This window comes from Oryzias latipes, chromosome 14 (genome assembly GCF_002234675.1).
Source record: "Oryzias latipes chromosome 14, ASM223467v1".
NCBI lineage: Eukaryota > Metazoa > Chordata > Actinopteri > Beloniformes > Adrianichthyidae > Oryzias > Oryzias latipes.
Genome location: NC_019872.2, coordinates 30494749 through 30565306, shown reverse-complemented (window position 1 = coordinate 30565306; position 70558 = coordinate 30494749). Strand labels below are relative to the sequence as shown.

Genomic DNA, 70558 nt, shown 5'->3' with positions numbered 1-70558 from the left:
TAGAATGCACTGAATGATGTTAAACAGCACCTTTTACAGAAAGAATCTTTTTTTTTTGTCAAATATGATCCACTATGACAAAGTGAAAATGTCCCATATATTTTCTGAAAATACAACAGTATTGTGAATTTGTTAAAATGCTTTTGACATTCAAAGATTTTACCTTTACACAAGTTTAGGGCTCTAGCTGATGTTTAATTCGAGTATTTCTTAATTAAAAACTGAAAAAGTCATCTGTGTTATCATCTGTACTTTGGTCATACTTGAAACTTCTCCTGAACAGCTTCAGTTTGTCAGGTGCCAATAAAAAGCAAAAATATTTCAATAATTTGGAAAAAGTGTTCAATGTTGTGGCGTGAGATTATTTATTTTGATGTTAATCAGTTGTTCTCTCCATTATGGCCCTTTGCCTACTATTTACAGGAATCACAAAGAATTCTTCAGTGTAATCTGTTGGACGACTATGTAGGCTATTAATGAAAACAATGTTGCCTTGTTGGAAAGATCTGGATTGAACTGGATTAGAATTATGACAATATTTTACCTAGTGTAGGGTTCACCACTCTTCAGCATATTGATCTGATCAAAGATTGGAATTTTCAAAGGCATTTATTTGTAATTCTATGCATTCTTACAGGAAGAAAAAAACTGGTGTACATGGTAGTCTCAGCAAAACTACACAATGATTCCCACTCCAGGCCAGTCCAAAGGATCTGTCTAGTATTGTAAGGTATTGTAAACAGTTGTGCTCTTAACTTTACAGACCATGGAAGAAATTAATATTTTTCCGTAATTTTTCACAGAATCTGAATGATAACACAAAAACTTTGTTTTCAATCATAGTAAGTGGTTTGGTGAAACCATTTATTGTTTAAAAATTGCGATTGACCTTTTTAAGTCCAATGACGACAGAAACTTCCCAAATGATCCTGTTCAAAAGTTGACAGACCTTGATGACTTTGTTCTGAATACTGATCCAAAAGGGTTTGAATGACAGCTAAAGGTAAACATCCTCACCATTGACAGGTTTGTCTGTAATCAATGTGTGTGCACAAAAGGTCATGGAGTTTCTGGACTCCAACAGGCCTTTGCATCAGTCATCCAGTGCTGTACTGACATCTCTGAATCCTGAGTCATGGGGAAAGCTAAAGAGCTGTCAGCAGATCTACGGGAAAAGGGAAGTGACCTGTACAAAACAGGAAAGGGAGATAAGTTTCAGTTTTTTTCATTTCAAACACAAATGAAAAATCAACACAATGGTTTAAAAAAAGACATAAAACAAAACAGTGTGTTTGAAAAAGGAGTGGGTTGAAGAGGAAATCTTATCTGATCCCACCTCTTTTTACAGAACTTGATGTGCGTATTTCTATTTACAGGTATGTACAAAACATTCACATTACAATTCTTTATGGCAACTGTGCTAAAGTGACATTTTTTGTTTAATTCATCATCTCTGGCCTTATACAGTACTATTAGTGACTTCTTGTAGGTTTTTTTGAATACATGTAAACTTTTCTTTGTTTTAAACCTTCATCCAATCCATTCCATAAATCTACATCCCAATTAGATAGACACATTTTCTTTTTTGTTGTGTGAATGCACTGCTTTTTGAAATTCAGTCGTTTTCTTAGATTGTAACTCCCGTCTCTGTCTTTGAGCATTTGCTGTAAGTTTATTGGAAGTAAGTTGTTTCTGGATTTATGCATGATGAGAGCCGTCTTCTGTTTCATTAGATCCTATAGTTTCAATAAACCCAACTTTAAAAATAGAGCATTTGTATGTGTCCTATAATCCACTCCATGAACAATTCTGACAGCTTTTTTAAAATCTGCGTTGTGTTCTTTTTTGTGTGTTGCTGGACAAACGAGGAGAGTCTGGACCTGAGCATCTGCTGATTGCTGCCCTTTTATTGATCACCACAGCGGGATCTGTACATATCAAAACAAAACAGACAACTTGGCAACATGCAGTTCCCTGGTTTAACACATGGGGTCGCAGTCTCCTCCTCTCAGTCGTCTCAGCGCGAACTCAGAGAAAACTTTCACAAAATAAGAATAATAACTCAAAGTATTTCTTTTAAGAAATAGTAAAATAATATAGAATCAAAATACTTATAAGACCTCAAAATATTAAAATACATTCAACTTAAAACAACGTCCAGGACAACCAGCATTACCATCAATTACACAAAACACATAAAACATAGTCCATACCTGTGCATATCAAACAAAACATGAAGACAACTTGGTGACATGCAGTTCCCTGGTTTAACACATGGGGTCGCAGTATCCTGTTGAGCAGAAAACCGGGAAATTTTCCCCACATGTCTTCTACAAACTTGTAACATATCTGCAAAGTTTGCACTGGACTGAAACAGCATTCACCACACACAGTAACAATTTTATTTTAACACCATTTCTGTTGCATTTTCAGCAGTAAACAACAAAATATATTCAAAATGAAAGCAGAGAACAAAAGTATTTCCTTCTCTCAGTCTTCTCAGCAACTGCAGCCAGGGCTTACTCCCTCAGCGCAAACTGAGAGGAAAGGGGCGGTGCGCAAAAAATAGAAAATTCTCTTTAAGTGATAGCACAGATATTTGCACTCATGTCTCAAAATTATATACAGTACAAATCCTGATTATGAACAAAATGAGCATGTCTTAAAATATATATAAAATGATCAGGATTTGGTGAAATTCAAAACAAATAAGAATATAAATTAAACCGTCAGTCTACCCTTTGTTCCAGATACATAAACACTGTAGATTTATTTTATAAGTATTTCCCCAAACTTCTACATTGTACTGTAAATATGGTAGTATTATGGATGATTGGTAAACATGCTTTGTGAGTGAGAGTATGGTGCGTTTGTCCCAACACTGCTATGCTTTTAGCAGGTTTAGCTCTGACCTGCTTTATTTGTGGTTTCCAGTTTATTTTGTCGTCCATAATTACTCCAAGGAACTTGAGTTCAGTCATTCTTTCCAGAACATGATTATCAATGGCAACTTTTATTTCTAAATCTGCAGGAATGTGGCGATTTCCGAAAATCATGAATTTAGTTTTGTTAACACCGAGTGAGAGTTTTGTCAAATCATTGTTTTAGTTTATCTAAGTCTCTATTAACTATTTTTTTTACAGTTTCCCTGAGATTCTCCCCTGTACAGACTATACATGTGTCGTCTGCATATAAAAAGTATTTGAGTGTATTTGACACGATGTGGATGCCATTAATGTAAAGGATGAACAGTGTGGGACCTATTGACCCTTGTGGAACTCCACAGCTTAGATTTAATTTAATTCAATTCAATTTTATTTGTATAGCCCAAACTCACAACAACAGTTGTCTCGATGGGCTTTCGTATCGGTAATTGAAAAAGTTAAACATAAAATCAAAAGGATCATGGATACAAAAATACTAAATTGAACTAACAAACTGACTAAGCCAAACTGGACATCCCATTTTTGAGAATTGTCAGAGTAAAGACACTGGTCTGTAGTTTGTTAGTTGGTGTTTGTCCCCTGATCTGTGTCATGGAATTACTTTGGTTATTTTCATTTTCTGTGTAAATGTTCCTTTTTGAAAGGATAAATTATGAATATAGGTTATCGGGTCAACAATGGAATCAATGACCTTTTTTATCACCATCATAATGATTCCGTTACAGTCTGTAGATGTTTTGCTTTTGAATTTGTTGACGCTTTTTAGAACTTCCTTTGCTTCCATGGGTCTCAAATATATCGAGTTAGGATTTCTTTTTATGCAGTGATCAGGTGTTTCTTTTTCTGATATTAAGTTTATTTCCTCGGCTAACTTTGGCCCTATTTTTACAAAATATTCATTAAACTCCTTTGTCATGTCCTGAATATCATTGCACATCTCATTTTTACCAACTAGAGAGTCTGGGTAATTTGTTTTCTCTTTGTGTTTTCTAATGACACTGTTTAGTACTTCCACATTTTCTTAGTGTTTGATTTAATTTTTCTAATATTTCTGTGAAATAGTTTTCTTTATTCCAACTTTTTTTATTGAGTTTTTAGAACATATTAACATACAGAGCATGTTTTCAAAAGGTAAACGTGTTTAGACGACAATACAGCTCTGTTTCCCCATTTTCCTCCCACCCCGAACACAGAACATTCCCATATCCAGGTCATGCGTATACACACTCACACATACACATACAGACAGGAAATAATAGAGATCCAGTCTCTACTTATGTGCACAAATACAAGAACACACGCACATACACACACACACACACACACACACAAAAAAAAAGAAGAATAAAAATAATAAAAAAATAAGAAGGGGGAGGCGATAGTAAAACTTGTGTGTGGGGGGGGGGGGGGGGGGGGGTCAGTCAGTTTCTGCCTCTGGGACCATTGTAAGTGTATCTACCAGTGATAAAAATGGATGCCATGTCTCTTTAAACTTAATTAGAGATCCTTTTAGTGAGAACCTCAGCTTTTCAAGTTTCAGGTTATATAGCTCCTCCTTTACCCAATAGTCATGTGAGGGGGGGTCAGGGAGCTTCCACCTAAGCAAAATCAATCGTCTGGCCAACAAGGTAGTGAATGCTAGAGCACGTGTGCAAGGTCCAGAGAGATTCATATCAACCGCAAAACCAAAGATAGCGGACACTGGGTTAGGCAGTAGCCTTGTTCCATATGTCTGGCTGAGAGTGTTAAAAACATGTGTCCAGAAACGTCTTAATTTAGAACAGGCCCAAAACATATGGGTATGGTTTGCTGGCGAGTGTCCACAACGGTTGCACTTATCAGAGATGGATGTGCAGATTCTGGATAGTTTTGCATTTGTGTAATGTATCCTGTAAAATACTTTTAACTGGATCAAGGCATTTCGGGCACATATAGAGGACGAGTGTATAAACTTTGAGGCTGTATCCCATTGTTCTTCAGATAGTGTCATATGTAATTCCCCTTCCCAGGTGGTTTTCATGAAGGAAATTGACTTACTGACTATTGTGTCAATCATTCCAGTTAGAACTGAAATACAGTCCTTGCTCCTGAGTGCTGGGCCCCGCCAAATTTCCAACTGTGGCCGAGCCTGGTCGGGCCATATTTATAACACCCCTTGTGGGCCCTCTTTTTTTCCCCGGGGTTCCCCCCTCCTGGGCGGGGGCGGCGGGCCCCCTGCCTTGCTCCTCCCTGGACCAACCGTGGGCCGGGCGGATGGCTGCCTGGAGTGCGGAGCGGGTCTCCCTTGGGGGGTCCTGGCTCGTACCTGGGGTTGGGGCGGGGGGATGCCCGGAACTCCTGGGTGGTGGTGGGGTGCTCGTTTGGGGCTGTGGGCGTCCTTCTCCGGTGGGGCTCTGCGTTGGGTTCTCCCGGCGCGGCGGGGGGGCTGCTCTCCTGGTTGGGCTGGGGCGGCGCTCTCTTTCCCTCCGTGCTTCCCTGGCCTCTGGCTCTGGGGGCCTTGCGGCGGCCCTGCTGGCCCTGGCCTGGGTGGCGGGCTTGGTCGCCCGGGCGGCGGTTGTTCCCTGCCGGTTCCCGTGTGGCGTTGGGGGGATTCCGGCTGCCGCTGCTGCTGCGGTGGGGGTCTTGGGGTGGGGATGGCTGGGCACTCTCCCTCCTTCTTTTCACGTTCCACCATCCATTTTAGAAGAACATAAACACTCACCTGAGCACAGGTGTTAGCTCACCTTTGCACTAACAGTTTGCATGACTGAATGACTGAAATATTTCACACTAGTTGGTTTTAAGGCATAAGTATGCGTGTATGAACACTATCTGTTTTGTGTACATGTCGACAGGTGGACATTTTTGCAGCTAGCAGGTGTGTTTATCACATTTGAGTGTGTGTGTGGACAGGCCCCGCCCTTTTTGTACTGCATTTGAACCTTACCATAATGATTAACAACCAGTAAACTTGTTGCTTTATGCTGCTTCATGGTCTTATCCCCCTTCCCCTCCTATTATCACCCCCTACCCCCCCTCTCTCTATCGTCCCTCTCTCTTCTTCCCCTCTTTCCTTTTCCGTCCGGTCCAACACCAAAGATTTTCAGACATGTTTGAAATTAATAAAGTTTGGCCTCAATTACAAAAGGGGTTTATTCAGACATACCTTTGGATTGTCTGAATCAATCCAATCAATCCTGATTGTCTGAAAATCTAGCCACAGGGGTTGCAAGCCAGTAACTTCTGTGCCGGTCCCAAGCCCGGATAAATAGAGAGGGTTGCGTCAGGAAGGGCATCCGGCGTAAAAATTGCCAAAATAACCATGCGAATCATCCACAACACTTTAGACATACCGGATCGGTCGAGGCCCGGGTTAACAACGACCCCCACCGATGCTGTTAACCTACAGGGTGTCGGTGGAAATTTGACTACTGTTGGTCGAAGAAAGAGGGGAGGCAGAAGGGTCCGTTGCCAGAGAGAGAAGGGAAAAGGCAGGAACATAGGTTTGAGAATAGGGACTCTTAACGTTGGCACAATGACAGGGAAAGGCAGAGAGCTGGCAGACATGATGGAGAGAAGGAAGGTAGATGTACTGTGTGTGCAGGAGACAAGGTGGAAGGGCAGCAAGGCACGTAGTATTGGAGGAGGATACAAACTATTCTATCATGGTGTTGATAGGAAGAGAAACGGGGTAGGAGTGATTCTGAAGGGGGAGTTTGTAAACAGTGTTCTAGAGGTGAAAAGAGTCTCAGACAGGATGATGAGCCTAAAGTTAGAAATTGAAAGGGTGATGGTGAATGTAGTCAGTGGGTATGCGCCACAGGTTGGCTGTGAGTTAGAAGTGAAGGAGAGATTCTGGAGTGAGTTGGATGAGGTCATAGAGAGTTTTCCCAGAGGAGAGAGAGTTGTTATTGGAGCAGACTTTAATGGGCATGTTGGTGAGGGCAACAGAGGTGATGAGGAGGTGATGGGCAGGTTTGGTGTGAAGGAAAGGAATCTGGAGGGACAGATGGTGGTGGACTTTGCGAAGAGGATGGAAATGGCTGTAGTCAACACTTACTTCCAGAAGAGAGAGGAACATAGAGTGACATACAGAAGTGGAGGTAGGAGTACTCAGGTGGACTACATCCTATGTAGACGAGGTCATTTGAGAGAGGTTAATGACTGCAAAGTGGTGGTAGGAGAGAGTGTAGCCAGACAGCACCGCATGGTGGTGTGTAAGATGACTCTGGAGGTCAGGAAGAAGAAGATAGGGAAAACAGAAAAGAAGACCAAGTGGTGGAAGCTACAGAATGAAGAAACTTGTGAGGAATTTAGGCAGAAGTTGAGGCAGGTCCTGGGTGGTCAGGATGAACTTCCAGATGACTGGGAAACTACAGCAGAGATTATCAGGGAAACAGGTAGGAAGGTGCTAGGTGTGTCATCTGGAAAGAGGAAAGACGGTAAAGAGACTTGGTGGTGGAATGAGGAAGTACAGGAATGCGTCCAGAGGAAGAGGTTGGCTAAAAGGAAGTGGGATGTAGAAAGGACTGAGGAAGGTAGACAGGAGTACAAGGAAGCGCAGCGTAGAGTGAAGAGAGAGGTGGCAAAGGCCAAACAGAAAGCTTACGATGAGCTTTATGACAGGTTAGACACAAAGGAAGGAGAGAAGGACTTGTACAGGCTAGCCAGACAGAGAGACAGAGATGGGAAGGACGTGCAACAGATAAGGGCGATTAAGGACAGAGATGGAAAGGTGCTAACAACCCAAGAGAGTGTACAGAAAAGATGGAAGGAGTATTTTGAGGAGCTGATGAACGAGGAAAATGACAGGGAAAGAAGGGAGGAAGATGTGGTTGTTGTGGAGCAGGAAGTAGCAGAGATTGGAAAGGATGAGGTTAGGAAGGCTCTGAAAAGGATGAAGAGCGGAAAGGCCGTTGGTCCTGATGACGTACCTGTGGAGGTATGGAAGTGCTTAGGAGAGACAGCAGTGGAATTTCTAACAAGGTTGTTCAATAGGATTTTAGAGAGTGAGAAGATGCCTGAGGAATGGAGGAGAAGCGTTCTGGTCCCGATCTTTAAGAACAAGGGTGACACGCAGAACTGCAGCAACTATAGAGGAATAAAGTTGATGAGCCACACAATGAAGCTGTGGGAAAGAGTAGTGGAAGCCAGGCTTAGGAAGAAGGTGGAGATTTGTGAGCAGCAGTATGGTTTCATGCCCCGTAAGAGCACCACTGATGCCATTTTTGCTTTGAGAATGTTGATGGAAAAGTACAGAGAAGGTCAGAAGGAGCTGCATTGTGTGTTCGTAGATTTAGAGAAGGCGTATGACAGGGTGCCGAGGGAGGAGCTGTGGTACTGTATGAGGTCGTCTGGAGTGGCAGAGAAGTATGTCAGAGTAGTTCAGGACATGTATGAGAGAAGTATGACGGTGGTGAGATGTGCTGTAGGTCAGACAGAGGAGTTCAAGGTGGAGGTGGGACTACACCAAGGATCAGCTTTGAGTCCTTTTTTGTTTGCTATGCTGATGGACAGGCTGACAGACGAGGTAAGACAGGAATCTCCCTGGACAATGATGTTTGCGGATGACATTGTAACTTGCAGTGAGAGTAGAGAGCAGGTGGAGGAACAGCTAGAGAGGTGGAGGTTTGCTCTGGAAAGAAGAGGTATGAAGGTCAGTCGTAGTAAGACAGAATACATGTGTCTGAACGAGAGGGATCAAGGTAGAAGCGTTAGGTTACAGGGGACTGAGGTGAAGAAGGTGCAGGAGTTTAAGTACTTGGGGTCAACAGTTCAGTGTGATGGGGATTGTGGAAAAGAGGTGAAGAGGCGAGTGCAGGCAGGTTGGAGCGGTTGGAGGAAAGTGTCAGGAGTGTTGTGTGACAGAAGAGTGTCAGCAAGACTCAAAGGAAAGGTGTACAAGACAGTGGTGAGACCAGCTCTGCTCTATGGGTTAGAGACGGTAGCAGTGAGACAGAGACAAGAGGCTGAGATGGAGGTAGCGGAGATGAAGATGTTGAGGTTCTCCTTAGGAGTGACCAGGTTAGACAGGATAAGGAACGAGTACATCAGAGGGACGGCTCACGTTGCCTGTGTTAGCGACAAAGTCAGAGAAGCCAGACTGAGATGGTTTGGACATGTTCAGAGGAGGGATAGTAGATATATTGGTAGAAGGATGTTGGAGATGGAGCTGCCTGGCCGGAGGGCAAGAGGACGGCCAAAGAGGAGATATATGGATGTCTTAACAGAGGACATGAAGTTGGCTAACGTTAGGGTAGAAGATGTTCATGATAGAGTGAGGTGGAAAAGGATGATTCGCTGTGGCGACCCCTGATGGGAAAAGCCGAAAGAGAAAGAAGACCTTTGGATTGTCTGAAGATTAATAACCCCTCTTGTTAAAGCAAAATATGTCCAACACAAGAGGCCCTCAGCTCTCGTCGGTCTGCCCAGCTGTTGGACAGGACAAGTAAAAAAAATAAATAAATAAAAAAAAAAAGAACTGAAATACAGTGCTTTTGCTGTGGGTCCACCTTCAATAAGGTATCTAAAAAAGTTTCGGGGGGGCGGTTAGGGTAATGAGGGAATTTTTTCTTCACAAAATCTCTTGCCTGGAGGAAACGGAAAAAATGTGAGTTGGGTAAGTTATATCTGGCTGAGAGATTAGCAAAGGTTGAGAAGATATTGTTGGTATATAGGTCCTTGACTTTTTTAAGTCCTTTACTATGCCAAATTTTAAAAACCGCATCAGTGGAGGAGGGAGCAAAATTTCAACTATTTAGTAGGGGAGATAGTATTGAAGGACCATGCAGACCAAAATATTTTCTGAATTGTCTCCAGATGGCAACTGTTTCCTTTACAATGATATTGTCTCTAAAAAGAGGTAATGTCAATGGAAACTGCGAGCAAAGAACTGAAGGCAGTGAGTAGGGACCAGATCCCTTCTCCATTTGCACCCAGACAGGCAGGGAAATATCATCATCATACATCCAGTATAGGAGCTTCTGTATATTTGCTGCCCAGTAATATTGTCTTAAGTTGGGGAGGCCAAGACCTCCTATGTTCTTAGGTGACTGTAATACAGATTTACGGACTATAGCTGTTTTCCCGCTCCATAGGAAGTGAGAAAATTCGTTTTTCCAGTTTGTCGAAAAAAGCTTTATTAATAAGTATAGGAATGTGCTGGAAGAGATACAGGAATTTAGGAAGGACGGACATTTTGATAAGATTCACTCGCCCAATCAGTGACAGAGGTAAAACTGACCAACGATCAAAGTCTTCTCCAATGTTCTTCAGGAGGGATTCAAAGTTGCATTTTTTCATTTCGGAAGTAGAGGAAGATATGAATATACCTAAATATTTAAAGCCAGATTCCACTTGCATGAAGGGGCTATTGAATGAGACATCTCTCTGGCTGGGAGGTTAAAAGGAAATTGTTCACTTTTCTGGTAATTAACCTTATAACCTGAGAATGATCCGAATTGATCCAAAATGTCCACTAGTATGGGCTGGGACTTAAGTGGGTCAGAAATATAAAGGAGAACATCGTCTGCATAGAGCGACACCTTGTGGGTAATGCCAGATCTAACAATACTTTTAAATCTTTCTTCTGCACGCAACCAAATAGCAAACGGCTCTATCGCGATGGCAAATAGCGCAGGCGAAAGAGGACACCCCAGTCTTGTACCCCTCCTGAGAGGAAAGGGAGGTGATAGGGTGTTATTTGTCCGAACTGATGCCATTGGAGACGAATAAAGCAGCTTGACCCACTCAATAAAGTCATTGCCCAGGCCAAACCTGGACATTGTTTCATATAGAAAGGTCCACTCAACGCGATCAAGAGCCTTCTCGGCGTCGAGTGACACTAAGACTTCTGGTGCTAAGCGGCAAGGTGAATGGATAATGTTCCATAGCCGTCTGGTGTTATGGTAAGAGTGGCGCCCAGCCATGAAACCTGTCTGGTCCAGAGAAATGATTTTGGGCAACACATGTTGAAGACGGGAGGCAAGAACTTTGGAAAGAATTTTAAAATCTACATTGAGCAGCGAGATGGGCCTGTAGCTGCTGCACAGGAGGGGATCTTTATCTTTTTTTAGAATCAAGGATATGGTTGCTTCAGACAGAGTATTTGGAAGTGATGATTTCAAAAAGGCCTCATTGTACACCTCTTTTAAGGCTGGAGCCAAAAGGTCTGAATTGGCTTTATAATACTCAACAGAGAAGCCATCTGGGCCGGGTGATTTACCTGTATTTCAAGAATTGATGGCTAGTTGAATTTCGGCTTTTGTGATTGGTTCACCCAAGCTTTTTGCATCCTCCTCGTCTATCTGTGGAAATTCCGCCCTTTGAAACATGTCTTGAGCACTAGGTGGTGAGTTGGAGGTGTATAGCTCAGAGTAGAATTTTGCAAATACTTCATTTATTTCCCTGGTGTCTGAAGTGATTTCACCCGAATCACGTTTGATATTCGAAATTAATTTGGTAGTTGCTGCAGCCCGAGCTTCATGGGCCAAAAGTTTCCCTGCTCTATCACCGGATTCAAAAAAATTCTGTCTGGTCTTCACAAGCTGGGTCATAGCCGCAGTGGTTGTGATTAAATTAAGATTGGTCTGAAGTTTTACTCGTTCAGTATAAAGATTGGGATTTGGGTAAGATGAGTGTTTACTGTCAAGATCTTTAATATTATTTAATAAATTGCTCTTTTGGGATGACTCCTCTTTTTTCATTTTAGAGACAAAACTTATAAGCTGACCCCTCATGTAGGCCTTGTGCGTCTCCCAGAGGATGCCTCTAGATATTTCCGCAGCGTCATTTAATTAGAAGAAAAGTGTAATATGAGTTCTTAAAAATTGCTTATAGTCGTTTCTTATCAATAAGTTAGAATTAAATCTCCAATGTTTAGGAGCGCGGGGTTGTGAACCGAGTGCCAGTTCTAATAGAACTAGTGCGTGATCTGATATGGCTATCGTGTTGTAAGTACAGGTTTGAATTACAGATAGCAGTCTAAGGTCAATGAGAAAAAAATCTATGCGTGTGTACGTTTGGTGGGCATGGGAGAAAAAGGAGAATGTTTTGGTGGTGGGATTCTTACATCTCCACGGGTCTATCAGTCCTAGTTCTGTTTTAAAAACATCGAGGGCACATGAGGATCTGGTTGGTGGAGTGGCCTTGGTAGAAGACCTATCCAGTATAACATCTTGGACTAAGTTATAATCTCCCCCAATAATAAGGTGGTAATTTTCAAATCCTGATAATATAGAAAATAGTTTCTGTATGGTAGCGTCATCATCGAAGTTTGGTCCATAGAAACTCGCCAGCACCACCATGGAGCCCTGTAAGTTCCCTCTGTATCTGCTATGATTTTATGCTGTTCAAATAAAACGTTACTACGGATAATAGCAGATAGCAGATCCTCTGGCCTTAGCATTAAATTGTGAATGATATATTTGAGCAATCCAGTTTCTTTTTAAACACATTACTTCTTTTATACGCAAGTGGGTCTCTCGCAGAAAAATAATGTCACCTTTCAACTGTTGTAGATGAGTTAAGACCTTTTTGGCTTTAATTGAAGTTCCAACACCTCTAACATTCCAAGAAATAAATTTAAGAGTGTTAGTCACACCTTATGATGTGTTGACTTGTCTGTAAACAAGTCTGTGACGTTCTGGCCCTTGAAAATGTAAGGAGAGATAGGAAAAGAAAAAAAACCACACACACACACAACATACTCACACAGACCCACACATACTTACACTGGACCTGGATCCCCTTAAAAAAATAATAACATCTTGAGTGTCCATTGCACTGCAGGGCATGGCCATCACCCAGCCTTCTAAACATAGCAAAATAGTGAAGGGAGGAAGCAGAATTAAAAAAAAGGGGCATCCTGTCAATAAAGACTCACTAAAGTGAAAAAGGATATATCACCGTGTGCAGATGTAAACCAATAAAAAGGAAGAAGAGCAATAGAAACAAAAATAAAAAATAAACATCCTCCTGAATGCAAATTAAGCATATATGTCAAGGCAAGAAACTTTCCTATTAAATAAACAAATTGCAAATTGCAGAACCTGTGAGACAATACACCATTTGTAAAGTAGGGACCGAAAATCACCTGAAAATACAGTCAGAGCTTCTTAGCTAGCTGGCTGGTGCAGTTTAATGTGGTTCTTGGCGTCTTCGGGCAAAGCTAGCCTCTGGAAGAGGCCTGAGACTGGGCCTGAGGCCCAAGTTGTACAGCTCTTTCATTACTCCACGATAGGCAGAACGTTGCTCAAGGAATTCTGGGCAGTAGTCTTCCACAATGTGAAGAGGCGAGTCCTTGTACCGCAGCTTCCCTCTCAGTTCTCGAGCCTTGCGCACCATGAGCTCGCGGGTCTGGAAATTGTGGAAGCACGCCACCACGGCCCGGGGCTTAGCAGTAGGCCCCGGCTTGGGCAGAAGCACACGATGAGCTCTGTCCAACTCCGGAGCAGTTTTCAGGACCTCTTTTCCAAACACCTCCAGCAGCATTTCTGAGAAGAATGTAGTGGGGCGAGGTCCTTCTGCGGTCTCAGGGATACCGATTATTCGAACGTTGTTGCGGCGGCTCCTACTCTCGAAGTCAACAAGCCTCGCCTTTAGCTTAGCATTATCCTCCATCACCGCCGCTAGCTTTACATCCATGTCGTGTATATCCTTACGTGAATCGGTGGCCGCGTCTTCCAGCGAGGAGAGTCTTTGATGGTGGTCTTCAATAGCAGACTGGATGTTGTCAAACTTTGATTCCAGCCGTGCGATGGAGGCATTGAACTCCGCTGAAAGAGACACTCTGTGGTCTTCTAGCATTGCCTTTAGCATAGCCACGACAGGATCGTTGGTGGTATCATCCTTTTTTGTTGTTCTGTTCGCGATCTTGTCGTCATTTTTGTGGTCAGAGGTTCTTTAAAATATATTGAGACACTGTTCCCTGCACTTATTTTATTATGGAGAGTGAGAATTTTAAAGGTAGAAATGATAAAGGCAGGAGCTCAAACGCATCAGTCATTCCATCAGGGCGGCCATCTTTTCCTCCATGTAATAGTTTTTTTAACATGTTTTCATGATACTGGTTGGTTTGTTTTTATATTTTTTGTATTGCTGCTCGGCTTCAATAGTTCTGTTGTTTAAGAATTGTATGTTAGGTTACCAAGCAAGAAAGACCAAATCCACCTGTCATTGGTTCCAGCAGAATAAGGCGAAGGTTCTGGAGTGGCCGTCTCAGTCTCCTAACCTCAGTAATATTGAGCCGCTCTGAGGAGATCTCAAATGGCTATTTCAAGCAAAACAGCCCAAGAATTTAAAAGAGGTTTTCTGCCAAGAAAAACAGAATGCTTTACCATGAAAGAAAAGAAAGACCCTCATCCACAATTACCACAAGAGACTTTAAGATGTTGATGCAAAAGGAGGAAATACAAGGGATTAAGACCTGGGGTATGTCAACTTTTGAACAGGGTCATTTGGGAAGTTTCTGTTGCCTTTAGGATTTAAAAAGGTTCAAATATATATATATTTTAGAATGAATTCCTTCACCCAGCTACTAACTATGAGTGAAAACTAAGTATTTATTATCATTTAGATGCTCTGAAAAATTACCAAGAAATCTTAATTTCTTCCAGGGTGTATACACTTATGACCACAACTGTGATAGGAAATGTTTGTGAATTAAAATGTTAAATTGCAGTTTGAGAAATGAAAAAGGACATATTAGGTTCCAGCAAAATCATTAGATTAAGGATGGCAACAAGAAGTCAAGGTGAACTTCTCCGAAGCCTCTTTGTACTTTCTACCAGATACATGCAGTCAGGGCTTAAAGCTTAGAGAACACATACATTAAATAAAAGGAAACATACGTTTTTATAATTAAAAATAAAACCAATTTTTTTTCAGACATGTCTATTTTATGATTACTTTTTTCTATTTGGGTTTTCAACGTTTCTTTAATAAGAATGTAGCAACTTTATGAATTTCCTGTTCAAACACATGAGAAAGCAGTCCAAACTTCCCCTGCACACTGGGCCCACACACTAGCTGGAACTCCAGCTGACACATGCACTTTACTGTTTCGGTCTTCTTTATCATTATAAAAGATGCTTTATCATTAAGTAACTCATTTTTCTATTTCTTGCCTTCAGTCTGATTCCATTGATGTCAGTTGTTTACCTATTAGGTCTTTTTTTATCCGCTGAAAATGTGCATTAGAAAAACACTGAGTAAGGGCTGCAGTATGCCTGCCTTGAGGCAGAGGGCGCTGTGACAGAGAAAACCTCACTGCATGGGCTGCCCATGGCACCACCCCACCAGGGACAGCATGGTGAGCAACACACAAATGGAACTTCATTAAAATCCCGATCAAATATTTCCCAAAAGGAATTGGTTATATCAGTTGTCACATTGTGTGGCAGTTAACCTGGTCTGGAGCATTCAGGTAATTCTGCTGAGCTTTGTTCTCACATTCTTTTACTAGAGGCTGGGACATTTCCAAACATCCTGAAAACTACTGGTATTGTCATGGTGAAAGGTTACGTTAGGACCAGGGTTGGGTTTAAAAGTTAATAAGGTTTAAAAAAGCCTGTCAAGAATCTTCACGATCATATTAGGACTCAGTTTATTGCGTTAGGGGGTTAGCGTAGACCTAAATAACATTTTGCTGACTTGCAATTTTAATGTTTGTAATTTCAATCAAATTAAACTTTAAAAAGATCTACTGGAAAATTTAATTATAGAGAAACTGGATTTGATGCCAATAATGAGGAATTATGTTTTATTGCTGTTTAATTGGAGGAAATTGGAGGTGAACTAGGATTGAATCAACAGTTGATGGCTAACTAGGTCTGCTCACCTCACCTGTATGTGCTGCCTTCCAGGGCTTGGTGGCATTATGACTCATGACAGGTGAGCTGATAAGGCCCTGAACTTTGACCAGAAGTCAGTTATAAAGGCGGAGTCTCTTGCAACTTCAGAAAGCAAGCGCTTCATTGAACACAGTGAGTTACCATCATTGAAAACGCAGCTGACCGACCTTCGACTGATGAGGAAGACAGCAGGGCCCCTCTGAACGTCTTGGTCTCCAGGTTCTGGATGGTATGGTGGCGTCTCTTCTCGGGACTGAGTGGATTTTTTTTTCTACCTGGTGCACGGAGGTGTATTCGTTAGAACTCTGGTCACACAGCAAGAAGGCCCTGGTTCGAATAGTGGCTATGATTAAAAAGGGTGGAACTTTTTGAAGCGGCTTTTACGTTTATTTTTTGGTTTTTATTTTTTCCATTGAAGCCATGCTTTGATTCACCCCCACCCTGGTATGTTTGTGTTATGAGCCTCTAAACTGAACCATTCCAAAAATAAAAAGCAAATATGTCTGTCTTTTCTTTGCAACTTCACAGACATTAAACTGTTCCTCCATGATGGTATTGTGGAAAATGTCACCTGCTCTTGTCTGTATGTCCATCCTGCTCCGCTCAGGTCAGTGTTTGGATTTCTAACCTTTTTGTTGATGGCGAGTTGTGTGACAAACTGTGATAAGTAGAAAACCTTTTCCTGAATAACACAAATGTGATTTTAATACAAGTGAAAGTAAAAGTGAAGGAATCCAGTTCAATAAAAGCAGAAGTTCAACCACATCAAACTTAAACTGTTGTTTTTCTGAGCAGTGAAGACAGAGGTCCAGCTGGACCCCATGAACGCCACAGCACTGCTGGGCTCTGACATCCAGTTCTACGCCAGAGTGCAGGGAAGCTGGGAGGTCATGACCTGGCACGTGAGAGGCTTTCAGGTTCTCACAATCCAGAAAAACGGGGAGGTCATTTCAGGAAATCGCTATTCAGCCGGGTTCTGCCAGAGCACGGACGGGAACTGCGTGCAGTTTACCATTTACAGCATCAGTCGTTCAGACGCTGGACCAGTGTCTTGCATCGTTCAAGGAAGCTACACACCAAAGACGGCAAATCTCAGTGTCCAAGGTCAGCTTCACAATTTTACAGTGATCCTAATTATGTTCATTCTACTCCATGTCAGACTTTTCTGGGGAAAAACAAGTGTCCATTCAGGAGTAATGAGTAAATATTAGAGCCTGTAGTTTTATGAGTTATATGAATCACTGAGGGGGACAGGATTTTTTCAAAAAAAGATTTGGCACAAGTTCTAATATGAGGGAAATGAATGGGAATAGAAAGAAGAACAATTGTTTATCTGCACCTTTCGCTTTCCTTGGACAAACAAACAGAATGGATGGATGGATGGATTTCAGCAATATAGCTAATAGGTATGTTTATGGTTGACATGAATTTTTTTTAGAATAACTCGATCACCGGCAATTTTGTGTTTTATTTTAAACTTTCTAAGTCATACCAGGAATTAGGCAACAAGGTTAATTTAATGTATTTTTAAGCTTTTTAAACATGTTTTTTGAAGGATATTTGTGATTCTGTTTATTTAATTGATTGTTTCAGACTTATTGCTCCATATCTTGACTCCTTGAATTGAATAACATCTCTCTTTTGTTTTGTCCTGAATTTTGTCAAAGAGAAAATCTCATTAAATTCAATTCAATTTTATTTGTATAGCCCAACCTCAGGGGTGTCCACATGAAGGAGGGATCCTCCCCCAGGACGGACAGGCGATTTACCAGAACTCTTAGAGAAGAATTAACTTATCTAAATCTACAACTACATATATAAAAGTCCAGCAGACGAGCTTCATCCAGCCGTGGTTGTGGGGACAGTCAAAGGCGCGAGTCGAGCCGGAGACAGGAACCACAGCCAGGTGTAGGAGCAGGAGCAGAGACGAGGTGTAACACTTTACAGTTCATTTAGAGTCTTAAGATAATTGTCGTGGGTTGACTATGGAACACAAATGAACAAATGAACAACCACTTAAATCAAGAAATGTTCTTTAACCATCATAATTTCATTGAACCCCGTCACACTCCATGAATCGCGCTCCCGATTACATTATAGGTCCGTGCACGCGTTTACAATTATTCCCTATTGTCCGTCTAGCGTCCTCCACCTGTACGCGCGTAAGCACTCCAACTTAAAGATCCCTCCCAAAGTCAAACGAAAAAGAAAAAACTGAAATGATCTCACCCCGTCCTTCGGGTTAACGTCAGGGAGTCTCAGTTTGCTCTTGGTCACTTTCCAGCCACGTCCATCCCCCAAAGAAATTAATAATAATCCCCGCGGCACAATTTTGAAAGGTCCACGTCAGATCCTCCTCTGTAACTCCCGATGGTCATTTTCCGGGGTATTCCGTGCGTGCTTGCTCCTTGGAAGGGCCCTTTTAGTCTCCCTTTCCGTCTCGTCAGAGTTTTCCACTCTCCTTAGGCTTCCAGCCCACCTTGTCTGTCCCTTTTTAACCCGGGAGCCATGCCGTGTGTCAACGCACCCCCAGCTGATCGCATCAGCTGTGAGGAGTGATGTCAGCGGCATCCCCGGTACACAAATACCCAAATTACACACATACACTAAAATAAAAGGAAAACACAGGACCTCTTCACCTCATAGGGTGTAAAATACAGAAAACATGATACATTTATGTGGCTTTGTCACAGAGGTACTCGGTCAGGTACAGAGCAGAGACGAGCCAGAGATGAGCCAGAGGCAGGATCCACAGCCAGGTGTAGGAGCAGGAGCAAAGGCGAGGTAAACGGTCAGGAACTGGAGCACGGATGAGCCAACTGGAGTCTGGAAGCACTCCCACTCCCCAGGAGGGGAAAGAGGAAAAGAGGGACAATACATGAATCACTGCAGCAAACAGAGACATGGAGAACTAAATGATGAATAATGATCAAGAATAGAGAAGAGGAAGAGTAGAAGTAGATGAGAAAAGAGGACAGAACCCCAGAGCACCATAGTTACCCCAGCTTCAACTTCTAGCAGCCTTTTAAAAGAAATAGTTATTAAGTTTAATTTAAAGACATTAACATTAAGTTACATAGTCTCTGAATACTAACTAGTCTGACAATAATCCTGTCCAAAGAGGAATGTTTTCAGTCTAACTTTGAATGTAGAAACTGAGTCGGCCTCTCTTACATGAGCTGGGAGTTTATTCCATAAGACAGGGGCTTGGTGGCTAAACGCTCTACCTCCAACCGTACTTTTACTAATTCTAGGAACCACAAGCAGTCCTGCATTTAGTGAGTGAAGTGTTCTGATTGGATGGTAAGGGACTAGGAGGTCCTTAATATAGGACGGGGCCAGTCCATGTAAGGCCTTATAGGTTAACAGGAGGATCTTGAACTTGATTCTGGAATCAACTGGGATCCAGTGAAGTGAAACTAACACAGGAGTGATGTGATCTCTTCTGCTAGTTCCTGCTAACAATCTAGCTGCTGCGTTCTGAACAAGCTGGAGACTTCTTAAGGAACTCTTAGGACACGCTGCTAACAAGGAGTTACAGTAATCCAGTCTAGACGTAACAAATGCATGGATGAGTTTTTCAGCATCACTCTTAGAAAGTATATTTCTGATCTTAGCAATATTCCACAGGTGAAAAAAGGCAGTTCTACACGCCTGAGATATGTGAGCCTTAAATGATAAATCCTGGTCAAATAAAACCCCAAGGTTTCTAACTGTGGAATTGGGGGCTATACTTACACCATCCAGGGAGACTATCTGAGCAGAAAAAGCATCTCTGAGGTTTTTAGGACCAAGTATAATGACCTCAGTTTTTCTGGGTTCAAGAGGAGGTAATTAATTGTCATCCAGATCTTGATGTCACTGATGCAGGCGTTCAGTTTCTCTATCTGGTCATTCTGGTCAGGCTTCATGGATAAATACAACTGTATATCGTCTGCATAACAATGAACATTAATGCTGTGTTTCCTGATTATGTTTTCTAGGGGTAACATATAAAGCGTAAACAGGATCGGTCCCAAGACTGAGCCCTGTGGGACTCCATAGTTGACTCGAGTGCACTGAGAGGAATGTCCATTTACATTAACGAACTGATAACTATCGGACAGATAGGATTTAAACCACTGGAGAGCAGATCCTCTGATCCCTATGTCATGCTCTAATCCAGGGGTGGGGAAAAATTTCGAGTCGTGGGCCACAAAGGGTTCTAAAATTTGACAGGGGGAGGGGCCAGACCAGGAGCAGATGCGGATAGTGTTTTGGTAATCTGCTTTATAAGAGAAAGAAATAACATGAAATCTAGACGAAAACATTTTGATTGAAAATTAAAATATATATTAGAACAGAATGTAGCAGCTGCAGGCTTATGAGCCGCTAGAGAGGCTGCAGCTGGTTCTTGCTTGCAAAGTGTTCAAAAAAATATGACGGAAAAAAGTCCACTAGCTGTGTCTTGGTTCATTAACTTCATCAAAGACACAGATGACACATACAATACAAAAGATCAAAGGCTAAGATTTCATTACAAACAATTGGCGGTCATCAAAAAAATAGTGTGACATGTGCGTCCTCTCTGAACCAAACCAAAAAACGGCATGTTAAAACAAGTGACATGTGCGCCTAATGACGTCTCTACTCATCACGTGACTGAGGGAAATTTTAAATAAACAAGATCATGGTGGCTACACAGACCATTTTTGAGTTTTTATAGCAACACTATAGCTTTTGTTCTCATTTTGGAGCCAGTTGCACCAATAGCTTGATGTACCTCATGTAAAATGCAAACTAAGAGAAATGCTCCGTTCGTGTGGAGTTTGAATGATCAGAAGAAAAAAAAAAAACAATCTTCCAACACCACGTAGATGCTACTGCGGGGGTCCCCAAACATTTTTTTGTCTGATGGGTCTCATTTTCATTTTTTTGTCTTTTATTGTGAAGCCCATTGATACCCTGAAAGAGTTGTAAAGTGCAATATGAATAAAGCTTCATTCAATAATTCATTCATGATCCTTTTAATAAAATAAACCACTCTATTTATGAAGCAAATAACCAAATAATTTTCTTGTCAGAAAAAAAACTCGGTAAAATAATTGTAATACATTTCAAAAATAGAACCATTACAAGTCTGTGCTGTACAGAAACTATGAACAAAATAATGAGTGAAAGATTTTCCAAGTTTAATAATCTTTATAATCTTCACTTCTTTTCCTGCCTTTGTCTCTTTGAGACATTGGAGGGCTGCAGCTCTTCACACATCTCCGTTTGTGCTAAATTTCACAAATAAAACTGAGCAGCTGCTCTGTGTCCTGCACATCCTTTTCTCATGCAGTGATAATGGGAAAAGTAAAATTCTTATGCCTTTTGCTGCAGCTGGACAGATACCTGTATTACCTTTTCATCAGTATGGTGTTCCCTCATTTATTGCGGGACATTCGTTCTAAAAATAACTAGTGATCAATGAAATCTGATGAGTAGGATTACGTATGTTTTATGGCAAAAAAGACTCCAGCTGCCCATTTTATCCACTTTTTTCAGACAGACATAAACATTTTCACACTTTTGTTTACATTTTCAAAGTTCAAACTTTCATAGAAATGAAGCGCACGATTATAGAATGAAAACAAAATATTGGTTGTGGTCAAAGATTCCTGTAGATCTGAAGGGATCAGGAGATATGACATGGAGGAGATTGATTGACATGATCTCCAACCAATCAGGACACAGAACAGGGTGTGCTGTGTGAAAGAAAAACAAAAGCAGCATACTCGCACTAAAGGAATCAGCGAAACCACAAAAGATGAACTGTAACGTAGAACGGGAACGCTGTCTTCTGTTCTATTTGATAGGGATTTTGGACGGGTTTCAGGTCAAGGCACAGACTGCAAAAGGGTGTTATAAAAAAACACGGCCTATGTGTCTTGGTACAATATCACGATATGTCGGACCCGTATCGGGATACCTAGCGGATCGCCAGACTCTTGCCGATACACACCCCCAGTAGTGACTGTGGCTGAATACAGCAACCCCACAACCCTGGAAGGGATTAAGCTGGTTTAGAAAATGGATGGATCACAAAAATAAACGATGTGCTATACATACACAATAATACACAGGCTTTTTTTCTGTTCTGCACAGTAGAACAGAAAAATGTATACAATCTGAACATGTCACTAATAAACTGCAGAACGATTTTTCAACAATCTATCATATTTGACATATAAGTTTTGGTCACTCTCCTGTCAGATGACTAGTAAACTTGTTGTTTTGTCAGAGAGCGGCACACTGCACATCCTTGGAGGGAACCTAACCGTGAACCAGGACCAAAAGGTCCAGTTTCAGTGCATCGCAGCTTCCTGGTACCCCACACCTTCAATCAGCTGGAGTCAGAATGGGCAGGCTCTGGATAGCAGTTTGTTCAACACCACCAGCAGCTCGATTTCTGGTGAGCTTTACAACTCCACCAGTATCCTAAGCTTCTCTGCATCCAGCAGCAGCATCATCAAATGTTTGGCCACCATTTCAACTCTCCAGAACCCCCTGTCAGACTCTGTCTTCCTGAGTGTTGGTAAGAAAGTTTTCGTGATTTTTATTCTTCCTAACCCTTTCTTGGTTTAGATTTAACCTTTTTCAGTAGTAAAAAAAAAAAATATTTTCCCAGTTTAACTTTTTACCGATTCCGGGTCAATAAGCGAACACCTGTCGGGAGCTCTGATGGCAATCAACATCTTCAAGCTACTTAAAACATGAAATATCGCTGAATTACTGCTGACCATGGCCCCGAAGAAAAACCAAGTAACAAGTGACAACAACGATATCAGACAAGTGCTCAATGACATCCAAGCTAAACTATCTCCTCTCATGTAGCTAGTAGAAGAGTTTGGACAACTCCAAGCCCAGAACAAGCAACGAGGTAACTGGGTCGACATTCCGAAGAAAAGACTGGACAACGTGGTAAAACAAGCAAGGATGAATAATGTAATTCTCACTGGAATAAAGATCGAGGGCCAGCACAGCGGCTAGCACAGCTGCTACTAGCATCACTGCTACCAAGGATTCTGATCCAGGGGACATTTTGGAAAGTCAAGTGGAATCATTTCTCACATCTCAAGGGTTTTCCTTGGATCTCAATACCACAGAAATCTACCACCCACTTCTCAGGAGGAAGGAGACGGATAAACCAGCGATTCTCATCAGGTTTGTAAATCAGAAACATAAACTCGCTCAGATGAAAAACGAAATATCTGAAAGGATTTGCTGTTTATCTGAGTGACCATCTGGCCAGACGGAATGTGGAAATTACTAAACAAGCCAGGATTCTTAAGATCTGTAAGCAGATTCAGAACACTTGGGTTAAAGGCTCCAGGGTCTTCATTAAACTACTCGCTCCATCAGACCGGTCCAAAGTTCTGGTTAGTAACAACACGAAGGACTTTAAGTGTTTGATTATGGACGTCTAAGTTAACAAATGCAGTAATAAATGAAAGAGCCAAATATAATTTCAAGAAAATCATGGCACCTGGGTTCTGTAAAAGTCAACAGTGACCCGGATTTCCAGCAGAGTTCCAACCTGCAGACAACTTGACCCCAACTTTCAGCTGCGCTGATAACAGCTGCAGAAGGACACAGACCCTTATAAGCAATATCTGCAGACATTACAGCACAGAGAGCTTTATAAACTGTGAAATCCAGAAGGACGGCTGTCAATCAGGCAGCAGAAGAAGGAATACCAACCTTGGACAATGATAATATGGTCTGTTTTTATATCATTGCATTACCATATAATTGAATAAATAAAAGTACGTAATCAATTATTGAAGATAGCTAAAGTGATTGACCTCTAATCACCTCACTTGATTTCCCAAAAAGTGATTTACATTCCTGATGGGAAGAAAATGACAAGAAAAAAACTGCTCATATTTCTGATACTCGGTCTATATAGGCTATGATGATGTTTAAAATAGTGTTATGTCAATTTACATCTTTATTAAGTACTTCATGTTTGTCATGTACTTTGTTGATACTAAAGGATTCCCAATGACTGGAATCTGTGTTGGAAAAGTATAAATAAGTCATTAGAAGTTAGGAACAGGTAATAATTCATGTAAAGAAAATGATGAGGTAGAACAGGGGTGGGATTATATAAATTCACTTCCTTTCACTCCCTTTCAAGCAATCAATGATTTGATGAGCAAATATCTTATGTGTGATTCTATGTTTGATGTCTTTGTATTGATAAAAAATTCAGTTAATTGTATTGTTTTGCATTTGTCTTGCTTTGATAGCTTGAAATAGTCCATTTCCAATAAAAAAAACAGTCAAATTTTGCTCTCTTCATTTTTTGTTCTGCCATGTTTTTGACCCCCCTCCCCCCAAACACACATACACAATCAGCATTGGAGGCAAGCTCGATCTAACTTCACGTCAAAGCTTTTTACAATTTTTCCCCAATTAATTTTAGTTTCTCACAAATGGAAGTGGGATTTTTCAAAAAGAATAGTAACAAGTGTTGAATGTACCTAAAAGCTAAGTTGTTTTAGAACAGACCCACCGGGGGCTGTGGTCTGCACGGGAACAGGTACATGTTGGTGATTTTGTTCTTCAGGGAGGAAGTTCCACCCTGAAGAACAGAATACTGGGATTCTAGACTAAGTCTAAAGCTTAAAGACATCCATCTGATGTCAAATGAGGAAACAAAATACATGACCCATCGGAATCCGACTTGAAACTGTGTAAAATAGTTTGGAACTGCCTGACAGAAAAACAGACGTTAAAAAAACACGTCAGGGCAAATAGTGAAAACAGTTGCAGTCTTGATTATGTTTCTCATATTTGAGTTGATCTTATATATTTGGTAATACTTTGAGAGAGGAAACCAGTGTGTGTACATGTTCACCTGAGTTATATGTAGTCCTTCTTTTCACTTCAGCTGTGAAACAAAAACAAAATACAAGAATTTAAGAGTTTTGGTTTCAAAAGTGATTCCGCCACATCTTTTCTAAACAGTTGCTCCTGACTGGACGGTGCTGGTGGCTGTGGTTGTGTCCTTTGGATGTTGTGCTTTGCTGGTCTTGCTATTTGTTGGAATCATTTTCTGCAACAAACAAAAGAAAGGAAAACGTAAGTGTTCCCCCATTATTACCAACCTCTGTATTATAAGGAACTGTTTTTAAGGCTTGTCTATCTTAAAACAGAGCCACATTTCATACTATGGTAACAGTATTTTCTTGTGATTGTCTCTAGAGCTCAACTACGAGGACGAAATGAGGTAAGAAACCTCTGAAGCTTTCATGACCCAATGATTATGTTCTTATGGCCTTTTTGGGTCCCAGGAGGGTGAGGACACAGAGCCAGATAAGCAGCATAGCTGTTCCTGAAAACAGACGAGGACGAGACAACCCATCATTTCAGCGTCATACAGGTCAGATGGAGGAGATGCACGCGTTTCTGCTACACTCCTGCACTTTAACACTGAGGAATGGCTCTGACTCAGCAAATGTGCAGTTTTGGCCTGAAGTCTACAAGAACTACAGGAAGTCTGATGAATCTTTAAGCTCTTAGGACCCGGTGTCCTAGTGTGTGGACATCACATTTTGGGTATTACCACAGTAGGTAACCCTGCTTAACTGGAGCCCTGTGGCTACATGTTTAGAGGGTCAGCTCAAAAATTAGCTTGGGTCTCAAGAGGTTAAAGGAGACGTGTGTTTCTAACATCAGACTAAACATTCTCCTTAGTAAAGTGGCTCAAAGCTGGGCTTAAGCTTTGTTCCTTGTCAGGTTCAGTGTCCATACAGTGATTCCATAGATTGTATAATAGAACTGGACTGAGCGGGTGTGATGTAACCCAGAGAAAATGCCTTACCTCCAGCTCTAACCAAAATAAGCAAATTCAGTCCCCATTTTTCTACGAGATGGAGCCAGACAACAGTGATTGGTGAAAACCGTTCTGCGTCAGAGCTACTGTCACCAATCAGGAGTGGGCGTGTTCAAAGTTCACACCCATTCCACTGAGAGTGAGCTCAGGAAAATCTGTCAATCAAACATTGAGGTGGGGGCACGCAGGCCACACATGTATTTACTAAGGCATCTGATTGGTCAGTTTAGAACTTGAATAACTTGCGATAAATAAAAATATTATGAAAAAATGAGGATCTTTTTAAATGAGGCTGTCTTTAAAAAAGGTATCAGATCAAGAATGGTTCATCTGACCTGTTTATTTTTCTACAGAAGTCTATGAGATTTTGGCATTTTGGAGCCAGCGGGTGCTTCCTGATTGAACTCCAGGGGGGCGGGGCCACTCAGTCCAGTTTTTTACATAAGTGAATCTAATCAGCTTGATCCATTGAGGACTAAAAACCTCCCCTTCCTAGTGCTGTTTTGTATGAATGTTTGTGTTCAGGCTATGTGTGTGTGTGTGTATGTGTGTGTGCGCGTGTGTGCGTGTGTGTGTGTGTGTGAGTGTGTGTGTGTGTGTATGTGTGTGTGTGTGTGTGCGCGCGTGTGTGAGTGTGTGTGTGTGAGTGTGTGTGTGTGTATGGTGTCTCAGGGATTATTTGTGCACTTTATCTGTGTGCAATACTTTGGATAATAACCGCCTCTGGTTTGTTTGCAGCTGAAACCGCTGATGTTTTTACAAACCAGGATAGCTACTCCCACAATGCACAGGTCAGTTTGGACTCCAGTTTTTGACTAAATCCGGAGCTTCCCGGAACAGCCCAGCCTCACTCACAGCATGAAATGAACCAAAGAATTCACACAATATTCTGATTTAATCATCGATGCTTTCAGATGAATTTTTTTTTTGGTTTTCAGGTTCCAGATTTGGTGAAACAGGCTCAGTCCAAGAAGCACAGACACGTCACCATCGTGTGATCAAAAATCACGGAACCCACAGCAATGTTTTTGTGGAGTTGATTAGAATTGAAACCAACAGTATAACATTTTGATGATCTAATGATCTAATAAATCGAACTTTACTGACTCTGTATTCTCAAAGTTACTTTGAAATGCCATTCAACTCATCACACATTGGGTCTTGGTTTACTTTTTTAGACAGAGGTCACATCCTGCCTGTTGGGCAAACCCGCTAGCATCATTCAACTTCACACCTTCCATTTCTATTGAAGTAAATCCAGAAATCAGTCGCTTTGAGATTTCTTCCATGCGTGTTTTTAAGTTGGGAGAATGACCAGAAAAAGCGAACGGAATGAAATTAAGAGGTTTTATTTTCTCTAACAAAGAGCTCTAAACAAAAATAAAACAGATCGATCTGGGTTCCCAAATCCCAAACCATCAAAACGTAAGAAATTACAATCCGCTTCACATGAGGCCGTCTGGGAACCAAGCTTTTTCCAAAGCATGGCTCTTTTAAACATATGGTCAGATTCCCTCCTCCTGAAGCATGATGGCCGCTGAATCTCCGCCTCTGGTCGCTAGAGATTGGCTGACAGAGGAGCCCGCCTACTTCCTTGAGTCCATCCATGAAATCACAGCATCTGGTCTCTGCTTCCCGTGGTACTCCACAGGTGGCCGGAATTGCCAGCATGCATACAGTAGATCATAAAGCTTTTGTTCTCCACACGTGAACGGACGCCTGAAGTGGTTCCCACAGTTACAATCCGTCCCAGAGATAGTTAATTTATGGTCCATGTCAGACCTACAACCAAATGGCCTCAGAATATCAAAGACTGTTTCTCCTGAAGGGGGGATGAGATTGGAGCTGCATTCCTGAAACTTCTCACATATGCAACTTAAGGAAGCTTCTTCAAAGTACAAAGGGTGTTAAAGCACACACTTCAGCAAATGACTTATCTTCAATGTAATAAAATTTAAGACTGACAACCCTAATGAAATTACCAAAAATATAAATTCCTTCACTATCTTCAGACTCATCCCTCTATCTGACACTCTTTTTACCTCCACAACACTCCTAACAAACTCCCCCTTTATAGGTCTGGGTGAAAAATCAATTGAATTAAATAATTCAAATTTTTTGTTCCAGGCGATTTCAAAAATAACTAAATTGAGTTTTTGTGTAATGGCGTATCTTTGGTAGCGTTAGTTTCACACGGCAGTATGGCAACCGACAAGCAACAACATCATCATAGCACACACGAAACAGCAAGCGACAGCATGTCTACCAGTGAGAGAGGGAAGTTTGTTCCCAAGAAAGGAATCCAATCATCTGTTTGGAACTGGTATGGGTTTACTGCCACAGACGTGGAGGAAGATGTAACAATATGGTATATTGTTTGTTTAAGTTCATGGACCTGCCACTAGAGGGCAATGTTGGTTTGTCTATTTATGTTGAAGTTCAGGAAGTGAGACCGGAGAATAAGAGATACAGGCCGACGGTGTTAATAAATGCAGACCCAGTTGGGATATTGCAACGAAGCTGGACTGGTTTTTTGTGTGGAAGCACCCACTTTAACATGGTGGCAGCGGTAGAGAACTCTACCTGGATTTTTTAAGAGCATTTTTTTCTCTCGTCGTTTGCTGCTGACGTGCCGTGGAAGACGGTGAAGCGCTAACATTAGCAGAGCTTAGCATCACACACGGACGAGCTAGCTAAAATGGAAGGCCTGAAAACTCCACAAGTGCTGTGTCTGGACTCCAACAACCTGTCGAAAACATGGAAGGCATGGAGAGATGAGTTTCAACTTTATGTTGGATTGACAGTTGCCCCAGATGAGGAGGGTAAGAAAGTGACTCTATTCCGTTATTTGGTGGGAGAAAATGGCAGAGAGCTGCTGGATACACTAATGGGGGACACGCCACAGTCTGACTGGAAGGTGGATGACATGATTGAAAAGTTTAACAATTACTGCAATCCCACGTTGAATGAAACAGTGGAGCGGTACAAAGTTTTCACAAGAAATCAGGGCATCAGTGAGTCCATTGATAGTTATGTGACTGAACTGAAACTGCTCACTAAAACGTGCAATTTTGGCACTTTAAGAGACTCACTCATCCGAGACAGGATAGTATGTGGCATTAACAATGACGGCATGAGAGAAAGGCTTCTGAGAGAGAGAGCCATGACGTTGGACACCTGTATTCAACTCTGCAGAGCGGCTGAATTATCCCGGGAGAACTCCAAAGCAATTGCAAGTACAACGGAGGATGTTCACGCTGTACACAGGTCTCCTCACCAGCATCAGACAAAGAGAGACAAAGAAAGCACAGTGTAATGCAAGTTTTGTGGCCGAACGCATGAAAGGAGCAAACTAAAATGTCCAGCATTTGGGAAAAAATGCAAAAAGTGTGGTAAGGAAAACAACTTTGCTGCAAAATATAAAGCCCGCATTGACACACGAAAGAAGAAAACAGTGCATCTTATAACAGAATGTGAAAGTGAGTTTGAGGATATTTTGTGTGTTAAAGATGAGGCACATGGTGAAAATGTAGAACCTGTTAGTTCTGACAAAATGAAAGACGCTAAACTGTTTGCAAACATGCTCTTGGGCAAAAAGATGGTAAGATTTCAAATAGACTGTGGAGCCACATGTAATGTGTTACCTGTTGACCTGCTAAACAAAGATGTAACACTTGATGAAACAAACTCTGTATTAGTGATGTATAATGGTAGCAAAGTGAAGCCACTGGGTAAATGTAAAGTGAAGTTAAGGAACCCCAGAAACCAAAAACTATACCAGTTAGAGTTCCAGGTGGTAGACAAAGACAGCCCTGTGCCACTGATTGGTAAAAGAGCTAGTGAAGCTATGAAGCTGACAAAAGTACAATACGAAAACATTATTACTATGGATAGCATTGTGACAAAAGGAGAAGACGCAAACGGAAAATGGACTTTCGAACAAATTAAGACGGATTTTGCAGATGTGTTCACAGGAGACGGTTGTCTGGAAGGAGAATACAAAATGGAATTGGACCAGTGCGTGAAGCCAGTACAACTCCCAAAGCGACGAGTGCCTGTCGCCATGATGAAGCCACTAAAGGAGGAGCTTCAGAAGTTGGAGCAGAGAGGTATTGTCACCCCAGTTGACTGTAGCACAGATTGGATCAGCAGCATGGTGGTTGTGCAAAAGCAGAACGGTAAACTCAGAGTTTGCATTGATCCAAAGCCCTTGAATAAGGCACTCAAAAGAAGTCACTTTCCATTGGCTACTATTGAGGATGTACTTCCAGACATGTCTAAGGCAAAAGTGTTCACAGTTTGCAACGTTAAGAATGGATTTTGGCATGTGAAACTCGCAGAGGAGTCGAGTTACCTGACTACCTTCTCCACTCCATTTGGGCGCTACAGATGGCTTAGAATGCCCATGGGGATTAGTCCAGCACCTGAGGTTTTCCAGAGAAAACTGACCCAAGCTCTGGATGGGCTGCCAGGCCTTTACATTATTGCTGACGATGTGCTTATAACAGGCCAAGGTGAAAGTCAGGAAACAGCCATCCAAGACCATGATGCAAAGTTGAGAAAATTCCTGGAACGCTGTCAACAGAAAAACATCAAACTGAACCCAGAAAAGTTTAAACTGAGACAACGTGAGTGCACGTACATTGGACATCGTCTCACAGCGAATGGACTTAAAATTGACCCAGACGAGGTGCGTGCAATTGAACAAATGCCGAGGCCCACAGATGTGAAGGCAGTACAAAGACTGCTAGGCATGGCTAATTATTTAGCTAAGTTTTGCCCACATCTTTCCAACCAGTGTGCAGTGTTAAGACAGTTGACCCATAAAGACACGGAATGGGAATGGACAGATCATCATGAGAATGCTTTTGTGAAACTTAAACAGACGATTGCAGATGCTCCTACCCTGAAGTACTACAGCCCAGAAGATGATCTGGTGGTGCAATGTGACGCATCAGACGCAGGTTTGGGTGCAGCACTCCTACAGAAGGGCAAGCCCATCGCATATGCAAGTAGAGCACTCACGCAAACAGAACGCGGTTATGCTCAGATCGAGAAGGAGTTTTTAACTATGGTTTTCAGTGTTGAGAAGTTCCATCAGTACACTTATGGTCGCCAAGTCACCGTCCAATCTGACCATAAGCCCTTAGAGACCATAGTTAGATAACCACTGTTAAGTGCACCAAAGAGACTCCAAAGAATGATGCTACGTATTCAGAAATATGACCTGAATGTGGTGTACGTCCCAGGCAAAGACATGTTACTGGCAGACACATTAAGCAGAGCATACCTCCCAGAATGTGCACACCAGGACTCTGGAGAAGCTGAAATAGAGACTGTTAATATGTTGCAACATTTGCCTATTTCCCATGACAGTCTTAGCCAGATCAGAACAGCAACAAAAGGTGACAAAACTCTACAAATGATTATCAAAATGATGCAGCAAGGATGGCCTTCAGATAAAAGAAAATTACCAACTGAAACAAAACCATACTTTTCTTTTCAAGAGGAACTCAGTCACCAAGATGGCATTGTGTTTAAAGGAGAACGTGCGGTTAGCCCTTCTTCCCTCCAGGAGGACATCACCAGGCGCCTGCACTCATCTCATTTTGGTGCAGAAGGATGCCTGAGGAGAGCCAGGGAATGCGTGTTCTGATTTGGCATGAGTGACCAAATCAAGCCACATATTGCTCGTTGTGATATCTGCAGGTCAGTAGATGACAAACAACAAAAGGAAACACTCCACCCACATGAAATACCAAACAGGCCGTGGGCTAAAGTGGGTGTTGACTTATTTCAGTTTGACAACAAAGACTATCATGTAATAGCTGACTATTACTCCAACTTTTGGGAGAAAGACTTTCTGCCAGACACCAAATCGAGCACAGTGATCAAAAAATTAAAAGCTCATTTTGCCGGATACGGCATCCCCAACACTGTAGTCTCAGACAATGGACCACAGTACTCTTCCCAAGAGTTTCAGAGATTCAGCCTGCGGTGGGAATTTGAACACAAAACCTCATCCCCAGGTTTCTCACAGAGTAATGGCAAAGCCGAGTCAGCTGTTAAGACGGCCAAGAGACTGTTACACAAAGCCAAAGCTTCTGGACTAGATCCTTATCATGGGCTGTGTCCGAATTACCGCCCTAAACCCTATATAGTGCACTATATAGTGCGGTCGCCATTTTGTAGTGCTGTCCGAATCTACAGTTCAAAAATCATGTGCACTAGAAATTTCCCAGAATTCTCTACGAAAAACCAGTGTGGATCGATGCTCACTCGATCGGCGAATATTGCCCAGAATGCACTGCGTTCATACCAGAATGCATTGCGTGTGACCCACAATACACTGCGTTTGAATTATTCAAAGATGGCTGACGGTTGCGCGAGAAAGAGGACTTAAAAATGTAAGTATATTTAAAAGTATCAAGTATCTGTTGTAAAATATATTTGTAAATACGTAAGATGACTTGTTTAATATGTTATATTCCTCAATCGACTATCTACATTGTTTTGAAGCTCATCAATTTCGGTAATGCTAAAGCTAACGCTAGCGCGAATTAGCATTGAAGGCTAAAAACAAACGCTGTTGATAGTACATCAAAAAGCAGTGAGTTCTAACCGTAGTCATAAGTTATTAACACATTTTTAAAATGTGTTTATATATGTAGGGACTGACGAGGATAAGGAAAATCTGATCCATCTGTGGATGGAGAAAGAGCCTGTTTGTTATCAGGAAAGCTCGTGCCGGATGAGAGTAAGAGACACTTGATCAGATTTGTATTTATTTATCATTAAACTGTAATCGTTGTCATGTTGGGGTAAAGGTTGTTGTTGAAAGGGGAGAGGAGAGGAGGAGAGAGCAAGAAGGGACAAAGAGTGACAGGAGAGTCTGTTAAGCTTACCTGAGTTTAAAATATTGTTCACAAAATGTAACGTCGTCGTTGTTTTTGCAATTTGTTTAATAAATGCATGAACAAAAATGAATTATTTACATGTATTATTTAAATCTGAGCCATTTTTAACAATCTCAAAAGGATTTTCATATAAATATCAAATGTACATATTTACATTTTCGTTTTATATGTTAACATTTATTTTTATACATCTTAACAATAATCCTGGTCTTCTAGAGTCATGTGTGTCACAGTTGGAGCTAAAAGGAAAGCAGAGATTTGTCCTCGCAGACGGACACCACTTTACCCGTCCTACTGGTTCCTACTGTGGCTCAACATCTGTGGCTCCAAGCAGTCCCCTTCTCTGATGCACAGATTGTGCAGAACTGAACTGCAGGCAATGATTTTCATTGCAAAGGTTGGTTTTGCTTCCAGTGCCCCCAGAAGTATTGCTCTCCTCCTCATCTTTATAATGCCAAATCCTCTCTCCACCACAGAGCATGTCTTGGCATGGTGCTGGTTGTAACGGGCCTGAACCGCATTCCTCACGGGTTCCCTGTAGGGTGTCAGCAGCGTGATGGGATGAGCAATGCAGGGATACCCACCATCACCCAAAAGGATCCTTCAGGTGGGTAATGTGTTATTTACATAAGTTGGGCTTTTACGTAGAACCTGTGAACTGTGGACTGATCCTGGATTCCCAACAAAAATATCTCTAAATTTGGCTTAGAGTAACATACAGCCTGCAGTTGAATGGAATAAAAAAGCTTCCTGTTAAAATAACAAGCTGCATTTTCTTTTAGGACCTTTATTCTTATGTGGCAGCCATCAGTGTTCCCCACGACCTTTTAGAAGGTGGAAGACTCAGCGAGCTGCTAAAAAATCAGAGGTGACTAATGGCAGTTCATTCCCACTGGATGCTGGGTGACCCTGCTCATCAGCTGGAGGATGCGGTCTGCCGTCCTGTGGACAACATCGCTCACAGTGGACCGTGGCGTGTCAAAGGCTCTGGTTACCACACCGTAAGATGTGCCACACGCCAGCCAGAAAAGAAACACCAGGACCTCAGTCTCCTGTACACCCCCCAGAGTGTGAGGAACCCGAAGCTGCTCCACCAGATGCTCGATGGTCCTGCGGGTCAACCGATCTGCAGGTCTGCCGGTCTGGTCTTGCGTGGGACTGACCGTCAGCGTGAAGGGCCACGACAGACACCTTTATGTTGGCAAAGCAGTAGAGACATGGAAGACCCTGTAAAATAGAGAAATAATTATTTCATTGAGAAAATTAAATCTGATTTTTTTGAATGTTTCATTTTATTCTGATGTCTTACATTTTAGTTTATGACGTATTTATAAATGCTGGAAAATCTCGTGTTTTTTTTTTGGCTGGGTTTTTGGATTTTTATATAAATATTTAAAAATTAAAGTATTTTTGTTTTAAACAAGTGATATGGTTTGACTCTGAATAAAAAATACTAAACTTTGATCTCACAAGTGTTTCATGTAGTTAGACTATACAATTCATAATCCAGTGTTGAAAAATAATGTTAAGTCTTACCCAGCAGACTGTGTAACCTTGAGCACAATTAGTGACAAATGCTTAAATTGAACTAATAAAAAAACTTTAAGTTTAACTCACAGGTTGTTCATGTCTGGCCAGGGCTTCCATAGGAAATCTTCTGAGACGTCTGCTTCTCGTTGCCGCCCTGTGATGCTGCATATCTGCTCGTTTTTGGTTTGATCCCATGAAAAACGGTTGAATTATTGCCAGGAACACGGACAGATTCATATATAAAGCTATTTTCAGTAAGGTAGAAGAGAAAACTACGGAAAAAAAATGCTTCCTCGCAAGAGCCCGTAAATCGTTCAGCGGCATAAAAATAAATATTGCCATGGACCAATGACATGAGGGTTTATTTATCAACAAATACATAAAATCACCACCAATGTGTTTGTAATTTTATAATTTATAAATCAGCCACATTTTTCATGATCAGAACACAGCAGATTCATAAATAGTCTTCATAAAATGTTTATATTTATTATATTTTTACTTTGACAAATGGGTGGCATTCTTGGCGTTAAATAGAAGTAGTTCCCCTCCAGACCAGGTGGTGGCGGTAATGCGCCACTTTGTTTCCGTGCCTAGCGCCATTTGAAAAAACCCGAAAGAGAAAACTAGTGAGCACGGGTGTCCGAATTGCTTTGAAAATTCAGAGAACTATATAGAGAACTATATAGTGCCGCACTATATAGGGTTTTAGTAGTTAGGGGTTAGGGCGGTAATTCGGACACAGCCTTGCACTCTTAGACCATCGCAATACATCATTCCAGGGACTTGACAGCAGCCCAGCACAAAGGCTACTGAGTCGCCGCACACGGACATAGCTTCCAGTCAAACCCAGTCTACTCAAGCCCAAAGTACTTCAAGCCAAGGAAGCACTGCTTCCAACCAACATCGTCAGTGTGCTTACTACAACCGATCAGCCAGAGACCTCAGTCCTTTGAAAGTAGGTGATGCTGTGAGAGTTCAGCCTTTTCAGCCCCACAACAAATGGAGGAGAGGCTTGATGAAAAAAATCTGTCGACGATAGGTCCTATGAGGTTGCAATGGAGTCAGGTGCTGTGCTGAGGAGAAACCGTAGGCACCTCAGGCGTTCTCCCAACATACCACCAACAGTACCCCTTGACATCGAGACTGTTGACCCGGAAGGTGCCCAAGCACAGTCAGTAGAAACTCAACCGACCCCTGAGAGACCAATGACAACCAGAACTGGTAGGGTCATTCACAAGCCAAGGCGCTACCTGAACAGACACTCCTGTAAAAAGAAGAAAAAAAAATGTTCAAACATTTGTTTGAAAAGTTTGTATTCAATTCAATTTTATTTGTATAGCCCAAAATCACAACAGTCGTCTCGATGGGCTTCAAAGTAAAACATGAACTCAAAAGGATCACGAATACAAAGAGTTCAATAGTAAAATACTAAAATGAACTAACAAACTGACTAAGCTATACTGGCATCCCTGCCCTTAGACCCCCCTTCGCGGTAAGGAAAAACTCCCAAAAAAAACGGATTCCGGAAAAAACGAAGAAACCTCAGGGGTGCCCACATGAAGGAGGGATCCTCCCCCAGGACGGACAGGCGATTTACCAGAACTCTGAGAGAAGAATTAACTTATCTAAATCTACAACTACATATATTAAAGTCCAGCAGACGAGCTTCATCCAGCCGTGGTTGTGGGGACAGTCAAAGGCGCGAGTCGAGCCGGAGACAGGAACCACAGCCAGGTGTAGGAGCAGGAGCAGAGACGAGGTACTCGGTCAGGTACAGAGCAGAGACGAGCCAGAGATGAGCCAGAGGGGGGGGGTCCACAGCCAGGTGTAGGAGTGGGAGCAAAGGCGAGGTAGACGGTCAGGTATTGTGTTGTGGTAAACTGATTTAGTTGTTCTAGACATGTGTTGATTTTTTTTATTTGGACCCTACAAAGAATAACAGTGAGAAGTAGCTTCCAAAAAGAGAAAAGATGTAACAATATGCTATATTGTTTGTTTAAGTTCATGGACCTGCCACTAAAGGGCAATGATGGTTTGTCTATTTATGTTGAAGTTCTGGAAGTGAGACCGGAGAATAAGAGATACAGGCCGACGGTGTTAATAAATGCAGACCCAGTTGGGATATTGCAACGAAGCTGGACTGGTTTTTTGTGTGGAAGCACCCACTTTAACAGAAGAGACACCCCCCCCCGCTACATTTGCCTGAAGCCCATCACAGTCAAAGGCAGTTTGTCTGCCGTTTGTACTTATTGATTTTCTTAAGTTGGGGGGGGATCAGGAAAAAATCGGAAATCAAATAAAAAAAATAAAATCTGAGATTTTATTTTTAGGCCATATTGCCCAGCCTTACTTCTGTAACCCTTGGTCTATCCTGGGCACTTTAACATTGGGAGGTGGGTCATCTAGACCCACTAGACAGTGCTCTGAACCTTTTTTCTTCAATGATTTGTGATCTTCACTGGTGTCCATGGATTACATGAAATCTTTCCACCTTTATCCACCTTTGTCATGGTAGGGAGAACACCTCAATGGAGGGGGGGGGGGTCATCTAAGATAGCACAAGGGTTAAGATGACGACTCCTCCTCCATTTCTCCTCTTGTCTCCACCATGAAAGAACATCTAGAACGCTTCTCCTCAGCTTTTAGCCGTCTTTTCCACCTGGTCTCCTGGACACAGCATGACTACCTTACTCCTCTGCATCATGTCCACTAACTCTCTACCTTCTGTCGTAGTTCCAACATTTTAGACTTTCCTCTTCTCTCTCTTCCTACCAACATGTCTTCCTCCTCTGCTCCTTGTCTGACCAACAGTTATCCAATTTCCATTGGCCCTGTCGGCACCGATGGCGGTCATTGTAAATCTGGGCCTCAACCGATCCAGGATGGATGTCAGAGGTCTGGTTCAGATATTTGGTTTGGCAAAGATTTGATGTTGGATGCCCTTCCTGACACAACCCTCTGGATTTATCCCAAAAATAAAGGGTTATTTCCTGAAAGACAGTATTTCCTTATTCATAGACCAATCCTTATGTAACGGTCTACAATGCACTCTATGCATTTCACTACAAAATATTACTCCTTTTTTGTTCGGTTTATAGCTTTCTTCTCACACATTTTTTTTTTTAGTTTAATAGCTCAGTGGCCTTGTAGTAGAGTGTCCGCCCTGTGACTGGAAGGTCTTGAGATCAAATCCAGAACGAGTCATACTAAAGACTTTAAAAATGGGACCAATGCCTCCCTGCTTGACACTCAGCATTAAGTGGTTGGATTGTGGGGGGATTGAACCACCAAACAGTTCCAGAGCACGGCTGTGCCTGCACCTCACCGGTCCCCCAGGGGAGGGGTCAAATGTGGAGAACAAAGTTCGCACACCTCGGTGTAAGACAGGTAGTGGGACTTTACAACTTAATACTGCCAAGATAACATTTATTTGCTAAATGTTGTCTTTAAAAATACAAGTATACATCATCGGATCGGATCTGTCCATTTAAAGCTCTGTTGCTCAGCTGTTGGACAAGTAAAAAAATATATAATATTAATAAAAATAATAAAATAAAACTTTTTTATTATTATTAAAAAAATAAAACCTAAATTTAAAGTTGATCTTAAAGTTAATTGTATGAATGATGAACAAATAATACGTTTTCTTTTTTGGTGCCTGTCAGTCTCCTCCCCCTCCTGCTCTGCTCCTGACTCCACCAGCTGGGACCAATTCACCTCATCACCTGCTTCTGCTCTGAACCCTTGTGCTAACCTATGACCCCCCCCCCCCCCTTCCATTGAGGTGTTCTCCCTACCATGACAAAGGTGGATAAAGGTGGAAAGATTTCATGTAATCCATGGACACCAGTGAAGATCACAAATCATTGAAGAAAAAAGGTTCAGAGCACTGTCTAGTGGGTCTAGATGACCCAACTGTCTAGTGGGTCTAGATGACCCAGCTGTCTAGTGGGTCTAGATGACCCACCTCCCAACGTTCAAGTGCCTAGGATAGAACAAGGGTCACAGAGATCCAGACCCATTAACCAATGCAAGTTCGTTGCCCTTAATGGTGACTATACCTGGTCTCAAGTCTAGTTCATGTTTCAATGTCCATGTCAATCCTTTAAATCATGACATTTTCATGACTTCATGATTATTACATTCATACTAAATGATCCATATGTTATTACTTTTATAGTAAATGATCTATATTCGTTTACAATTATAAAAAATGATCCATATGTATTTAACTTAAAAGAAAAGATCTATTGTTTATTACATTCATAAATGATCTACATTCGTTTTCATTTATAATAAATGATCTATATTTGTCTGCATTTATCATTTCTACTTTCTGGTTTTACTGGATGCTCAATTGAACTGGAGACCGGAAACTGGCCAGTTCCCCAAACTCAACGGTTGAGTCGGTAAACGCCGGAGTTTCACTCATCATCTGACGCGTGATCACGGAAACGGTCACGCTCGCGTTATTTCCGTCCTGTGGCGCGAGGAAGAAGGCTCGCGCGCTGGAACAGCGGCTCCTCTTCATCATGGCTCCCTCCGCGCGCAGGCTGGGTCTGTGGGGTCCGCCGACCTCCACGCTGGACTGGTGCGAGGAGAACTACGAGGTGACCGTCTACGTGGCTGAGTTCTGTGAGTCCTGGAGGGAGGGGGCACCATCTCTGCGAGAGGTGGGGAGGGGGGTGGGGGTCCGCGGGCTCCGGCTAAGGGTTAGCTAGCTGCAGAGCGCAGGGCGAGACTGGGGGGGGGGGGTTTACACCTCACCCTGGCTACACGCACGCGCACTCCGGTCTCGAGCTGCCGCTCAGAGGCATAAAGGCGTGAGTTGGTTGTGGGTGCGCGTTCACGCGGCCTCACCTTTTACCCGCATGCGGGCATTCCAGAAAGCGTTTGTGGTGATAACAGCACACACGCGCAGCCGGGCGTGCACGTCAACCTGATGCCAGTGGCGGACTTCAAAGGGGACAATGGGGCCCCTCGCAGCAGTTGTGTTCATTATAATATTAAATCCTAACCTGAAGGGTAAAACGTAGAATAAGTTCTTTATTGGTCCATTTAGACAACAACATTGTCAAAAATCTAAATGTTGACATAAGAATTTCAAAACTGAAATCACATTTAAATGTTTTTCTATATTATTCACATTATTTTTACTTGGAAAAGCATTACATTTATTAAATGTACTAATTCAGTGGTGCTCATTACGTCGATCGCGATCTACCGGTCGATCTTCAAGGACACGAAGGTAAATCGCGGGACAGAGAAGATAAAAAAAAGTACTTTTTAAAAATCCACCAGCCAATCAAAATCCTCACCAAGAAGTACGGGACTTGATTGACATGCAGAACGGCCAATCGGACATCCTCTGAAGCACACGTCGCTCCAGACGTGTGTTTAAATTCACTGAGCGCGAACTCTCTGTCGTCAGAGTTGCTCTCTGCCCCGCGTCACGTCAAGTTCCCGGCAGAAGACCGCTCCGCTATCGCCTCTGCAGTTCTCACCTGATAAATACGAGCTCATAAGGAAGCGTCCGAGTCACCTGCTTCGTACGGAGCCAGCAGCGCCTTTGAAAAGCCTTGATGCTCCCCCCATTGCACGGTTTACAGCAGAGCATGACATACGATGGTTGCTGCTTTCTGTCTTTGTAATAAAACGCTTCATCTGTTAATACAGAAGTATCTTTGTGTAATCTCACTGTGTAGTTTTTAATCATCAGTACATAAACAATAATGTTACTAATAAACATAACTAACAAACATTTACTAATGGTATTTTATATATATATATATATATATATATCTTTAAGACATTGACGATTCAAAAGTAGCTCACATGCCAAAAAAGTGTGAGCACCCCTGTACTAATTTATTAATCCTTCACTTCCCAGAAGGAACAAATTATGATTTTCTAGCTTTTCTTTCCTTTTTTTTTCTTCCAGCACTTTTGGAAGTTTGGCAACAAATGTCTGGTTTTCTCTGTTTACAACCATCGGATCATTTGACCATTTTTTCATAATTGCTTTGAATCATTATTCAATCTCTGCCCGTGTTGCCAGATTGTCACTCTTTTCAGCCTAAAAGTCGTCTAAAGACCAACAGACCAACAAAAAAACACCCAAAATATGAATCAGTGATTAATCCTCCCTTAACCATTCCTATTTGATTGAAAGTCTAACTTTGACACATTTGTAATAATATAGTAATAGATTGGATTTATCAGGGTTTTCCCAGACGCTGAAAGTTCTTCCAGTGTGTCCATCATTCATTCATACTTGGTGATGTAAGGACTGATGTACCATAGCTGCCCTGGGGCAGACTGACGGAGGCGTGGCTGCCAGTACAGCGCCTCTGACCATCACCGGGACATTCACACACATTTACACACCAGTCGAGCCACACTGGAGGCAAGGAGGGTGGAGTGTCTTGCCCAAGGACACAACAAAAGTTGGCCTGGGGGGGAGCGGGGATCGAACCGACGACCCTTTAGATCAGGGGTCGGGAACCTATGGCTCGCGAGCCATATGTGGCTCTTTTGATGGTCACATGTGGCTCGCAGACAAATCTTTAATTATACTTTTTTTTTTCATTAGACCAGTCCTTGTCTGGCGCGATGCGATGCCAGAGGCGCGCAGTAGTAGCGGTGCTTTGAGAGAAAAATCTGCGCCAGCGCTATCAGTTACTATTATCTATTATTTCACAGAGTTTGTACCAGCTGGAAACCTGTGAATTGACGTGCCTAAAACTGCGCGCTCCTCTCTGAGGAAGAGCGCGCAGTTGCGGGGACGGGATGTGTGAGGGAGAAACCAGAGGGTGGGCACCGCCAGTAAGGTGAACCGCGCAGGGATTGTAAAAACGTAAACCCGCTGCCCGTCACTCACTGCAGTGTGAGTGTGTGTTTGGTTCCATGTCTGTCTCACATCTACAGAACATTCAGACCTAAGATCACGTTTAACGTCTCAACGCCTGCACGAAGCAGAAACTCACCACGTATCAACCAGACTAGACCATCAGCAAAACTACCACGAGAAATACTCATCATTTATCAGCAACAGCATAACAATGTTATTAAAAAGAATCCACAGACTTCTTGTACTTTAAAAATGTTGAAATTACATCAAATGCACACATTCACTTATATATTGTCCCGGACAGAGTTTTATTGGGCGCCTGTTGGGCCGCGTTAAAAGTTCTGGAGTTCATTGAACGCATCGCTCAAGCAGAGATCTGATTGGCTCTCAGTTCTGTCGCTCAGCCTGTTGTTAGGTAATTTGGACCAATGGGGTTCAGCTATGGGCCGAATAAGGGAAATGGGAGGGCTGGAGCGGGAGGGGGGAATATAAAGTTGGGAGAAGCGCTCTCGTCTCGTCTCGGCGGGAGAGATTCAGGAGTTGCTGAATTAATTGTACGGCGTTCGTTGCGGTCTATAGTAACCAGAATAAAGAACCTTAAGAGAGGTTAAGTCTCCGTGCCTCAGTGTGGGAAAGGGACACTACATTATTGTATGGCTCTTTGGAAATTACATTTAAAAATATGTGGCGTTTATGGCTCTCTCGCCAAAAAGGTTCCCGACCCCTGCTTTAGACCATTGGACGACCCGCTCAACCGCCTGAGCCACTGCCGTATTATATCCATGTTTGCAGTCAGTCAGAGAAAAACGTAAACCAAAGCACCCCTTTTGAACTTGAGCAACAATCACTGGTGTCTAACTCAAACATTCATGGATTGTGTAATAATCTGTCGTGTGACATATTTAAACAGGAAATATGCAAAAAATCAATTTTGGGGATACATTTTTAAGAATCAAACTTTGAAATTGCATTGATGGAACAGGTTAGTGGACACATGTATGTCATTATGAGTTGGTGTTTCATGTCATGACTGCAGGTGAAGAAGACGACAGGTGAAGCTCATGTGCACGTCTGTACTGCAGTGGACGGCTTCCAGACTCACTGTCTGCTCTCTGTCTCACTATCTCTGTTGTTTAAACAGGGAACACTGTCAGCAACCTAATCATGATCCTTCCTCCTCTATTTGGTGCCCTGCAGACGTTTCGGAACGGCCTGGAGTTTCGGTACATCTGTTCCTTCCTGGGTCTAGCAGGTTAGTGGAGCCGTACCCAACCGTTCCCAGCTTCCTTCCGCAGCTCACCTGTCCTCTCTGGCTGTCAGCTGTAGGTGTGGGATCCTGGTGCTTCCACATGACGCTGCTGTATGAGATGCAGGTGAGCCCACACGGCAGTAGCGTGCGCACGCCTGATGTTGAGCACATGTTAAGCAGTGTTTCTCTGGAATGCCTGCAGTTGCTGGACGAGCTGCCGATGATTTACAGCACGTGTGTGTTTGTCTACTGTCTGTAAGTGATCCAACCCTTCAGACCAGCATGTCATCCACAGTGACAGCTGAACATTTCAGACTAATGTTTTGTAGGTACGAGTGCTTCAAGCAGGAGAAGACCGTGGGTTTGATTCCCATCACCTTGTTGTTCGTCTTCAGCATGTCAGTCAGCCTGGTGAGTTCTTCTGTTCAGTCATTTCAACAGTAAATCAGGTTTCGACATATAGCAGCCTATGCGTGTGTGTGTGTGTGTGTGTGTGTGTGTGCTCTCATGGACGTGTTGTTGCAGGTGTACCTGCAGTGGAAGGAGCCCGTGTTTCACCAGGTGAGGCTGCTGTCAGGTCGCTGAGACTCAGGCCACGTTCACCAGGGCTGAACATTCAGCTGCACATGCACAGTTTGGTGAAGTCAGGTTCTCTGTCAGACTGTCATGACCTTCACATTCGATCTGATTGGATCTGATCCTCTGTCCTAAAGCGGATCTGATCCTCTGTCCTAAAGTGCATCTGATCCTCTGACCTAAAGTGGATCTGATCCTCTGTCCTAAAGCGGATCCAGATCCTCTGTCCTAAAGTGCATCTGATCCTCTGTCCTAAAGTGGATCTGATCCTCTGACCTAAAGTGGATCCAGATCCTCTGTCCTAAAGTGGATCTGATCCTCTGTACTAAATTGGATCTGATCATCTGTCCTAAAGTGGATCCAGATCCTCTGACCTAAAGTGGATCCAGATCCTCTGTCCTAAAGTGGATCTGATCCTCTGTACTAAAGTGGATCTGATCCTCTGACCTAAAGTGGATCTGATCCTCTGACCTAAAGTGGATCCAGATCCTCTGTCCTAAAGTGGATCTGATCCTCTGACCTAAAGTGGATCCGATCCTCTGACCTAAAGTGGATCAAGATCTTCTGACCTAAAGTGGATCCAGATCCTCTGACCTAAAGTGGATCCATATCGTCTGTCCTAACGTGGATCCAGATCCTCTGTCCTAAAGTGGATTCAGATCTTCTGTCCTAAAGTGGATCCAGATCCTCTGACCTAAAGTGGATCCAGATCCTCTGTCCTAAAGTGGATCTGATCCTCTGTCCTAAAGTGGATCCGATCCTCTGACCTAAAGTGGATCTGATCCTCTGTCCTAAAGTGGATCCGATCCTCTGACCTAAAGTGGATCCAGATCCTCTGTCCTAAAGTGGATCTGATCCTCTGTCCTAAATTGGATCCAGATCCTCTGTCCTAAAGTGGATCTGATCCTGTGTCCTAAAGTGGATCTGATCCTGTGTCCTAAAGTGGATCTGATCCTCTGTCCTAAAGTGGATCCAGATCCTCTGTCCTAAAGTGGATCTGATCCTCTGTCCTAAATTGGATCCAGATCCTCTGTCCTAAAGTGGATCTGATCCTCTGTACTAAAGTGGATCTGATCCTCTGACCTAAAGTGGATCTGATCCTCTGACCTAAAGTGGATCCAGATCCTCTGTCCTAAAGTGGATCTGATCCTCTGACCTAAAGTGGATCCGATCCTCTGACCTAAAGTGGATCAAGATCTTCTGACCTAAAGTGGATCCAGATCCTCTGACCTAAAGTGGATCCATATCGTCTGTCCTAACGTGGATCCAGATCCTCTGTCCTAAAGTGGATTCAGATCTTCTGTCCTAAAGTGGATCCAGATCCTCTGACCTAAAGTGGATCCAGATCCTCTGTCCTAAAGTGGATCTGATCCTCTGTCCTAAAGTGGATCCGATCCTCTGACCTAAAGTGGATCTGATCCTCTGTCCTAAAGTGGATCCGATCCTCTGACCTAAAGTGGATCCAGATCCTCTGTCCTAAAGTGGATCCAGATCCTCTGTCCTAAAGTGGATCTGATCCTGTGTCCTAAAGTGGATCTGATCCTGTGTCCTAAAGTGGATCTGATCCTCTGTCCTAAAGTGGATCCAGATCCTCTGTCCTAAAGTGGATCTGATCCTCTGTCCTAAATTGGATCCAGATCCTCTGTCCTAAAGTGGATCTGATCCTCTGTCCTAAATTGGATCCAGATCCTCTGTCCTAAATTGGATCTGATCCTGTGTCCTAAAGTGGATCTGATCCTCTGTCCTAAAGTGGATCTGATCCTCTGTCCTAGATCCTCAGAAAAAATAAAAATAAAGAGGCTGTAGCCTCATTTGGTCCTGATTGATTACATTTTGTAGTATCTGGATCCACAGCAGTGAGGTTCCCTTCAGTTGGAAGACATTTGAGGTTTTTTCACGGTGCTGTACTAAATGCTGGAACCATGGAGATTCACTTTCACAAACGGACTTGGCTTTGAACCTTCAATGGAGACTGCTGAAGGAGCAGAACTTCATGAGCTTCTCCATCTTACAGGTCATGTATGGAGTTCTGGTGGCTTGTCTGGTGATGCGGTCCATCTTCATTGTTACATGGTAGGTTAGGCTGCTGAAACATAACGTCTGTGGGACCTCCAGGCTGCAGCCTGACTCCACTGCCGTTTGTTTTCAGGGTGTACCCGTGGCTTAGGCCATTGTGTTACGCGTCTTTAGCCATCTTCATGTTGGGCTTTCTGCTGTGGAACATCGACAACATCTTCTGTGAGCAGCTCAGGTAAGCTCAGCTGTGCTGTGGAGCTAGAGTCATGAGGGTGATGAGATTCACCGCACGTTTTTGTTCTTAAATTCTGAATATGGTGCGTGGTTAGAACTATAAGAAACACATTAAACACTTTCACCTTTGCTGATAATTGACTTTTTCTAAGCATTTCACTGCACATTGTACGCTGTATGATTGTGTGTGTGACAAATAAAATTTGAATTTGAATTTAGTCCTGTGTTCAGACTTCAAGGGTTTCTGGGGGAAACCTTTCATTACTGTCCTTCACTCCCTTTACGCTGCACACGCAAACTCTACTCACACACACACACATGTGCGCGGTTTCAGAAACACACACACATCCTCATTCTACAACAGAAGTTTCCCTCTCGCGAGTAAATTCGACAGATTTACTGCGTTCTAATTATTCATTTCCATTACAAGCTGCGTGCGTTCTTGAGTGCACAACACGGCGGTTTGATAAAGAATCAGTCACTGTTCTTCTCGGGGAAACCATCTATTACGGGGGGGGGGGTTAACCACGACTCCGGCTGGTTCATCACGGCGGTCATCAGAAAGCTCTATTTGGAGCTCGCTTAAACAAAGACAGGACAGAAGTGACATCTGTCAATCATTTTCAGGATGTCTTTGACACAAGTATGTTTCCTGTCAATGACAGAACCAGCAGACGAGTTCTGCCCCCCGGACTTGGAGTCTTGACACAGTTCCACGCCTGGTGGCACATCTTCACGGGTCTGGGGTCCTACCTGCACATTCTTCTCAGGTATTGCTGTGTGGACTGCATGACCACAGCGAATGGGAATCTAAAGACTGTTGCTCTCTCAGCCTGCAGATCAGATCCACCTTCCTCAAGCGCAGAGCAAAGGTCAAGGTGAGGGCTGCTTTTGTTTTCATCCACCTTCAGTCCCAGAACCTCGGTGGTTTTTCATGCTGTCCTTTGCTCAGTTCCTTTGTGGGGTTTGGCCCACGCTGCACATCGAACCGCAGAGGACCAGCTGATGTCGGGCGGAGACGTGGCCGGTGCCAGAGCTGCTTTGGACCTGCAGGTGCAGGTGAACCTGAAGAAGCCCCTCCCTCAGGACGGCGCTGACTGATGGAAGGTCGTTTTATTAGCTGTAATTTATGAGGTAAATCAACGGATGCGCGTTGGGTCGAGGGTTGCAGAAGCTGATCAGGGTTGGCGAGGAGCCACTGCTAATTTATGTTTTTAGGATTTGGACTAATTATTCTGAAGAGCAGACATGAAGTATGATAAACTTTGACAAATTGAAGGTTTATAGGAATTATTTATGGGTCAAATGGAAATTTGCTGTGTTTGTACTTTTGTCCTGCTTGGAGCTGGATGTTTTTTAAACCTGAATTCTTTGTTTGATGAAGATTTTTGTTCAAAGATGAATAAAAGAACAATTTTTCATTTATTCATAACACCTATAGATTTATCTTTTCAACTAGCCGTTGGACAGAAAACAGCCTCACAAACACATGTGGGGCTAGTCTCTGGAAAAGGAGCAATTTGGATGTAATGCCCGGTCTCTTGTTCATTCTTGTCTCTTTCCAGCTGAAAACTACTGTATGTTTTGGGCTCTTTTTTCACTGCTCTTTCCAGTTGGCTTTGGTTTCATCCTGTTTAGGGCTGCACGATATGAGGAATACTTGCGATATGCGATATTAGTGATCAATATTGCGATAACGATAAATTTGCGGTAAATAAACAAATAGAAAAATAAACAAGAACATCATTCCCATTTCATTGCAACAGTTTAAAATTATACTCCAAATGACCCTCATCGACATGGGGGACAAACATCTAACTTAATAGACCTCCATCTGATTGGTCAAAGCATAAAGGGATTTATTTGATTCGTTAAATGCTTCAAGCTGCTAGAAGATTGTTTTAACACATTTTGGGTTTGCGATTTATTGCGATATTTGCCGTCTTTTGCGATATGCATATTGCAGAGCTGGATATTGCGATAACGATAAATTTGCGGTATATTGTGCAGGCCTAATCCTGTTATTATCATTAACTCCTATTGGCATGGACTAAAAGGCTCTTTCAGTGGCCAGAAATGTTCATGTTGGCGTATAGGTGCAGCAGTGCTCCCATCCCACACTAATCTGAAGCCCACTAGTGGCACAGAAACTATTGAATGAATCATTTCATCATTGGTTTCAGGTCAAACAGGAGCCCTGTCCTTCCTTTGTAACTGAAGTTCTTCGTCCACCAGACTCGGTTCCTTTCAGGTCCTGAAACGAGCGTTAAATCTTTTATGACTTTAAGTCTGAATCCTGAAGACCGAACAGAGACTAAAGATTAAAAGTCGTTGCTGATAAAAGCCTGAAATGGAATCCAGAAGACTTTGGTTCCATAGAAAACAGCTGGATACAGGGACCCCCAGTTCAAAACATGAACATTGACAAATGTTTGGTGCTGAAGCACAAAAATTGTTTTTTCTCTCACAATCATGAAAACATGAGTAGAGGGAAGATCCAGAACATTCATTTGCAAATCCAGATTTTCTCAAATGTAAAGTTTATATACTTTGTTAAAAGATACTTTGGTTGGTGTGACACAAATACATCTCTGAAATAAATGATGATGTCACTGCTTCATGTTGACTGGTTATTTGATCAAAAAGGCAAAGAGTTAGCAGTGGAATTCCTTTAAGGTATTTAACTTTGGGCTGATGTTTCCTCCAAGCTGATTCCTGCATCCATTCACATTCCCTTTTTTTGGGTTTTCCTTCAGTAAAAACTTGCTTTTGCTGTACAAAGGCTGGTAATATTGGATACAGTTCTCCCTGCATCAGTGCCACTCACACCCCTTTGTGGGGGTGGGACCAGATCCACACATACCTGTACCTGAACAGGTGTGCTGTCAGGTGTGTTACCATCACGGTGCTCACAGGTGTCTGAACATCCTCTGTGGAGAAGGGTAAGTGGGTGATGAAGCTGCCAAAGCATCTTCAGTGTCTGTGAGGAAAAACCTGCAGCTGCTGCTGTGTTCAGGGGCCTGTTTCAGAAAGGAGGTTCAACCAACTCTGAGGTTGAACTTGAACTCTGAGTTGGTCAATCGAGAGATTAACAACTCTGAGTTTTCTGTTTCAGAGAAGCTGATCCGCGTTAGATCAATCAACTCTGAGTGGACTGATTCGGAGGTGAGCGTGCGCACCGCGACCATAAGAAGCCATTATCAATGGAGCGCAGATATTACGAGTCACCATGGCAACCGTGGAAAAAAGAGGTCTGCATATTTTTCTCCAGCTGAACTTGACGTGCTGCTGCAGAGTTACAGTGAATATGAGCAGATATTCCAGAAGAAAAGCAACACCGCTGCATCTGCAAAACAGAGACAGTTAGCGTGGAAAACATAGCTGCTCAAGTTAATGCGTAGGTTTGCTTTTAAATCATTGTTATAAAATATTGGCTGTAATAACTTTTTAAATAGCGTAAGGTGTGAAATAAAAAATGGTGATATTTTGGTGTACTTTTGAAGTGTTATTCCTGGTGTAAATGCATGAAATGCTGCATAGTGTACAGAACCAATCTGGGGGAAAAATGCATTTAACGTCTGTAATGTTTAGAGGACTTTATTGTTAACCTTCCCCTCTTGCAAACGTTGGTCAGTTTAATGTTAATACATGCAATTGTGTTTTTAAAAGTGAACTTTTGTCTATGGGATAAAGAAAGTAAGCAGTATTAGCAAATTGTGTTTCCATAAAATAATTGTTACATTAATCTAATTCAATGTCCCTGATTTCATTTCCATGTAGATGCAATCCTGCAGGAATTAAAAGAACATGGCAGCAGCTAAAAATGAAGTATAAAAACATAATTCAATCAGGTCAAATGTGAGCATGTCATGGATGTAGGCTTTGTTGACAATATTTGACATATGAAACATCTACATAGCAATACATACCTAATGTTGTTTTCATTGTGTATATGTAATTGACTGCAACGAAAAACGGTAACGCTCAAACAAAAACGTATGGGGAAATGACAAAAAATCCAGTCTAGGTCTCAAAATCCTCGCACGACGTAAATATAATTCTCAAGGAATGAATGCAGCCTCATCGTCTATTGGGTCCTCCAAAAAAGGTCAAGCCATTCTTGTCACTTAGACCGTCTCTGTGTGATGGAAATGTGGGCAATGAAGGTTAAAGCGAAAAATACCGCTTCGTCTTTAAAAAGGGGAGGGGACCGGCAGAAACCTTGAGTTTAGAGAATAAAACCTGCTCCTGACCAGGTTAGGTTCACAGCGTAAGTAACCATGGACACTGACTCCGAGTAGAAGTTACCTCTCTTTCAGAAACGGGTTTGACTTACTCTGCTTTCTCTGGTTTAACAAACCTCCCATTCTGAAACGGAAAACCCAGGGTTTCCCTGATTTCAGGGTTAATGCACTCAGAGTTTACACTAAACCTCCTTTCTGAAACAGGCCCTAGGACAAAGATTGCAGAAACATTTTGTTTGGAACTAATGGACACTTTTTCTAAACCTTTAGACTGATCATAAAGATTCTTCAGGTTTGTGAATGTCAGCAGTAAGAGCTCTGTGTCCCCCTCTGCTTACTGGCGGGAACTGTCTCCAAGTACTGAATACACTACATCTCCCAGGAACCCCAGCTCACAGCTCCTGGATGCCTCACACCTGGCTCTCTTTTGCTTACAGTCTACTTAAACACTGTACTGAACCTTGGGTAAAGTACTGTTTATACCGCTCTACCTACATTATTTAAATTTTCAGTTGTGCAGATGATACGCAGTTGTATTTATCCATTAAACCTGATCAGAATTACCCTATAGAGAAACTGAATGCCTGCATTAAAGACATCAAGACCTAGTGATAGGTAGATAAGCCTCGTGAAGCGTTTCAGCACTTTGCCCAAACTGTATTGTGACTGTATCGATACTGTTTCACTTAATACTGACTCCTGCTGGACCAAAAACGTCATTGCAGGCAATCAAGTTCTGAAACTCAGCTGGTATACTTAATACATTTAATCTAAACACTGTAGTTCGTCTTTCCTATGTCTTGTTCTATAATGCCCCAGCATTGGGGAAGTGCTTCTAAGTTTGACAGTTCTGCGGAACATATGCCACATTTAACCTCCAAAACATAAACTGATTCATTTTGAATAGGAGTCCGTTTGAAGTGGAATTGTACTCTTCTACATCAAGCGGAAACCGAGAGGAAAGGGAGAAACAAAAGGTCCAAAACACTATTAAAACCATTAAATAATTCCACTTGCCTCATTAAAAACACCACTTTCAACACCTTAGGTAAAGATTCAGTAAACTAAAAAGTCAAACACGGGGGGGGGGGGGGGGGGGGGGGGGAGAAGCGTTCAACAGCTGGAGGCGACATGACATGATTCCTTGTGGGAGGAGAGCACCGCCATCTTGGTGAGGTCAAGTCACTGCTGCAGTACATGCATGTGAACACATTTTGTGCTAAATGCCAGTACATTGTGCGGGTTTCAACAGCCAAAATTGGAGAAATTAGTCCATGGAGGAGGAAGGCATAACATTTCACAGGTAAGGACTATAATTTTTTCTTTTAATGTATCACCTGCTGAAACTGAGAGACAACGGGGGACTTGTTATACCATCTCAAGATGTTGTAGATATCCTGGTAGGGGCAAGGAAAGCCGTCCTGGGGTCCCAGAATATCCATTCATCAAGGCGCATGTGCCTGTGCAGGTGGATCAACGTGGTCAAGTTGGAGTTTTTCATATCACTGACAGCCAATATGGCATTGACAACCATTAGTTTGATTTATTGGAATTACTTGTTCAAAGTTATTATTGTTCAAGACAAGGTCGTGTTGCCAAAATACACAATAAATGGCAGAAATTCACCAAATTGATTTATCACATGAATCATTAGGGTAAATCCATTAGTTTTTTTGTTAAATTTTTTAGGGTTAATCTGTTGATGACTGGGAATAAAATATGATGAAAAATAGTGGATTTTTGTATAATTCTCTGTTGCAAAAGGTTTGAAAAAAAATATAAGTTCAAAAGAAAAGAAAAAATGTTGGACTTTTCTAAATAACTTAAATTACATGTCAAAGAGGTCTAAAACTTCTAAATGTTTAGAAATCATTATTACAAATTCTTTGTAATAATTTTTTTTAGTTGTGAGGATGTCCTGCAACTATGCACTTTTCATTAAAGTTTGAGCTTTTAAGGCTGACTGTTTCTCTTATTTAACAACAAATTATATATATATATACATATATATATATATAAAATTGTATCAAAGCTACTTATTGGCCACCATAGGCTATAGAAATCATTGTCAAGTGGACGCCAACGACCTCATCAAGATGGTTTTGCGCTCCGCCATTGTTGGCCAGGCTTCCCAAGTGGGCGTGTCTCTTCTAGCAATATAACTCATTGGAGAAAACCGCCCAAATCTAAATTTCTCCACAAAATCAAACCCACCCAATTGGGTGGAAAACTGCATAATCTGGCAACACTGCTGGTAGACGCGCTTCCTTGTTTGGCTCCTCTGTGCCACACCGACACAGTGGCTGTATCGGTCTTCTGCAGTGATACGCCCACCGACACGGGATTTCACTTTATGAGCTCGACACGTGAGCCGACGCGTCTGTCTCTCACTATCAAGACCTGGATGACTATTAACTTGTGCTGTCCTATGAGCCCCCCCCCCCTTCCATTGAGGTGTTCCCCCTACCATGACAAAGGTGGATAAAGGTGGAAAGATTTCATGTAATCCATGGACACCAGTGAAGATCACAAATCATTGAAGAAAAAAGGTTCAGAGCACTGTCTAGTGGGTCTAGATGACCCAACTCCCAATGCTAAAGTACCTCGGATAGAACAAGGGTTACAGACCTCCTGAACCCAGAAAAAACTGAGGTCATTATACTTGGTCCTAAAAACCTCAGAGCTGCTCTGTCTGCTCAGATAGTCTCCCTGGATGGCATAAGTATAGCCCCCAATTCCACAGTTAGAAACCTTGGGGTTTTACTTGACCAGGATTTATCATTTAAGGCTCACATATCTCAGGCGTGTAGAACTGCCTTTTTTCACCTGTGGAATATTGCTAAGATCAGAAATATACTTTCTAAGAGTGATGCTGAAAAACTCATCCATGCATTTGTTACGTCGAGGCTGGATTACTGTAACTCCTTGTTAGCAGCGTGTCCTAAGAGTTCCTTAAGAAGTCTCCAGCTTGTTCAGAACGCAGCAGCTAGATTTTTTCCTGCAATTTTTCTTAAATGACACTTTTAACTATTGAAATTTAAATGACAATCTCTGACTATTAATTTATTAATTTATGTCCTTCCAAAGGTAGGAGTTTGTCAACGACCCCCTAGAGGTTTCTGACACATGGCTGGACAGAGGAACTCAGAGAACCAAGGTCAGAATCAGAATCATTTCTTGTCATTGTACATGGGGATACAATGAAATTGCAGCAGCCGTGGAGTGATGAAGTTAAATAAAATAGAATAGAAATAGAAATACTTTATTTACATCTCTTAACAAAAAAATAAACAATATGTACAGAAACTCTTAAATGTTAAATATGTATGGAGTATGTAAGGTGCTGTTTACTGGGGCAAAAATCACTGTTTCTTTCTTCTGAGCATTTAGGCGTAGATGGTCATCAAAGAACCACGTATTAATGATTGCCAAACAATCCAATAAATTCGTCAAGAAATTATTGTCCGTTTGATGGAAGGAGCAGTAAAGCTGAATGTCATCTACATACCAATGATAAGAAATGTGGCTAAATTTGCCAAGTAGTTTCCCGAGAGGGATCGTATATAAAATGGGGCCTAGAACTGACCCCTGGGGTACGCCACAAGATATATCTTTAATTTCAGAGGTTATTGAACCTACCATGACGATAAAAGTTCTTCCACCGAGGTGTAAGACAAACCAATCTAACACAGACCTAGACAGACCATAATAATCTCAAAGACGTGATCATAATGTTGTGATCAACAGCATCAAATGCAGGTTTCAGGTCCAGAAGACGGAGAACTGGCCGCCATGGTCATTAGTGACATTAGATTCTTGTTCTCCAGCAGAATCCGGTTCTGACTTGAGCGCTCTTACCCTGATGGTTCATGAACACACACACCTGTATGAATGACAGCAGCCTGAACACACACCCACGCCACACCTCCCGCCCCACACGGAAGCGGAGTCGTGTTCATGCCTGGAGGTCAAGTCTTTGTGTTTCTGCGTCGCTTTCTGCTTCTACGGTGGGAACAGGTGAGCAGCTGTGGAGGAGGTGCGGCGCCTCAGTGTCAGCAGGACATGTTCAAACCCAGAAGTGACTTTTGACTCACGCCGCTGCTCATCCAGCCGGGATCCCAAAGGTCGTCCTCCGCTCCAAATGACCGGCGTCAACAACCGAGCTCTAAATCCAGAAGAAGGTCTCTGAGGACCTCCAGAGGGTCTGCTGTTTTCACATTTGACTAAGGCTTGGCTTGGTTCAACCCCCCCCCCCCCACACACACACACACACACACACACAGACACACACAGACACACACACACAGACACACACAGACACACCTTCAGAGACACGTCTGCAGGAATCCAGTGGTGTGTGTGTGTGAGGGGTGTATTTCATCACATCAGCAGAACATTCAATGACTCAGCATAATCCACATTGTGTCCTGACTAACCACTTCCTGGGACATAGCCCCCCCCCCCCGCCACCTGCGAATCACAAAAGCCTGATTTTCTAAATATTGTTGTCATCACTTCATCTGGGGATTTTCTTGGACCTGCCCCCTCCCCCATATGTCTCCAGCTTTTTTTCAGCATTTATTCATTTTACCCTCCAAAAATGTTTAAAGTTTGTCTAAATTCTGATTTAACCTAGAAATCCAAAGTTTTGACCTAGAAATTTGACCTTTGAACTACATTTCTGGTGGTTTTAGATCAAAGTTTCTGATTGAAGTTAATTTTCACGAGTCTTATGGAGGAGACCCCCGACGCAATGGGAATCAAAGCTTAGGGGAAAGGACTTCCCAAAGAGGTAGAGTGGTCAACCTCTGATCAGAAGTTCACAGGTTCGGTTCCCACTCTACTCGCGCATGTGTCGAAGTGTCCTTTGGCAAGACACTGAACCCCACGTTGCTCCTGGTGGTCCTAGGCTGGCGCCAGTGTCAGGCAGCGCCGTGGCCATCAGTGTTTAACAGGACTGTAAAGCATTCCATAAGATATACCACTAACATGGATCTGTCTGCAAGAGGACAATTTAGAGTTAAAGCAGAAGATGCAGGACTTTGGCCCGCTATGGCAATAGCTGCACCGCAGGTCCAAACACGATTTAAATAAATACTCCGAAATGCAGTCTAAATTCTTTGATCTATGTCCTCCATTATGAGGAAAACGCCACAAAAGCATGGTAAAAACACTCAAAATGTCATTTTAATTGGATCTTTCAATTTTTCTTCATCAATTTAACAGAAAGTTCATTAAATGCAGTTTGTGCACAAAAGAAAAGAATGGATAAAATAGATTACTAATGCTGGATTTTTTAGATTATGGCAGTTGTTTAGCAAGTAATGTCAATAAGTGATCTGGATCACATTGACTATGTCAATAGGTGAGTAGAGGAAGTGTTACGCATTTCTCATGGCTGAGTGTTCCATCTGTTTTGGGATCTCAAAGTCCTAAAAGTTGCAGGAACCATGATGTAACACGGGAACTTCCTAAGTGAACACATCTATCAGACTTGGATGTGATTGATTCATAACATAATGCTTCATCCTGTCAGAGGCCTCTGAACTTGATTGTCATGGGACCAAGGTTTACTTAATATACAGTCTTCTTCTTTTCTTTTGGGCGTTTCCCTTCAGGGTCTCCTCAGCCAATCAGCTTCCTCCGTCTGCCCTCTGCATCCTCTACCAGCAGCTACCTTCATGTCTTCCTTCTCTGCATCCAGAAACCTCTTCTCTGGTCTTCCTCTAGACTCAGCATCCTTCTACCAATAGATTAGGGTGCTGAGTTTATGTTTTCTTTATGTACATTTAAAAGTAAGAAATCCTTAAAACGCTTCAACAGTTCTGCCATGATGTCCCAAAGGTTCAGGTTGCCATGAGATGCAGGGTGTGATGGTGGGAATCTTGAAACTCTTGGTCAGGAAGTAATCAGTTGTTCCTCCTCCTGTGGTGCTGTTGTCCTTCAGTTCCTGCTTTACTCTGTTCTGATTTCCTGAAGCAAACACAAAAATTGACTATGTGCAATGGTGGGGAGGGAATGTTGAAAATGCATCTGGGATCATTAAGAAATGGGATAAAACAAGAATGCCCCCAGCAAATATCTGCTTTGCTGCCATCTGACCCTGTTTCTGAGGTTTAAACAAACATAATGAATCAGGGAAAAGTTCCTTTATGAAGCGCGTTGTCATCGGCCTTCCCCACACTGTCATCGTACCTGCAGCGTCTTGTTTTGCAAACGTTTTTTCGGATGACATATTGGTGACAACTTCCTCCTCTTCCCATAAAAGGAATGCTGCAAGAATGGGAGGGTGGAGGGGGCGGGCTGCTCACACGCCTTGCTCCGCTCTTTAAAACAGAGGCTGCACCGCTGTCACCCAAACACATCCAGACAGCAAACATGAGGACGGTGTGCGCTCTGTTGGGCCTGCTGGCTGCAGTTCACTGCATGCCGGTGTCACAGGAAACGATGGAGGAGCAAAGGTTTGCTCAGGTAGGTTCTCTCATGCTGCCTTCAGGGACAGCTGGAAACTGTAATGCTGACAAGAAGTGAGATTCTAAGGTGTTTCTGTTCTTCCTTAGAGCTACCTGAAAAACTTTTTCAACCTGACGGAGGAAGCTGGGCCTGCAGTTCGACGGGGTTTCAGCCAAGTGACCAGTAAGCTCATAGAAATGCAGACGTTTTTTGGGCTCCAAATTACTGGGACTTTGGATGCTGAGACTTTGGCTATGATGAAAAAGCCCCGATGTGGAGTTTCTGACTCTAGAGTTGCTCGTTTCTCTACCTTTGGAAACAATCTGAAGTGGGAGAAAAACAGCCTCACCTACAGGTGAGTTACCTGGAGGCAAAAATGTCTCAGTCTGTTTTTTCCACACTGGATTTGGTTAAACATTTAGGATCTTCTGCACAGGATCACAAACTACACACCTGACATGTCTAAGGAAGAGGTGGATGAGTCCATAGAGAAAGCTCTGCAGGTCTGGGCCAGAGTTACACCTTTGAGGTTCACCAAAATCTACAGCAGCACGGCAGACATCATGGTTTCCTTTGGTCAGAGGGGTGAGTCGTGTCGCAACTTCCACCCGTAGTCATTGTGTTTGGAAGGACTTGTGTTACCTGAGTTGTGTTACACTGAGTTGTGTAACACTCAGCAGAAGACTTTAAAAATACGAACCTGGAGATGTTTCTGCCGACAGCTCATGGGGACTATTACCCTTTTGATGGTCCTGATGGCACCCTTGCCCATGCCTTTGCCCCGGCCCCTGGCATTGGAGGAGACGCTCACTTTGATGATGACGAGACGTTCACCTTTCGCTCAAACACTGGTGAGTTTGGTGCTTCCGTAGAAAGTTTCTGGAGTGTGGTTAAGTTGTGCCCTAACTGTCTCTTGGACTGCAGGTTATGTGCTTTTCATGGTGGCGGCTCACGAGTTCGGCCACTCTCTGGGTCTGTCTCACTCGGATGACCCCGGTGCTCTCATGTACCCGATTTATTCGTACAGAAACCCCGAAACCTTTGTCCTGCCCAGAGACGACGTCAGAGGCATCCAGTCGCTGTATGGTTCGTATCCCTCCAGCCTCTCTGCTCAAAGTTCCCATCGCTAAGTTTAGAAATGAGCAACATTAGAACAAAGGAGTTTTGTACCTCCAGGTCCAAACTTGGACCCTGCTCAGCCTGAACCGACCGCCCCCCCCACCCCTGATGCCTGTGATTCCACCATGGTCCTGGATGCTGTTGCTACACTGAGAGGAGAGATGTTTTTCTTCAAGGACAGGTAAGATCAACACTTTAAGCTCCAACAGTGACTGCTAGTTGGTTTGTTCTTAGAAAACAGTTCTTCCTGTTTGTCTCACAGCTTCTTCTGGAGGGTTCATCCTCAGAGTTACACACCTCAGCAAACTTTCATCACAAACTTTTGGCCCGATGCTCCTCTCAGCGTCGATGCTGCTTATGAAAACCAGCAATCTGACAGAATCTTCCTCTTCAAAGGTCAGAACCTCGTCTTCTTTCAACGCTGCCGTTTTCATGTCCCATCCATCAACAAATCCTTTTTATCTTTTCTGACAGGTCGACAAGTGTGGGCTTTTCGTGGCTATGACCTTGTGCAGGGTTATCCCCAGGCCATCTCTAGTTTTGGCCTGCCTAAGCGCATCGAGAAGGTGGATGCAGCTCTGTATGATGCACAGTCTGGCAAGACCCTCTTCTTTGTGGGGAGAAACTATTACAGGTGTGTTCACATAAGTCCTGGAAGGAGGGTTGATGTCTAACAGAAGTTGGTCTGAGGTGTAAAGCGGTTTTAAACTGCACTAATGATCCCATCTTTTCAGTTATGATGAGGCCAAAGGGACAATGGATGCAGGGTTCCCCAAAGCAGTGGACCAGAAGTTTAGTGGAATGAGCGGCAGGGTGACAGCAGCTTTACAATACAGAGGTGATGCCAAGCTGCTTTACTCTGCAGCACTAAAATAAAACTAGAAAAATACAAACGCAAACCCTAACTCAAACTTTATCTGTGATAACGTGTGTCTGTCCATTCTTCAGGGTTCGCATACCTCTACAGCGGCCCATACATGTTCGAGTACAGCCTCAGGACCGGCCAGCTGCTCCGCCTGCTGAGGAACAGCTACTTCCTGCCCTGCACCAGCTACTAGACCCACCTGTACAAACATTGAGCACAAAAGGTGTTACAGTACTTGTTTTATTGTCATGGGCACAAATAGCCTTGCGATGGACTAGCGACCTGTCCAGTGTTCCTGCTTTTGCCCAACAGTAGGAGGGACAGGCTCCAGCAACCCTATGACCCCCAAAAGGGAGCAGGTTAAGAAAATGGATGGGCACAAATAGGAAGTATGCTCTATGTAAACAAAGTTTTTGCATCTTGTCGTATTTTCAGTATCTATATGTAAGATTAGCCTTGTTTTATTTATTTGTCATTTTAATACATTTTGTTTTTGTCAAAGTATTTATTCAATTATGTAAATTCCACTCTGTGATTTTAATCCCATGACAGTGAATGTTTTTGTATCTGAACAAGCATGTTTGAAAGAAACTCAAATAAAAATACTTAGTTGTGCACAGATGAGTATTTTTTGCTGAGTCAAGCTTTTACTCAAGGCTGCAAAGCTGACATGGTCAGAGTTAGCTTTGCTGCACAAGCCTGCAGACCCAACCTGGAGTTTAGCTCTGAAGAGAGCACATGTATGTGGGCCAATCCAACTGTCATTTCTACGTGAACAAACACTTTTATGCTGCAGAGACAGGTTTGTAACCCGCGGACTTTGAAACTCTGCCAATCTTCCTTTCTCCCTGAAGCTCCAATCATCTCTCCGTTGTTTTTCCATGTTTTCCTCTCCTCTGGTTAAGCTGCACAAACTAACATGAACAAAAAAAAAACAACGTGAGGTCTTAGAGGTCAGTAGAGGAAGCCAGGTGGAACAGAAACAGAAATTCACAAAAACATTCAGTCCACAGAAATCCAGGAATGCAGTGACTCTGAATCAAAGAACAATTTATTTTCAAAACGAAAAGTAATCAGTCTGAAAGAGAATCTTCCTGCCAGCAGGGGGCGCTGTAGACAAGTCATGTGAGGACACAGATGGGGAGAGGGGGGAGCGGAGAAACCAATGAGTTCTATCACTAGAGGAGACACGCCCGCTCTAGAAGCCTGGCCGACGGTGGCGGAGCGCGACGCCATCTTGGTGAGGTCGACGACGCCCACATGACATTGATTTCTATTGCTTTTAGTGGTAGCTTTTATATACTATATATATTTTTACATTTATATATATTTATACATATATGTAAACATATTATATTTATATATATAATATATATATAGATACATCATTTGTTGTTGTTAAAGAAGAGAAACAGTCAGCCTTAAAAGCTCAAACTTGAATGAAAATGCATAGTTGCAGGACTTCTTACAAATAAAAAAATTATTACAAAGAATTTTTAAAATTAATTTCTAAACATTTAGAAGTTTTAGACCTCTTTGACATGTAATTTAAATTATTTAGAAAAAACCAACAATAAGTCAATAATAATAATAATAATAATAAATCAATAGTAAGTCAAAACAAACAATAAATAATAACAATAAATAAATAAGTCTATTAATATTATTATTATTAATAATAATACTACTACTAATAAAAAATAAATATTCAAAAGAAGTCCAAAAGTGAACAATAGATTTACCCTAAAATAACAACAACAAAGAAAAACAATAGATTTATACTGATTCATGTGATCAGTTTGTGTAACACAGATGTTATGGTGTCGGGTTTCAGGCAAACAGTCTGGCCTCTCGTCTAAATGTGTTTCCTCAAATGTTCTGAACATATCCAGACTGTATTACTAGTTGGTACCACAGTGATCCATCTGGATTATCTCTTTTTATATCTAAGATCCACTTTTTCCCTAAGTCTGAATCCATTGGAAACCTGCAAGAAAAGTTCAGTGTCTGAGTCAGAAATGTATAAATCTATATTACTATAATAGCCTAGTATGCTGTATACAGGTTTAGCAAAATAAAATGTACATTTATGTTGACAGCAAATTCTCCGTTCATCATGCAGCATGTTGATAACAGCCCTGCAGCATCATGCATGTCAACATGTGTTCTATTCATGAAGCCCCTGCAGCATTAAAAGAAAAACATTATAGTTCTTATCTGTGAAATGATATACTTCCTCCTTCATGGACTCAGTTCTCTGATTTTGGCAGTTGAAACCCAAACAATGAACTGGAATTATGCAAAAAATGTGTTAACATGCTGCACTGCAGCAGTAACTTGACCTCACCAAGATGGCGGTGCTCTCCTCCCATGAGGAACCACGTGATGTCTCCTCTAGTGATAGAACTCATTGGGAGAAACTGTCTTTTTGGTTAAATTCCTTTCCTTTTACTATAGAAAAAAAGAATGGAAATAAAAGGAAAGTTTGATTTAGAACAATAATAATTTAAAAACTAAAGTTATTAAAAATCAAGTATTTTTTTTCCGTGTTTAGTCAACCTTTGAATAAATGGAAGCTTGATGGTTTTTTTCCTTTTTGGATGCATTCTCATCTTCTGTAACTACTTGTTTCTTCAAATTTTAACAACATATAAAACAAAATCCTCTGGTCAGGAATCCATTCAAAGATTGTCTCTGTATTTTTACTCCTACAGGACGCCATGGTGAAGCGGCGTTGGTATTAAAGCTGTGAAGACCTCTTCTCACACAAAACACATGTAGATTTAGAAGAATTCTACAATCACCATGGTTACAAGACCAAATGTCTGGTTAATTTTTTTTCTGTTTATTTTGATTCCTTACTCTAACTCTGTTTTTTTCTTTCCTGACAAACAAAATGTAACCAAAAAGAAAAACTTTCTTTATTCTTTTATGAAAAGTGAAAATCAAAGACACGTAAATTATTCATATTTTTATTGGTTTATTTATTTATTTTGAAGGGAAACTTTCAAATACCAAAAGAGACAGGCATTTTAAATTTGACAGGCAGGTCAGTGCAGTAGTCCAGTCTAGTTTTTATCACTTGAGGCTAATCAGCAAAGTGAAGCCATATCTTCCTCCTCATGCTGTGGAACAAGTGATCCATGCCGTGATCTTCTCCAGACTGGACTTCTGGAACTCTCTACAGTGGTATTGACCGTCTCTGCTCGCCGTCTCCAGTTGCTTCAGAATTCAGCAGCCCGCCTGTTAACGGGGACCAGACGGTGTGAGCGTATCACTCCACTGTTACGCTCTCTTCGCTGGTCTTTTAGGATCACTTTTAAGATTTTACTTTTGTTTTTTTTTGGTTGTCCTGCCCAAAAACGAAGGTGTGAGTCGAAAATGAGACAGACAAGTGGTGACTGGTGGGTTCAAGGATCCAGACAAATCCAAACGACATGAAAGAGCAGAGGGCGGCTGAATCCGTGCAGGGAACCGGCAGCGTCCTGCTAATGAGAGGACAGATCTGTCCTCCTCTCACAGGTGAAGGATGAGGAGGAGCTTCTGACATCATCGACACGCCTTTGTTATGCCTAACCAGCTTAACCAGAGTGGGGGGGCAGACAGAAAAGAGACAAACACAAAACATGTGAAGATCTGCTACCGCAGTGAATGCAACGCAGCACCCAGGACCATGAAGTCTACCAGCATTACTGAAGGTGGGGGTCCACAGATGGTCAGGGGGGGGACATTAACACAGTGAAAAGAGGAGAGGAGGGATCACAATATTTCCTTTGGGACACAATTTAAAACTGACAGCAGAGCTGATGTTGTTGGTTGACCTGATTTTGGCGTGACACACTTTGGTTTTCCAACTGCTGCTTTAATTGCAACACGTTGTTTCCTGGAGTTGGTCAACTCGTTTCAGACAAGTTGCTCAATAAAAACAATCGTGTTGTTTCAGCGTCGGTCTTAGGACACCGCCAACCCAAACAGCGTTGCCTTTTGACGCCGCGGTGCAGGAAACAGGTGTTTGTTTGAATACTTTAGTCAGACTGACAGAGGTCAAGGCGGCACAACGATGCCTAAAGATGCAGACGTGGTCGTCATGGAAACAGAGTCTGTTGTTTTGAACCAGTTGGCAAACTTCAACTGGGTCAGAGCTCAAACACACACAATAGTCCATCACATCACAACGTCTCACACACACATGACATGTTCTACAGCAGCTCCATTGGCTCTCCATCCCTTAACGAATTCTGTTTGACTTCTCCTGACTACACCCACCTGTCCCCTCAGATTCTACCCCTCCCTCCGGATGTTTGTCCACAGTGCTGGTCAAGTCACCATGGGGGGCAGATTTTTTCTTGCTCTGGAAACCCCTGACCTCAGAAACACTGGTTTACTCTCACACCTCACTAAGTAGCTAAAAGCCTTTGTCCTGCCTTCTTCTCCTTTGACTTGAGTTCAGTGGCCTTTCTCACAACTGCATATTTTTACTGCTATGTTTTTTTTAACCGTGTCCCTGACCTTGGATTCTGATAAAGGTGCCCAACAAAAGGAATTGATTGATTATCAATATTTACTTTTATTATTATGAGGTGTGGTTAGCTTGGTGTTTGAAGAGTTCTGCATGGCGCCTCGGCGAGGAGCAACCTTCAAACGAAGGGCCTTCCTGTGTGGAGACGCAGACCAAAGCTGCTTCCTTCATATACCGTCTTACAGTGTGATGCTCTTTCTCCCTGTTTGGGTGGTTTTCCTGAACCACAAATGGATCAACGTGTGAGTCACTGGATCAAGAGGGTAGTTGCTCCACACACCACATCCGCTCTACTGCCTATAAAGGCCTGATTCCTGACTCAGGTGGGAAAGAGAAGGATGTGGTCGTCCACGGTCTCCGTTCTGCTGCTGCTGGCAGCTGCTGTCAGCTGTTCCGTGTCTGCAGCTGCTGTGGAGGAGCCAAGCTTTGCAGAGGTTTGTCTGTGTGCCAGCCATTTACAGGTGTTACAGCCCATCACTAACCTCTCCCTGCTGCTTCTACCTCAGACCTACCTGAAGAGGTTCTTCAACCTGACCGAGCAGTCAGGCCCATCCGCTCGATGGGGGGTCTCCCCCATGAGCAGGAGGCTGAGGGAAATGCAACGGTTCTTCGGGCTGCAGGTGACTGGGACTCTGGACACCGACACCCTAGAAGTGATGAAGAAACCCCGCTGCGGCATTCCAGACATAAACATTGGGCAATTCTCCACTTTTGGAAACAACGTGAAGTGGCAGAAGAACACCCTCACGTACAGGTAAACATCTGCAGACACAACATGGAGAAGAGAATACATGGAAGGACATAGAGTGGAAAATGCTGATTTGTTTGGAACTGGATGTGAGAGTGACATCACAGGCGATTCATCCAGTTAAATGATGCAGTCAGTGGTTAATGGTCAGTGCCGTAGGATCATCCCAGAAGTAGGCCGAGCCGGAGGCTGAAGAAGACACTGGGACCAGACGACAGGAAATGCCAGAATAATCATTGAGGACGCTGAGGGCTTTCCAAAAAATCCTCTTAAATACATCCAGAATGAGTGTAGAGGGTGACAGGTGTGTCCGGAGTTCCCGCCAATGAGCCAGCACACCTGTGGAGACAAAACAGAAAGCAGCAGAAAGAGGCCAGAGGACAGTGACGGGGGGACCTGCCAGACCACAACACCAGCAACGCCATGACCCTAAAGCAAACAGAAGCAAAGGATGGATTCACGCTTTTCAACCTAAAAACACCCACGCCCACCAAAATGCTGTTTTTTGTGTTTCCATCACGTTCTTGTGCCGTTTTCCTGATGACGCATACAAAAGGAAAGTTTAAAGCTGCATTTTTATTCCACTCCTGAATCAGGAGCAGAGGAAAAAAGATTGTATTTGTGATGGAGAAAATACTCTGGGCGGGGCCACAAGCTTCCTGCTCTGAGCTCTCAGCAAGGGAGGGGGCAAGGTTGGTTCAACCTACAACTCAGAGGTTGATTTCTGATGAACTCCTGCAGCCCTGCAGAAACTAGGTCCTAGAAAACAACACAGGCGTTTTGACTTTGTCTGAAGTCGGCATCCTCATAGTTAAAAGACCGATGAGAAGACTCAGATCAGAGGATCAGGTTAAAGTTCAGAGAGAGGCATCATTGTTTTTTATGCTGGTGTGTGATTTGTTTCAGCCTGTGCAGCTGGTTGGTCAACTGAGGATGTTTGAAATCATCTTTTACAAAGAAATAATTGTTTTATGTTTGTTTTATTTCACTAAAAGTTCATGAAAAGAAGCAGAAAGAAGTAAAGCTGATTTATTTGTTTGTCACTCCTACAGAATAGTGAACTACACGCCTGACATGTCCCAAGCAGAAGTGCAGGACTCCATACAGAGAGCTCTGCAGGTCTGGGCCAGCGTCACGCCTCTGAGGTTCACCAGAACCAACAGCGGCCCGGCAGACATCATGGTGTCCTTCGGCCGTGGAGGTCAGTGTTCTGTGTTCATGTCCAAAGATAATGCTTATAATCTATTCTATTCTATTCAATCCTATTTACTTCTATTCTATTCTAGTCTGTCGTCTCCGCCCTTCTCTCACTCCTCATAGTCCATAGTCTTGTCACTCCTCGAATCGATTATTCCCTCCTGTTTGGTTTGCCCAATAAAACACTCAAAAAACTGCAGCTTCTCCAAATTTCTGCAGCCCGCATCATCACCAGGACCCCGTTATCCCACCACATCACACCAGTTCTCCAAAACGCTGGCTTCCCATAAAACAAAGGATTAGTTTCAAGATTCTCCTCATCACCTTCAAAGCATCCATAACCTGGCTCCACCCTACATTTCTGACCTTCTTCACATTTCCGTTCCCTCCCGCTCTCCCCGCTCCTCTTCCTCTCTCCTTCTCCATGTCCCACCTGCCCGTCTTGCCACCATGGGGGGCAGAGCTTTCAGTCGCTCCGCCCCCCAGCTATGGAATTCTCTTCCTCCAGATCTACGCTATAGCGACTCGCTGCCACTGTTCAAATCCAAACTCAAGACTCATGTCTTCAAACAATCATACAGTCAAATTCATTTGTCTGTTTTTCTATCTTGTTTTAATGTCTCTATGTTTTTATTAATGTTTTACTCTGATCATTTCTTTTTATTGTTCTATTCTGTTTTTTTATTTTATTACTATTATTATTCTATTCTACTCCATTCTGTTCTATTCTTATCTGCTTGGTTTTATTCTACTCTATTCTATTCTGTTCTCTTCTTTGTGCAACATTGACCTCCACAGGGGTTTTCTGCAGCGATTTGTTGGGAGTCCGTCTCATGAATCTGACTCTTATTCTTACTATGAGTGAGGGAGGCGGAGTCAAAAACAGCGTCTCTTTGATGACGTGCCGGTGCATCGTCATGAGCCGTGACGGTTGCAGCATCAGCATGAAACCGGAGTTGGTTCTGGTGTCAAAATCTCTGGATCTTTTAGCTGCTGAAAGATTTGAAGCTCGCTCCTAATTGGTTTTGCGTTTTTAGCGGTTGAACTCTTCACCCTGATCCTCAAATCACACATTTTTACAGCATCAAGAAACTAAACGCGGCTTTTCAACCTACATTGGTTTATGTGTGAAACGTTCTGGCCAACAGCACACGGAGATTACTATCCCTTTGACGGCCCCCATGGCACACTGGCCCACGCCTTCTCTCCATCATCTGGCATCGGGGGAGACGTTCATTTTGACGACGATGAAACCTTCACCTTTAGGTCAAGCAAAGGTGAGCTTGTCTTCTAAATTCTGAAAGGACGGCTTTCCCTGCAGATCCTGAAAGGCTTGTTGTTCATTTGCAGGTTACGTGCTCTTCATGGTCGCTGCTCATGAGTTTGGCCACTCCCTGGGTCTGTCTCACTCCAGCGACCGGGGTGCTCTCATGTACCCGCTCTACTCATTTGGGTACCCTGATACCTTTGTCCTGCCCAAAGACGACGTCAGAGGGATCCAGTCTCTGTACGGTCGGTACAAAACCAAGTGACGCTGAAACTGACACACGCAGCTGTGTTTTCTCCTACTCTAACTCCTTTTAGATGTTTGTAGAATGGTCATGTTTTGGCTCGTGTCCAGTCCTCCAACAGCCGCTGAGCATCCTGGATACTGTGGAGGGTGTGAGGATCAGTTCCGTCCCAAAAAATTATGATGTCCTCTCACAAAAAGAATCCCCAGAAAAGTTTCTAGACTTTAACTCAGCTCAGTTGCCTGCGTGTTGGACTGGCAAATGGGAAATGAGGGTTCAATTCCTAGGGCTTCAGCCAGTGTGGGTCCTTAGGCAAGACACTTCATGCTACTGCCTAACTATCTGGCCCCAAGTCTGGGTCCCCCTCTGCCGGTCCCCAGCTTGGACAAAACATAGGGTTGTGTCAGGAAGGACATCTGCTGTAAAAATCTCCGCCAAACCACCTCTGCCGATCAGTGAAAGCTGATTGGCTGTGGCGATCCCTCAGGGAGGTGCTGAAAGGTGAGCAGCCAGAGGAACCATCTCTTCAGCAGCTTCATCTTGTCCTTCTGTTGGTGGCGTGTCCTTGTCAGAGGTGTGATCACGTTTGAATGCAGTAACCGTTGGCCGTCTCTGTCCTAGAGTCCTCTTCTCCTAACGGGGTTCAGAGCTCTGCTGCAGCTCCACAGCAGCTTTAGCAGCCCTCCACTGGCTCCCACTTCACAGTAGAATCCTTTCAAAGGTCCTTATGGTCCACAGGTCTCACATTCTATACCCCCCCCCCCCCCCCAGCTCAGGCTCTGAAAGACCTTTTTATTTCTGCAGGTTTTTGCTAAAGGTGAATCCTGACTGAGACTTTCACAGTTCCTGTTTATTTTGTTTTTTCAAGTATAATTTATTTCACGTTACATGAAGCTGTGACTTGTATTAAGCACTTAAGCACTTTTAAAATTAAAATTGTTTTATAAATAAACTTTGCTTTCTTTTGTATAACCGTCAGGCCCAAACTCTGTCCAAAGTCCACTTGCCAGTGCCCCTCAGCCCCCCAGCACTACCGAGTCTTGTGACTCAGCTGTAGTTTTGGATGCTGGCACCACCTACCAAGGAGAACTCCTGCTCTTCCAGAACAGGTACCATCTTGGATCTCAGTGCTCTGAAATCTCAGACAGAACCAGCCTTATGTCTTGGTCTTCTCAGCGTCTTCTGGCAGTGGGACCCTCTGAGCGGGAAATCTGAAAAAAGGCTCATCACAGATGCGTTTCCAAATGCTCCAGTCAACATCGATGCTGCATACGAGGACCCGCAGTCAGGGAACATTTTTCTTTTTAAGGGTAACAGATCTCCTTGGCCTTCAGATCATACATCATGTTTCTTGCTGAACTGAAGTCTTGGATCTTTTGTCATCAGGTAACAGAGTGTGGGCCTTCACTGGGGACCAGCGTGTCCAGGAATATCCCAAAACCCTTGTTAGTTTTGGTCTGCCGTGGTTTCTGAGCAGGGTTGATGCTGTCCTGTACATCGTGGACTCCAGACAGACTCTTTTCTTTCTGGGCCGATATTATTTCAGGTTAGTGAAAGGGTTCCTGTATCTGTCTTTGTGGGAAGGGTCCTGGTTCTATACTCTGAATGTGTTCTTCTTCAGCTATGATAGAGGCTGGCGTGTCCAGAGGATAGATCAGAAGTTTCCTGAGGTGACCGAAGGTGTGAGAGCTGCCTTCCAGCATCAAGGTGACATTACTTAATTCACAGACAGACAACATTAGAAACAGAGTAGACAAGAACATTTTTTATTTTATGATTGATGTTGTTCAGCTGTGTCCTGGCTTTGTAGACAGGAGAGTCCTGACAAATGATTTGCAGCAGCGTGATGATTGCAGTGTTCCATGTGAACTGAGCCTGGGTCTGTGCTCTGCAGGTTTCATCTACATCCACAGTGGAGGCTTCCTGTTTGAGTATGGTGAGACCACCTGGAGGCTGAACCGTGTGCTGAAGAGCAACCATTTCCTTTCTTGCAATAACACTTGATCTATCGTGATTCCGATTTAAAAAGTGTGCAGAAATGCAGGCTAATAAACTGTCAGTTCAAAAAAGGCTGTGGTGTGAATCCTTTAGCAGCTGGCCTTTGTGGATAAAAACACATTTAATGTCAAAGAATTCATGATGTCCTTGTAGATTATGGAAGCGATTCTGTAGCATAATTAAGAATAAAAGTCAAAACCAGAAATGCTTTTTCATTTTCTTGAAATGAAAATGGAATCCCCTCTCTCACATTTTCGTTTTAGTTATGACAAAGAACAAGTGGTTTTAAAGTATAAAACGCAAAAGCATTTTGAAGGGTTGATTTTTCATTTTAATTTTGAGTCATTTGATGCAGCTACATTTTGAAAATGAAAAAGCATTTCTGTTAATCCATTTTAATGATCAAATTAAACATTTCTTAATGAATTATGCTACACATTTACCAGAGGACATTTTGTAAATGAAATGTCAAATACCATTTTCATTAGCGTGTTGTGCGTGTGTTGAAGAAGAAACTGAAAAAGCATTTTGGTGGATTGATATTTCATTTGAATTTTGAGTCAAACATGCAGCTTGATTTTGAAAATGAAAAAGCATTTCTGGTTTTGACTTTTATTCTTAATTATGCTACAGAATCGCTTCCATAGTAGATTTGCTAATTTAGGATACTGCAGAAAGAAATGTCCCACTAAGGACAACTGCACAACATCACCACTAATTTGTTGGAAACTTGTAGACTCAGAGTCTGACTAAAAATATCCTTAAAGCCGCAAAATAAATCAAACTAAGAATTAAGATTGGATTTGATTTTTTTTTATTTGTTTATTGCAAGCATTGTAGTCAAAGCAATAAAGAATGTACACAGATTTATCAAACTCATTACACAAGTGGTGTAATGCATAGATGAAAAAAAAAAACAGGCAAACAAAACAAAGACACAGTTAATTCACATTTGCTTAATTAAATCTAGTGATCATTGACTAAAGATATGCTGAGCTTGTTTTATTGCTTGAAAAGGAGCAGGAAGAAGCGTGTTTATATAATCCCACCCCTACTGAGTTCATTCATTTGATAGTTTTACACAGTTGTAATCAGGTTCTGATCAGATAGATTCTTTTCAAGTAAAAAATAGATCAAGTGCTTATCAATGATTAAACATTCTTTAATGTTTTTAGCAAACAGTAAAGTGAATCTCACACTATGTAACACACATTTACTAATCATTGATTATCATTAGAACACAATTTCATTAAATACAGATAACATTGCTACACATTCAGGGCTCCAGACTAACTCTTTTCACTAGGAGCACTGTGGCCCCCAACTGAAAATTTTAGGGGCCAAAACAAAACATTAAAATGATCATAAAAAATATAATAACAGATCATACTAAGAGGAAGATTAAAACTAAATTGAATGTTAAGGACAACTCCAACTTCCTGTTCTCCTTCGGTCTCGCTGCAGATTCGCCTTCATCTCACAGCCCCCCCCCCCCCCCCCCCTCCTGGTCTCGCTAACGATCCAGGCGCGGCGCTGGTTCATCTTAAACACGTCTATTGTTGCATTTTCCCCACGTATTTTCAGTGTGTCTAAGGCTAATCTTGTTGTTGCTCGCACGTGTTTAAAGTTCAAGCCCCGTTAGCTGTCACGCATGTAGGTGTGTCTCCTCAGCTGACCATCTCCCGCGGGACGGGAGCGGTGAGCTGCCGTAACCCGTTTGATGCGCCGCCGTAACCAAAACCTAAACCTTCCTCCGGTTCTGTGCGGCCCAGAGAAAAGTTCAGCACGGACTGCATGTATGTAGAAAATTACGAGCGAATAAATATGTTATAAAAGAAAGTAAAGAACTCCTTAATGTGGTCTGGGGAGGGGGCTGTCAGGTTTCCTGCTTTCAAGCCCGGTCATTGTCCCGCCCCCAAGAGTCATAAACCCCACTGTGATTGGTTGGTCATCTCCGCGCACGACAATGAAAAAGTGTCTTCATACAAACTGGCGGGCCGCATTAATATTAAACCTTCATATTAAGGCGGGGGCCGCAAAGTATCATCTTGGGGGCCGCAAATAGCCCGCGAGTTTGAGACCCCTGCTGTACACTCTGGTACACTAGCCGCAGGTCGGAAGAACGAATCAATAGTTCGCTGGCTCATAGCTCAGACGCACATATCAGGTTGTGATGATATTTGTCTCCATTTCCTTCCCACAGATGTTTACGCGCACTCGATTATCTCTAGGCCCCTCCCCCTCCACGCATTTTAGCCACTTGCAGTGACTTTCCCTATTCTTCTCACACGCATTGGCCTCCTCACAGACAGGTATCACGCGAGTGTGTGCTCGTGTTTGATGAGTACGTGCGCGAGTGTGTGTGTGTTTGCGTGTGCGCTCGCGTCTCATTGATTATTTCATTGATCATTGACGTGCCCCTTCCACGTTTAATGTATAAAAAATAGGGAGGGTGGGGGAGGCAAATTTACTGGTCGCACATGTGCGACTGGATGTAAAATTCAGTCGCACACTCAAATTTTGGTCGCAACATGCGAGCATTTGGTCGCAGTCTGGAGCCCTGACATCGCAGATCAAGTTAAAAAAATAGCTTATTGATTGTAATGAAAATATTTCAGTAAGGGTTAATTTGACAAAGGCTGGTTCAAGCAATTTTCTGTTGTTTGTTTTGGAACGACTATAATTCCGTGTTTATTGTTTTCATCTGGACAACATAAAAGGTGAGGGTCAGACACAGAAGGCCCTCACACATGCAGCACACTGCAAAACGTATTAAGTCCATTTAGCATACACAGATTATCTCATTTAAAATAAATTAACCAAACAAAGAAACACTTCAATCAAATACTACAAAAATATCACAATGAGACCTCGCGTAAAAATTGAAAT

At 42.7% G+C, this 70558-nt stretch overlaps 5 protein-coding genes across 10 annotated transcripts in view; all 5 read left to right on the top strand.

Annotated features, from left to right (window-relative positions):
* Positions 1 to 347, top strand: part of LOC101155900 (glucose-6-phosphate exchanger SLC37A4) — a 10501-nt gene extending 10154 nt beyond the window's left edge. The window contains exon 9 of the mRNA XM_004084704.4: positions 1 to 347. This exon is cut by the window's left edge and continues 197 nt beyond it. The gene's annotated coding sequence lies outside the window, so the exon portion shown is untranslated.
* Positions 348 to 15784: 15437 nt separating this feature from the next.
* On the top strand, positions 15785 to 31863 carry LOC101156138 (retrovirus-related Pol polyprotein from transposon 412). 4 transcript variants are annotated; one of them, XM_011493027.2, is made up of 9 exons: positions 15785 to 16004; positions 16304 to 16382; positions 16571 to 16879; positions 22041 to 22211; positions 24773 to 24886; positions 25010 to 25034; positions 25099 to 25187; positions 26379 to 26431; positions 26579 to 26747. In XM_011493027.2, the coding sequence occupies exons 1-9, from the start codon at positions 16002 to 16004 to the stop codon at positions 26636 to 26638; spliced, it is 903 nt and encodes a 300-aa protein (XP_011491329.1). In that variant the 5' UTR covers positions 15785 to 16001; the 3' UTR covers positions 26639 to 26747. The 4 variants fall into 4 exon arrangements, with proteins under 4 accessions (XP_011491329.1, XP_020555790.1, XP_004084753.1 ...); XM_020700131.1 differs by having other exon boundaries at positions 22041 to 22334; XM_004084705.3 differs by having other exon boundaries at positions 15785 to 16219; positions 22041 to 22334.
* Positions 31864 to 38477: 6614 nt separating this feature from the next.
* On the top strand, positions 38478 to 47633 carry acer3 (alkaline ceramidase 3). 3 transcript variants are annotated; one of them, XM_023962622.1, is made up of 11 exons: positions 38478 to 38700; positions 42138 to 42192; positions 42261 to 42313; positions 42392 to 42444; positions 42519 to 42600; positions 42715 to 42750; positions 44780 to 44838; positions 44915 to 45016; positions 45681 to 45785; positions 45848 to 45893; positions 45968 to 47633. In XM_023962622.1, exons 1-11 carry the CDS (start codon positions 38623 to 38625, stop codon positions 46019 to 46021), a joined length of 723 nt encoding a protein of 240 aa, XP_023818390.1. In that variant the 5' UTR covers positions 38478 to 38622; the 3' UTR covers positions 46022 to 47633. The 3 variants fall into 3 exon arrangements, with proteins under 3 accessions (XP_023818390.1, XP_023818389.1, XP_023818391.1); XM_023962621.1 differs by having other exon boundaries at positions 38484 to 38725; positions 42082 to 42192; XM_023962623.1 differs by having other exon boundaries at positions 38578 to 38700; positions 42082 to 42192.
* A 7947-nt stretch (positions 47634 to 55580) lies between these two features.
* Positions 55581 to 58313, top strand: coll (collagenase). The gene is given in 10 exon segments (NM_001104715.1): positions 55581 to 55730; positions 55820 to 56067; positions 56149 to 56297; positions 56435 to 56563; positions 56637 to 56798; positions 56889 to 57012; positions 57094 to 57227; positions 57306 to 57465; positions 57566 to 57669; positions 57780 to 58313. Coding segments are annotated over 10 exon segments (1413 nt in total). The 5' UTR covers positions 55581 to 55637; the 3' UTR covers positions 57890 to 58313.
* Positions 58314 to 61297: 2984 nt separating this feature from the next.
* On the top strand, positions 61298 to 67740 carry LOC101159886 (collagenase 3-like). The gene is made up of 10 exons (XM_011493653.3): positions 61298 to 62649; positions 62722 to 62969; positions 64016 to 64164; positions 65309 to 65437; positions 65511 to 65672; positions 66651 to 66780; positions 66848 to 66981; positions 67058 to 67217; positions 67293 to 67378; positions 67566 to 67740. Exons 1-10 carry the CDS (start codon positions 62554 to 62556, stop codon positions 67673 to 67675), a joined length of 1404 nt encoding a protein of 467 aa, XP_011491955.1. The 5' UTR covers positions 61298 to 62553; the 3' UTR covers positions 67676 to 67740.
* The last annotated feature ends 2818 nt before the right edge of the window (positions 67741 to 70558 follow it).

Excerpts from the sequence above, each read along its gene's own strand:
- LOC101156138 (XM_023962534.1), top strand. The coding sequence starts at position 29,194 with ATGAAAGACGCTAAACTGTTTGCAAACATGCTCTTGGGCAAAAAGATG.
- LOC101159886 (XM_011493653.3), top strand. The coding sequence starts at position 62,554 with ATGTGGTCGTCCACGGTCTCCGTTCTGCTGCTGCTGGCAGCTGCTGTC. Across the intron at positions 62,650-62,721 it reads AGGAGCCAAGCTTTGCAGAG|ACCTACCTGAAGAGGTTCTT; the intron begins GTTTGTCTGTGT and ends CTTCTACCTCAG. Across the intron at positions 66,982-67,057 it reads GAACATTTTTCTTTTTAAGG|GTAACAGAGTGTGGGCCTTC; the intron begins GTAACAGATCTC and ends TTTTGTCATCAG.
- acer3 (XM_023962621.1), top strand. The coding sequence starts at position 38,623 with ATGGCTCCCTCCGCGCGCAGGCTGGGTCTGTGGGGTCCGCCGACCTCC. Across the intron at positions 42,601-42,714 it reads TCAGCATGTCAGTCAGCCTG|GTGTACCTGCAGTGGAAGGA; the intron begins GTGAGTTCTTCT and ends GTGTTGTTGCAG. Across the intron at positions 44,839-44,914 it reads TCCATCTTCATTGTTACATG|GGTGTACCCGTGGCTTAGGC; the intron begins GTAGGTTAGGCT and ends GTTTGTTTTCAG.